General features: G+C 31.8%; 3 protein-coding genes across 11 annotated transcripts in view; 1 reads left to right on the forward strand and 2 right to left on the reverse strand.

Moving 5' to 3' along the window:
* Window positions 1-24,314, reverse strand: part of LOC100575343 — a 59,481-nt gene extending 35,167 nt beyond the window's left edge. Inside the window, exon 1 of one of the 4 annotated variants that reach the window (XM_029488142.1) lies at window positions 23,788-24,314. The gene's annotated coding sequence lies outside the window, so the exon portion shown is untranslated. Of the gene's footprint in view, window positions 1-2,111; window positions 2,911-2,946; window positions 4,428-23,787 lie in introns of those variants that run through there. The other 3 variants (XM_029488145.1, XM_029488144.1, XM_029488143.1) reach the window with 3 other exon arrangements.
* Window positions 24,315-34,037: 9,723 nt separating this feature from the next.
* Window positions 34,038-37,565, forward strand: LOC100168613. Of its 5 annotated transcripts, XM_016804557.2 has the most exons (7): window positions 34,052-34,415; window positions 34,483-34,567; window positions 34,634-34,727; window positions 35,213-35,629; window positions 35,695-35,825; window positions 36,414-36,572; window positions 36,662-37,565. In XM_016804557.2, exons 4-6 carry the CDS (start codon window positions 35,240-35,242, stop codon window positions 36,517-36,519), a joined length of 627 nt encoding a protein of 208 aa, XP_016660046.1. In that variant the 5' UTR covers window positions 34,052-34,415; window positions 34,483-34,567; window positions 34,634-34,727; window positions 35,213-35,239; the 3' UTR covers window positions 36,520-36,572; window positions 36,662-37,565. The 5 variants fall into 5 exon arrangements, with proteins under 5 accessions (XP_008183342.1, XP_016660047.1, XP_008183341.1 ...); XM_008185119.3 differs by lacking the exon at window positions 34,634-34,727 and having other exon boundaries at window positions 34,039-34,415; XM_016804556.2 differs by having other exon boundaries at window positions 34,052-34,567.
* Window positions 37,566-38,772: 1,207 nt separating this feature from the next.
* Window positions 38,773-60,731, reverse strand: LOC100162365. Of its 2 annotated transcripts, none has more exons than XM_008185118.3 (5): window positions 60,366-60,731; window positions 46,923-47,256; window positions 43,016-43,604; window positions 41,163-41,650; window positions 38,773-39,124 (listed from the first exon to the last, which is right to left on the reverse strand). In XM_008185118.3, exons 2-5 carry the CDS (start codon window positions 47,192-47,194, stop codon window positions 39,055-39,057), a joined length of 1,419 nt encoding a protein of 472 aa, XP_008183340.1. In that variant the 5' UTR covers window positions 47,195-47,256; window positions 60,366-60,731; the 3' UTR covers window positions 38,773-39,054. The 2 variants fall into 2 exon arrangements, with proteins under 2 accessions (XP_008183340.1, XP_001952347.2); XM_001952312.5 differs by having other exon boundaries at window positions 46,923-47,259.
* Between the last annotated feature and the right edge of the window lie 7,847 nt (window positions 60,732-68,578).

Consider the following 68,578-nt stretch of genomic DNA (forward strand, 5'->3'; position numbering starts at 1 on the left):
TTTTAATTGCCCAATGTTTGGATATAGACCCTATGATAATAATAATTGTTATAAAAAATATATAATCAATTTGGTTTTTATTATAAATATAACATGTCATTTTTACGTAAAAAATATTCTATAATATAATCAATCAGACCTACAATGGTGTTTTTTTTTGTAATTTGAAATAATATTTCCGAGAAAATAAATATGATTTCAACTATTTAGTCAATTTACCTATGTAAAATAAAATATGTATATTTCCATCGCATTAATAAAATAATTTCTAGGTGTATCATGTTATAGATGAGTAAATTCATTATTTCATATAAATTTTCTACAAAATGTAGATACACAAAATACATGGCCATTAAGTCACACAATAAGTATTTATACCTACTATATACTTTGTGCAAATGAAAAAATAAATATATTTACAATATACCTTTGAAAAAATGAAATTGAAGTGTCAGTGTGTCACATTCAACAAATACACTTAAGGTGGGATCACACTGCGCGAGGAGTGTGGAGCGTGATATATACCGCGCACAGTAAAACCGACGCGCCGTTAGATTGGATAAGACGCGCCGCACCAATTTTCCTTTGGCGCGGGATACAGAGACCGACAATATTGTCGGGAAGAGACGCGCTGCGTGCCGCTCACAAAAATTTTGCCGCGCAACACTAATCAGACGGCGCGTCAACTGTACCACGCTATACCACTCCACGCTCCACGCGACGCGCAACGCGCCGTGTGATCCCACCTTTATGCACGCAGAAGAATTCTAGTCAACGTACTTCGTTAAAAAATATAATCAATATAATATTAAATTCAATAAACTTCAAATAAATAATAAAAAGAAAATGTATTATATTTGACACTATAATGTGAAACTTAATTTCTTGATTAATGAATGTTTAAATTATTATAATAGATACTCAAATACTTTTGCACAATATTATAAAATATAATATAATAATAATTGGGTATTATCAAAAAGTCATTCTCATTGAAAAAATACATAGATCAGCTATAATGTTTTTAACGATATATTTATAAAACGAAAAACATCAGTACCTAATACAAAATTGATTTTGATTTTTCTTATAAGTTTAATTGCCCGTATAAGGTACGCAAAACGTTGGTTATCATTTAATCACTTTTCAGAAACAGTCTAAACTGTCATGACTCGTGACCTATTTGCAAATATCACGATAAAGGTTCAATAAGTAATCGATTCGTTTGTCGATTGTGCAACTATTCAAAAAATCATCTCGATTCGTAATAATAATTTGCATACTTCGATTATCTTCAATGCATGTTTTATATCCTCGCAAATACATATAACTATATTACCGGCGCCGCGTATATATACGCAGTAATAAAATCGTCGGCGCCGTCAGTGTGTTTCGGTGCGTTTCGCACTAAAAAATTCCATATTTAATTCAACAGCGTAAAATTGTCGCGAATAAAAAGTATAAATGTATGTAAGTATAACAGGCGCACATAATATTATTATATATTTGTGCCGTAGTTGAGGCAATAGCCAATAATATTATAACCGTCTTTGTGTATAGGTACGTGTCGGATACATGAGAATAGGGGGCAGTGTACGGTTCAAATTTGTATGTGCCCAGAAGGCCTCATGCCAGGGTTCAACAAATTGAGGGCTACGGACAAAGTTTATCAGGCTCGCAGACAAGAAATTTATTTTTTTTAACTAATATTTTTGATGTTAGATTAATTAATGAGGTTTTAATTCGTTCTCATTTAATTTTTTGATTTTACCCTTACTTTCTTTTGAGTTAAGATAAACGCGTTCATTACATTTTTATGGACATCAAAAGCTTCCTTATTTCTTAAAGAGGACCTTCAAAAATATTAATTATTTATGATTCCATGCAGATAATTTATTCTGCGTATACAATCACGCAAATATACTACAATAATATCCATACCACACAAAATACCGTACGATACGAACGACTATAATATTATGACGTATACGGTATACATATTATATAGAGTATAGACGACCTATCGAGAATATTCGAGGTTATTGTCCCATTTTCTGTAGAGTGTTTTATTAATATTTATTTTCCGTAAGTACGTATAGAATATTACTCACTTGACTTGCGACGTATTTCGCGGAGCTGGTTGGTTAAATATATCGGTGGCAGACGTCGTTCGCATGCCCTTCTTCGGGCGCGCGACAATAATACACGGCGGCAATATAATACGTATATTGACGCGGACACAAGCATTACTATAAGGTCTAAACGTTTTTCCATCAAAAACACGGGTGGACGTAGCGACAGCTTTTATAAATGTACCTATACACAGTGTGTCGGAAGCAGATAAACCGTATATATATACTATATTATAGGTACAATAGACGTGTGTTGGTACGGGAAAGTTTCCAGCGGCGATTGCGACAGACCAAGACGTTCGTATAATAACATCGCGTGTTTTTTTGAATTTCATCTGGAGGGGTTCGCACTGAGTTTTGTAAATTTTTCGTGCGATCCCCGCCATCATATAATAATATATTTATACCGAACACGTACGTACATATAGTGTAAGTGTAATTTAATATTATAATATACAACCTAACATACACGCGCGCGTTGGCAAAACGTCGGATTGCAGAGCTTTTCATTGGACCAAAAAATAACAAAAATAAACCCGGACTTAACGATGTATTTTTGATGAGGGGGATGGAAAATAAAAAAACGATGCCGTAACTCTATCGTGTTAAGACACGTTACGACAAAAGATATGACGTACGCCATTACAATATGCTTATGTTGGTGATTATAATACTACTGCAGCTGCAGCACACACACATAATGTATATTTATTATGATACCATGTGGTGGTACACAACGCTGCAGTGTGTAACGACGATATGATCACATAGTAAAATAATAATAAATTATAATATACTGTACGGTAATACGTACGGCCGGCGGCGGCGTGAACGACCGGAAATCGGAGTACGCGTCATCGGGATCGCTGATTTACGTAACACGAATAATAATAATAATATATTATATGAAAATTATACGAATCGTGCGGAAAACCGGTGAGAACGGCAACGGTGGTGGCGACGGTGACATATGTCCAACAGGTAGTTTCGAGCGCCGAGCAACAGTTAACGCGGACGAAAACAATTTATGTGTATCGCAACAGACTTATAAATACAATAATTGTGTGCGTATATTATAATATGATTGTAAATATCATGAGAATACGTAATAATATTATATTTAACGAGTGGACAGACGGAAGGACCGACCGTGGCGACGGTTTAGTGTATATAGCGTGGACGTACGCCGAGGATACACCTGAATGCGTGTTGCACACGGTGGTACGCGAAGACGAGTGCGGCCCGAGGGTTTCTACCACTGGCGATGAGCACAGACTGCGCGTGTGGTGGATACGTCGGCGTATCGCTGTCGCCGCCGCCGAGGTGTGGTGATCCGAGCACGCGCCTTGCGTTCGGTACTATACGGTTGTATACACAAGGTACGTGTACGCGAGGTTCGTTCGTACCGCCACACGGCCCCAATTCGATGACTTTTTAGTTTATTTTTTTCCACCCGACAATGATATCCATACGCCTCGACGTGTTGTTCGCCAGACGTATCCAGAGTAGAATTTTTAAGGAACGCTCCTCCACCCACTACCGACCAACGACGACACTGCAACACATCACCACGTCGGACGTAATGCGGCGGTGGATCTTAAAGCGTTTAGTGACGAATTCGAAAACATCAGAGTGAAAAATATAGAAATTAATCGGAAGACTGTATATGATTTTTGTATACAACACCGTTCCTAACATCGACTCTCAACACAAAATAAACAAACTTTTCTCGAGTATCGTCCGGCCCACATAAATATATTGCATGCCATCTATATAATACATTCCCGGCGTCCACTGACCCTTCGGAAAACACCCACACGAGTGATCAACAGTGCCTCTTCAAGACCAAAGGTTTTGTATGTTCGCTTAATCGTGTGTGTGTGTGTGTGTTCGTGTCTTATGTATATATCTATCCTATGCGGTGGACCATCGTACGATGGATGAGACAGCTTTTGTGTAGAGCTTTATGCACGTGTAATTTGTTCGTTCCTCTCCTCCTCTTCCGGTATACGTTTCCGCCTTTCGAATTCAGTTGATTTCATCACACAGACACCGTGCAAACAATGCTCAGTATTGTTATTTCTAGTATTACACTAGTATACGTACTTATGAAAATTATAGATGGTAATTGAAACGTACCTATGTATGTATGTATGTATAGGATACATTATTAGTCGGCGTATTGTGTTAATGATCAGAGCGAGTACTGAGTAATGTGTGAGTGCAATTTGTATGTATGTAGTGTACGTGGTCGATAATAACCGTATAAAACAATGTAGGTACCTATATATATTGATATTTGATATTTTTATATAGCACACTAGTACATAATATGTAATATATTATTATAATATATAATATGTATTAAGAGGCTGTCTGTGCACTATTTGTTTTCTCTCTCTGGCTCACACGCAACATAGATAAAATGCATTTACGCAAAATCATTTTTTCTATGCTTTTAAGTAATCTTAGAATAAAGTCACCCATGACAAAAAAGATAGAGAATAATACTTTTGAGGGAATGACATATCGATTTGTCTAAATATTGTCTCAAAACAATTTAAACATAATTTAAATTTACAACATTTTTTTATTTATTTTGAAAATCGAATACAAAGTCAAATAATAAAAAAATATAATATAATTATATGATATAATACTGTAAGTTAATACTATATTACTAAAATTATACTATACTACGAGTATATTACCTAAGCGAGAGAAAACAAATAAATTGGATAGAACTTGCGATTGCGTACGAATTACTTTTTGGGGAACACGATTGGGTATGATGGGCGTAACTTTTATGGTCCAAAAATAACCTTCCTCTTTTTGCCCAAATGTGATAAAACCGTTTCCCCTTTTTCTCCCAATAATAATTGCCTTTTTTTCGACCACAATTTTATGTTCAAAATTTTGGGAAACAAGTCTCAAAATAATTTATTTTTGGTAATTTATTATTAATTATTATACTGTGGACGTATATTTTTAATATCTATAAAATCAGTTTAATAAAGCCATTTATAATTACTCAGAAAACTGAGAGCCCTACGAAGAGGTGGCTTCTATATAGTTCTACTTAGATTCATTTTGTGATGTTTGTGATCATTATATAATTATACTAGATATGTATTTGCCATTTATCATGAGTTTATTAAAAAAATGGAATTATACATGTGTAGTTGAATGGCATACATATTATATTACTCTACTCTATCACATTGTTGGATTATATCGTTGGTTTTTAATTGACGTTCTTTTATTTTCTTATCTTAAAGAAAGTGATGTAAATGGATCTTATTTAATTTAATAAATTTCAGTTCAGACTTCTTGTTTTACAGCGAACCATGTTCCTATATAATATATATATTATGGCGAATTACAATAAAAACTTTAATTAAAAACGTGTTAAATGACTCACACGCATTTGTTGTCACTATTATATATACAGATAATATTTTTTACAGTCTATAAAAACACTGTTACACGTATAGTTGTGTTAGGTATAACTTTTAAGTTTTATAGTTAAAACTTTATAAGTTATCCTATATCTCCTTATGTTTAATAAACCTGTAATCATGCCTTGGAGTTTTTAAAATATTTTGCATAAACACAAAAAAAAATCTAAGCAGTAATAACTAGTGAGCAAATATCAAACATAAATTATTTTGAGTCAGGCTTCTCCCAAACTATTGAGCGTAAAACCGTAGGCAAAAAGAAGAAAATAGTTAAATATAATTGTGTGAAAAGAGGAAGGTAATTAGGTAATTAGGTAAAAAAAAGAGTACAATAATAATATCATATTATAAATTTAACTTTTTTATTGTATGGCTTTTCGTACTGATTTGATATACCTGAATGTTGCATTTCGAAGTAGGTTTTTGTCATCAGATCGATTCTAATTATTTTCATAATTTATTTGAAATTGAGTCATTTGTTTTGCGTTTAAAATTTTTATGTAAAACTTGGTATTTGATTTTTCGTCGTATCAATAAAATATTAAATGACTATGCTCACTCAAAACTTTAAATTCATCGATTTTAATCGATCAATGTTAGTTAATATACAGGTGTAACAATTTTGATTTGTGAACAATGTACACCCATTTATTTTTCGTAATTTCGCTGACTTATAAAACGATATTTACTTAACTAATTCCAAGACTTTTCCCCGTTCTGACGTAATTATTTTGATTGAATTTTTCATATTTTACACAATTTACACAACATGACAAAATATTAAAATAATGTTGGTCATGCGTAACCGAACGGTCTAATAATAATATCTGTGTAACGGAACTAATAAAATCTACATACTATACCTATAGGTAGCAGTGAGACCTTTTATTGCACAATCATAATTTTCTAACGTTTCCAGTTTCGTCTATATTATATACTCCTAACTACCTAGTATATTATTCAACTGTGATTTCCCGGCGTGGCAACCTTGCAAGAAATATATAAAGGTACGGAATAATTTTATGAAAAAAGGTAAGTACTACCGATAAGCACCAGCACGTACGAATTTCCACCCATTAAATTGGTCTTAGCTCGGGGTAGCAAATTTATTTTCACTATATCATAGAAATGTACGTTTATATTATTATAACTTATAAGGTTACAATATAATATTATATCGTATCGCCATGGTGTAAGCATACATTTATGGTACAGCTATAAAATACTATAAAATACAAATACGACGTCGTGCAGGAATCACCACCGTTCGAACGTGACGGAAAATCGGTCGATACTCGATGGACGATTTCGAGAGATTAATGTGGAAAAATAAAAAAAATGATAAAATATCATAACCGGGGTACAACGAACTGCTGTTTCGGCGTCGTCTAAACCCAGGGGAAAATTCACACGTGTGCAAAAGTCCAAACTTCGGACACCCGTTGCACGTGTAGTTATTACAAGTAGGTACCTAACCTATATACGAACTCGGGTAACGCATATTATTATTATACGAGTGCGGTTTCGGGGCGTAGTCTACAACGGTCATTTTATTTTATTTTTTTCGTTTTTACTTTCGGGAACAGCCACCCCGTCGTCTTCGTCATCGTCACGTAACAATGCGCATGCTCGATTATACAAATAGCGTGCACGATTCATTTTTTACTCGAAACGCGAAAGGAAATTGATGAACCGCAGTCCTCTGTCTGTCCACAACGACTGATTTTATAATATATTATAAAGCCAATGGTCCATATTATACTGACCGCGGACAATTGCATGTATGCTACATAATGCATATTTGTATAATATGACCCGCGTACAAACGGCGAAACCGACATGTACTCGGAGGAACGCAGATAATTAAAGATATTGGATTGCTTTTTTTATAATTTCAAAAAAAATTGCAGTAGTTATCGATTAACGAAACGATTGTATTTTTCGCTATGGAAAACTCGTTTCCGATTAATCCACGTATACTTCGTCGAGTAGAGCCTATTCACGTGACATAACACGCACACGTATATAATATATCATATTATCATAACTATAAACTATCTATACATTTAATATATGTATATAAATTACAAAGACCGTAGTCGTTCTTTTTCGAGGTTTCTATTGACATACGTTATGCATCCCACAGCAAAACGTGTGATCACAGAGCACTACAACAGACTACAATGTATAATATATACGTGCGCGCTAAGCTTGTCGTGAAAACGAAAACGTTTTAAAAGGACACATCGAATTCGACTATTGGGCGCGCGCTTTAGTATATACAATATGTGTGGGTGTGTGTATTGCTAATACGACGTCGACGCGTTCTAATCGAATTAATGGACGCTATATTGAACGCGTGTCGCGCCAGTCCATTAACATCGAGGATTAAGTGATTCCATAAATTATGGGGGTGAACGATCCAGCCGCCAAGAGCCGTGTGTCGTATCGGTTTTTCTTGCGTCACGGTATAGTCCATGAGTGCAGTCGATGTCGTCGCCCCTGTGTACGTATATTGTATATTATATACTTATAAATTATACGGAATATACTTAAAGACCCGACGTTTTTCTCATATGGTTTACCTAGAGTCCTAGGTGAATGGAGCAATGTATTGGTTTGACATGAATACATCATGTTCTATTGTGCTTGCTGCATATAGATAGATATACATATCTAATAAATATGAGTAGTTTGCAATCCACGGTCATCTTTCCAACCCAACAAATGATGGTGGAAAAGCTTTAATTATTTTGTGTTCGTTTTAATCAAAGTAGGTACCAAATTTAGTATATAGTACCTATGTAGAAATGTCGAATGTGTAATTATATTATGGCCGTCGCCCGCCCGCTCATGTTCATGTTTTTTACTACCATAGCATCTCGCTAACACCTTATGAATTTATAGAAATTCTATACACATACGACATACATCATATAATATGTACTACGCAGCTACTGAACATAGATACCTAATATAATAGTGACCCTTGTAAACATTCGTTTAGCAACCTTTTTGGTGGAAAATTCCACTTAATCACATTTATATAACAATAGATACAATCATTAATTTTGAACTAACTGTGTTTCACTGAGTAAAACTTAAGTATAACAGAGAATTACACAATTGTGTAATTTTTACGGCTACTACACGTGTTTGATACTTTGCTCTATGATTAAAAAACAGTTAGAAACTCAAACAATTATTCGATTCTTTCACAGAGTATTATAATTTATAAATAGGTATACCTATAGGCTACAGGTTACTGCAGATTCAATCGGTTTAAAAATAAATTTATCAAAATTTCAATGTTCTTATATTTTTTATTAATTTCAAACTATAGTTTTTACTATTATACATTATAATAAAATGCTTGAATAATTATATAAAACTACAGCACATATATTATAATGCCACACTAGTACACTACAGTCATTACTGAAAACTTTTTTTACACTCCTTATTAACTCCTTTTCAACTCTATATCAAAATCAAACTATTATCTTTGTGTGATCATCACAAATTTTATGAACTTTTACGAACTTCACTAGAGCCGTCTTTGTGGATTCACTGGTTGTTTCTGTCCCATACATTTTCTGAATTAATTTTATGTCGCATTCATCATATATTACATTATTATATTCCTGTCTCACCACTCTAGGTGGTATTTAGTTTCGTGTTACGCCCACGTATAATTTAATAATTTATAATCCACAATTATTTTGTACAAATGAATAATATATAATATGTAGATGTATACACGTACAATACAATAATATACAACCTTTTATATCCCACTGCTATCTATGTGTGTACAATTGGGGATTTTTTTCAGTATTCTTTTTTTTAGGACTTAAAATACTGATTACCGAAAATACTAGCCACTCACTACTAAATATGAATGTGCAGTTTAAACATAATATACAACAAAAATTCTCCCTAGCCCTTTAAAATAAATTGAAAAATAATTTTAATATTTTAGATTTTATTCACGAATCTTGTCCATATATCATAAAAAGGTAGTTTGTAGATTTATAATAAAAATAATATTACTGACTATTTAAATATTTAAATGAATATTTTGACTAAAAAATTCCTTATTTCCTATGGACAATTTGTGTGAACCTCGACTCAAGACTAATAGCTACAGTAACTCTAATAATGAATTGAAATACGTAGGAAATCCGATCTTTAATAAGCATAGTGGTTGAAAGTGTTTGAACATTTTGAATATCTAATGTAGAAATCAGTTGTACTTAAACATAAATGTTTTAGGTATTTAATTTGAAAATTTATGTATTTTTGAGTACAAAATAATTTCCAAATTCTCGTGACTTCTAATTTCTCAATACCAGTTGAATTATCGTCGATATGCTGGTAATAATTATTTATTTGATAAATACAATTTCTTTGGTTAAGCACCGTCTATTGTGGATTTATAATGAATAATAAATATAACATACTGGCTATATAGCAAACACTAGATACTACCCTTTATATATTTGTATTCAGTGTAATATTTAATAACGGTATACCTTTATTTAGGCGCGTTCGAAAAATACAATTCGAGGTTTCGTGAACAGGTGTTCGTTTCACACAATCCCCACCCCCACTCCTTCACAGACAAGACATTTATTCAAAACTAAAACAATAATTCATGTCGAACATAAAGTTTTTATAAAAAAAAAGAGTGAGAGAAATAGTATCCAATTAAAAACTTCGAATATTCGAGAATAAATTATGAAGAATATTTAAATATTTAAACATTTCTATACTTATACATTTCATAAAATCAATAATATGGTTTAACCATTAAATGTCTCGTATCTGTCGGTTACGGTGCAAAGATGAGAATCGTCGATCATTTTGATAGCGTTTGAACAACTCGTTCGTACTCCATGAACGGAAATAATAATAATTTATTTTTTAAACTTTATTTCTTTAAAGTTTCATATTTATTTACCGCAAATTTGTATTTCAAATGACCTTCTCGTAAAACGTTTTGAAGATGAAATATGATGGAGAAATGACAACCATGTTATATCCTCGTTAGGGTAGAATGTTATATTTTTTTATGTACTGTAGTGTGCTATGTATGTTTATTGTTTAGTGCCTAATATTATTTTTTCGTTATATTATATTACGTTAAATTAATTTCTTTTCCTATCGACTAAAATAATAATCATAATAATGTTAAAGCAAGGCAGTGACCTCGAAACCATTATTTATGGATATAGACGAGAAGATAATGTATGCACAGCATTTGTGGCAAGACGTGAGCGGCTTAAATGAGTTGGACCATCAAACAGATTTTTTTTTTATTTATACGACCAAACGGGTTGTTATCCCAAGCCCACCGACTACTGTCCACCAATGTCACATTATCTGTTTTTCCGTTTTCCGTTTTTCATAACAAAATTGTTTTTGATTTATTGTTTTCGTACATAAAAATAAATATTATATAATACTATTGAGATTATAATTGAATAATTCATACATTAAATTATTACGTTGACATGCATCAATAATACAAATATGATTACACTGTGCGGTGATGAACAACTAGGCAGTGTTGAGACTTATCTAGATAATTATTTAGTTATCTTTTATCTTATCTAGATAAATAGTTGCGTTTTATCTAAATAGTTATCTAAGATAAAAAATTCATCCATCTAGATAAATTCGTCTCTATACAAAAAAATGAAATACACTTTTTATTGTCAATTTATTATTTTGATAATTAATACTTTAAATTTGAATTGTCGTCCTCTCAGTAAAATAATTGTATGTTCATAATAATATTATATAAAAGGTACCTATTATTTATTATTGATATTTTCGTTAGAGACCTGAGCTTAGTGCTCAAATGAAAAATATACCTACATTTCATTGTTATCTTGTGTTGGTGACTCGTCAGCAGTAAATTAGTGGAAAAATATTATAATGGTTTAATTTATAACTTGGAAGCTATAAGTTATTTTTGGGTAGAGTAAGCTACTCAGTAGTCAGTCAGAGCTATATACCGCGTATTTAATTGTGTTTTCCTAGTTCCGACGTGTACAACTGTACCGATAAGGGTCAACTGTGTCAACTAACTGCAATTAGTCTTGAATTTTTAATTAGGTTTAGGTACGATTGATATTTTAAGTAATCAAAGCTATATATAAATCTTTATATAATTTGTATTTATCAGTAATAAACTAATAACTAATAAGACGTAATAACATTATATTTTTAATAGTGTACCTATATAATTTACTCGTAATTCTGCACAATTGAAATGCTGTTGTGTTGTAGATGCTTGAATAAATAATATTATAAATTAATTTTATACTAAAACTATTGTAAAGGTTCATATTAACTAAAGTTTACTATGACGAGTTGTTTAAAATAGTTTTTTCTTGATATTATACCAAATTTTGAAAATGTTTCCTTCTTCGTGACAATTATACCTTAGTTATTGATTAATTATAATGTTCACTGCTAACATTAATTTAAACATAAAGTCAGTGTTTAAATAATATTAAAGTCCTATGTAGTATCTAAGCTGTTCTCTCAAAAGTTAGACTTTATAGCAGGTATTAAAAAAAATTATCTTTTTTTTATCTAGATAAAAATGTATTTATCTTTAATCTTTATCTAGATAGATTTGAATTTAGTTATCTTTTATCTTTATCTAGATACATTTTCATCATATTATCTTTATCTTTATCTAGATAAAAAAGTACTTATCTAAACCCAACACTGCAGCTAGGTAAACCACTCATATAATTACATTATAATTTACGAGTGTGACAATAATATGTGTTTAAAAAAATGTAAATGTATTTTAATACAATAATTAGATAACGATTATACGGCGTTATGAATAGGCTTTTTAGATACACCACTGTATCCTCTCATTACGTTTTCCCGGTATTACTATTTACTGTATTAATAATTTGTTTATCAAATTTCATCAAATTATGTTATAAATAAATAAGCATAATATATTATGATGTAAAATTAATTTGCATTATAAATATATAATCGTATGTAATCTAATTTTAGATTCTCGAGATTGTCAACTTGAAAATAAAAAACAGTAATCAATAGATATAACATTTGATATCGTTTATTTAATATCAATTATCAAACAATTCACGATTTTAAATCGAAGTTATGCTGAAGTAAATACTATACTTATATTATATTACTATAATAAATTATTATGCTCTTTTAATTGTAATTTTTTTTTTATCATGATTAATGCTGGCTACAACTCATTTGCGCACAATTTGCGAACAATAGAAACCTTTTTTCAAAGAAATTTATCCACGTATAGACTGTACATAATCTGCCTACCTTCAAATTTACGAATTGATCATTACTGAGGGTGGGAAATTATTATACTCAAACAACATTTTCCTTCACCTTATAGGCTTAAGACTTTCTGTCTCATCATATCCTGATGTTATAAGTTATATGTTATATGACTAGCTGGTTTAAAAATATTATTTGAACTATTTACTTAAGAAGCACTTCCTTAAAAAGCCATTATTTAAAATTTTGACAAATTACAAATTGCACAAATTACAATTACAATCATTTTTCATATCAAAACATTAATTTATTTATTTGTTAATACATATTTAATATTTATTGGTATGCGTTTGCATTCAAAATGTTAAAAGATCATTTTTTTTTTGATTTGTAATCACAATATATTTTTTTTTATATAATTTTTTTTTTTAATATTTCTATTCTACGCACGGGTATTTTCTTTCTTTATTTTTAAATCAGTAGAGATTGACTTGAATTTCCATTAGTATTTGAATAATTTGGTGAATGTGAGTGTGGGAGGTATAAAATTTACTATTGAAGTGCATGTGAACGTTTTCAGCTCCGTTCGTTTTTCTTTGGCTATTGTCTGGTTCACTAGCCCATAATTCTACAAGGAGCTATTGAAGTTATTTCAATAAATTCATCCGGAACTTCATTAGACTTTAAATAAGGTAAACCGAAAAAGCCACCTTTCAATTTCAGAATCATTTTCAAGTATTCTCTTAATAACACTTTATTTTTTTTTTCAAACACCTGAACCAACTATGTCCTTTGTTAATTGACGGGTGTTCAATTGATATCAATAACATTGATAGCGTACGGGCAGCTTAAGACACCCGGTACACCCAAAACTGTACCTACCGGCTACCACCAGGTTTTCATTGTTCACTATTTTGTGCGCGAAAAGTTGTCGTAAATTTAAAATATAATATATTAATATGTGCGCAAACGATTCCACCTTAGCACTTTTCTAGAAGTCTGGTATATCGTATATTATATATAAGTGTTTAGTTTGGAACTAATATGTATAATGTATGTTTAATAAAACCCAGAAAGAACTTCAAATATGTACACAGATTACAGGTGTCTCATTGTGTAGCCACAGACGGTAATCGTCCGAAATATGCCTTTAAACCTTACAATATTGTACATATTTATTTGAATAATAAACAGAAATGCATGGGTCAACATTTAAAATGTTTTATCATTTGTTTATTGTTAAATAGGCTCACTAAGGTTATTAGAAAACACACAAAAAAAACTTTTTTTTATAGAGTACAAATACTTTTTATTCGAAATCCTTGTATGCAATTCTAAATAAATTATTTTTTTAATTTTAATTCTCAAATATATTTTAAACACAGTTGACTAACTGCATACTAACTCTATATTAATTACTTACACTAATGTAAATCCATAATGTAATAATAAATTACTATAATATAGTGATTATAATTAAAATCAAATATGGATTATAGTTAAAACTATTAAGTAATAACAAATGTTTGATATCATCTAGGGGCTAGTAAATAATTATTCCATTATGTATAATGTACCTATATATATATATATGTATATAATACATATTTATATAAAAACTTTTAACTCAGTGTATATTATTGTTTACTATATTTGTATACGCTCCTATGATTACATTAGTTAAGAACCTAATGTAATTCATTATATTTATTGGAATTGAATTATAGTAAAACAAAATGCAATATTTTTTTATAAGCAAATTTATACAAATAGTCAGTACTGGAAATAGATGGCTGCATTTATTAATTTTAGTTCGCAGATGTTAATAGATTGCTCGGATATGGACTCAATAGACCAACTTTTAAAACTTCTAAAAATATTCATTTTTATGTATAATATTATGTATACGAGGTACCAAAAAATGTATACTGTCTAACAAAATGTTAAGGTTAAGGGGATTGAATAAGTGGTGATTTTCTGCCTTTGTTTAATACACACGAGCACAACATAGGATTAGATGAGTTATATTTCCAACGTACCAATTGATCTAGTAATGCAATAAAAATGCTGAAAACATGATTTGAATTTTTCGTAGTCTATTTGAGATCTTCCCCTCGTTTTTATAATTAATAAAAATAATTTAATGCATTTAAATATGCCTTTTTTTTTTTTTATTTCTACTTTTTTAGGATTTAGGGAAATAAAATTAAAAAGTGGTTCCATCTCAAGTGTACATGACAATAAATTTAAATAGGTTTTCAGAACTCTTATCAGTTCACTAGAACAATCAGTACGATGCAAATAATGGAAATATAATGGAAATATCGCATCCAAATATCTATGTAACACGCGTGTTCAACAAATACAGACAATCACTGCTTACAATCCAATTAAAGAAAATATAAAATCAATTATTGGCGTTATACGTTACACTTTATGCTTTCAAGGAAATAGAAATGGCGTATAGAAAACCCCATGTAATACTGAGTGTCTGAGAGTACGATACTGGAAACTAGAACGTACACACGTGATATTTGAGGAAAAACCTTGAAGTGAACGTTAATAATAATAATATCTACACCTATAAAATACGCTTACAAAACTCGTGTTTTAAATTACAAATAAATATTTATTGTTTACGTATTTTATAAAATACACATTAAAAACAATAAAAATAAATTATTATACCATATTATTATGATAGTTAAATATTGTAATTCAGTAAATTATGTTTATAAAGGGTGTTGAATAGGTACAAAAATATTTCTACGAATAAAATTAACGATTATTTATTATTATCATTATTTATTTAGTATCCACCTAACTAAATAACGTGTATATGTAAATGTAAAATAAAATATAAATTTATTTAAGCAATAATTGAAAATTTTAAGAGTCCGAATAAATTACATAGGAAACTGTCATAAAACTGATGGAAAAATTTGAAGTGACGTGGAAGAGCAAAAAAAGATTTTTTGTCAGTCATGGTTACGTCAACCGGAAAGACTATTTCCCTCTTTCATTCAGTACTCCACTCTCTCTATATCTCTCTACCTCTCTTATTCATGAGAGACTGGAACAGCACTAATATACTTTTTTCAAACAGTATTCGTCTGCTATTGAGATAACCACCGATTGGAAATAATTAGTAAGTATATGTCTTGCAATCGAACGGATAAGATTGGGTGATCAACATCAGCCACATGGCGACGACTGTCCCCTAGGGTATTATTATTATTACTTTAGCGATGGCCAACAGTTTTCTGAATTCGCGTGTTGAACGATATTCGTTGATTTAGGTTTTCATAATTTTATTTTCATATATACAGTGATACTGCGTACAGGGTGATTCACTGAGTACGCTCATCTCACTGTTATCCTTTATTAATAATGCTTTTTTTTTTTTTTAATTCTGGTTTTTATAATTTTTATAAATACTACTGAAATACCGTGTTTTAAAATACTTATTTTACATTTTTTTTGCCACTTAAAGAGTGGTGGTACAAACTTGATTTTTCTAATGCGTTTAAATCGAAATTCGAACAAGTAATTTCTGAGTTATTTATCTTTAATTACCTACCTACCTACTGAAATGATAAAATTCGTTAATTATGGTTTTACATAAAATATAAAATATTATATTATAAAGTCTAGTACTTATTATAATCGGGACATTTTTACAAATTTTAAAATCTATTAGTATTAACGTATAAATTAATTAATATAATTGTCTAATCATTATAACCCCCATATCATCTAAATCTATTATCATAACTATTATCCTTAGTACATTATTATTAATAACTTAGAAACTACCTATTCCTTCACATTTCTATTTAGATGCATTTTTAGAACAATAATTGTATGCAACGTTACGAAAAAATCATCTGTTGAACAATTTATAGTAGGTATACCTATATAATAATAAAAGCTTCTCATTTTTTTTCTCATTTGGAAAAAAAGTGTGTACAATCGCAGAAATTAAATGACAACAAATATAAGTATCTATTTGAAGATATAGTCCTTACGCATACTTTAAGAATCCAAAACTTTTGAATTCGAATAAATTAATTATTAGAAGGATGTTATCAGCACACTATTTGATTTTCTCTTTTTGGCCTACACGCACAACATGGCAAATTGACGTTCAACAGAACTAACTTTGTGTTGTATACCTTCAGTATTATAGTAAAATAACATATTATCAAACTTAATTTTAGGAACATTATTCGTGTTTGTACGTTGGCTTTTCACGATATATCAATTATAAAGCGAGATTTGGAGGTGAACAAACTTTATGAACCATTCTGTATATAGTCCACGCGTCAGCAAATCGCATTTGAAAATAGCGATTATGATAGGGTGATGAGGATGAGCAGGAAAAAAAGAGGAAGAGAGTTCCCGAGGAACATCGAGTAGATCCCTTGGGAACGCTAAAAACTGTTTTCATTTATATATAGGTCAAGTTATACGCATACATACATACACCACTGCACGTGGACACGAACGCGTATGGATATATTCTATAGTCGTTTTACTACCGTGCGATGTCAACACGTTTAAAAAAAAGAAATGGTAAAAATGTTGGATATTTTTACAGATAGGGTGCTGTGAAGAAAGATACGATACGAAATAATGTCATAAACTCGTCGTTTTTATATAAGCACACTGGGGCGGCGATGATGGTCTTAAGTACCGGTACGTGTGCAACGAATATTGCCAAGTATTAGTGGTTTTTCATTTTTTCTCTAGCGGTTTATTAAGGTCGTCTGTTAAAACAATATACCCTAGGTTATAACCTGTATAGTAAGATAAAAATAAATATCGTTTTTACTGATGAATAAAACATTATGCTAGTTCACCTCCATATGTTTAAGATAGACATTTAAATCGTTAAATATGTGTTTTTTTCAATATTTAACTATTAATTGTAGATTTTTTACAGTAGGTACTTATAATATTAAATTACATTTTAGATTCTGAACTAGGTATTATTGTATTAATATTGGTTATACAGTGTTATAAGAGTGATATTGCTTATTAAATATTATAATATAGTAAATTCTTTTATATAATTATTAAACATCTAGACGATAATATACAATTAAAATTATAAAACACAATATTACCGGCCTAGACCATAAGAAAAGTTAAACACTTGGAATTAAAACATACAAAATATTCAAATAATTGTGATATAATTTTACTTTTATTGTTTGCTATTCGAACACATTTTTATTCGAATAGATTATCTAGATAAAAATGTCACCAACATGCGTCCTGCAATCCTGCATACAATCCATTTAATATTAATAGATTAAATATTTGACACAAATGGAGCTTTTAATAGTAATATTAGAATTTTTGTTGCATCTCATTGTAATTCAGAAAATATATTAAAAATGCTAGTAAATCTTTTTAAATAAAATTAGGTAAAGGCACTTAATACAATTTCAACCATTTTTAAATATAATTATAATTTTGATAATTATTTTTTTTCCCGTATTTTTTTATGTAATTTATCATTTTAATGTACATAAGCTAAAAATGTAACACCTGCAAAATAATGTCACATTGATTTAATGATATCTATATACCATATAGTCATATGTGTAACATAATAAACACATATTTTTAAGAACCTTAAATAAATAAATAAATATTTTTTATAAACGCTTTAAATATTTAAATTTCTTATTCTTATTCCTAAAAACTAGAGTATAATAAACTGAGCTCTAATCACAATTGTTTTCCGATTGCATCATTACAGTGACACAAGTTCTGTGAGATACAGTAAAGCTGCCATAGCTTTTTCTTGAAAAGTATTGAGACTTTATACACAATTAGGTTACTTATCTACACTTAACATTTGTTTTATTTTAAAACAATAAAAGTAAAAACATGGTACCTATATCATTGAGTATTTTATTTCGTTCTTCTTGGTGCGAGACAATAATATATGATCATTTATGATAAATCATTACTAAAATAAATTATTTTGAGAGGAACTCAGTTCCCTTTATTGTTTATTTTTTTAAACTTTAGTGGGTAGTATTCTACTCTAAATAAAATATGATAACAAAAAAATTAATTTAACGCATCTTCTTAAAAATATTTCATATTTTTTTTAAATACATTAAATAATAAAATAAATTACAAAAGGTTATGTATTAGAAGGCTCATACCTACTGTAGATTGTTTTGTAATTTCATAATTATATATGAAAACTATTATAAAATCAATACTATTTGATAAATATTTATATAATATACCAACCCAATTGATATACTAAATAGAGGAGTATAGGTATTTTATCCATGACACGACGTTCTTTTTTGTAAATGTTTTATAAAAATGAACTGCTTGCTTGAAACCTAATAGGTACCTATAATATTATTTGAAAAATTAATGAATAATGTATGAGAAAAATCGTAATACTATTATTAAGTACCTATAGGTAAATAATATATTAAATTTTGTTAATAAAATATATAATAGATATTTGAAATTAGAACAGAATACAGATACAATCAAATACAAATATAAATTTAAAAATATTTGATAATAATTCTATGATAACGTATCAATGAATCGATTATACGATTACACTTGAGTATTTTTTATAAGATATAAACTACGTGCCCTGACAAAATAAAGACAAATTTAGACAGAAAAGAATTCGTCATGGAATCCGGGTGTCTGTAATTAAAAATTCCTTTAGTTGCGTAAAAATTAATCAATTAAATAGCTTATTCAATAAAATTTAAAAATATATTAAAGAATTAATTTACCCATTATATATATATATATAATTAATATTGTTTGAGAGTCTGAGAGACAAGATTAATGAACCGTGTTGAACCTATTATGAAAATTACATTTGAATTGCAAACTATCAGGTTAATATTTCTTCGATTTATAGGCTTTTTATAAATTACATAAAAATGTTTTATTTTTCTCCTTCGTATAACCCAATTTTTAGTTGATCGAGCTAATGTATATTCCATATTATACCATATACTCAGTATTCACATAATATAAAAAATATATATGTACATATATAATATATTTTGTAATACTTATAACGATAAATAAATAAATATATATATATATATATAATATATCGATTCAGATTTACTATTGGGTTATATATATATATATACAAGATCAACTAAAACATTTAATTTTTTTCCAGCATATTTCCCCATTTACCAATTCTCTCCACCCAAGAACTTTATATTTCTATTATTAATTATTATATTTTGTAAATAACGTTTAAACATTTATTTGTATTTCTGGTATGTATACTTAAAATATGTTATTCTATATCATATACGAATAAAATGTAAAATATTACCTCATATGTAAAATATAAGTGTTTCCGATAGATAGGTATATATTAATTATTAACAGTTAAAGTAATGCAGTTTTTCCGTAAATCTTGGTATTCGACAGAAATTAACGTTAATTTTATAGAAAATGTGTTTTGAAATAATATATTCATTGAATTTCTTCAAACGGCTAATAATGTTGTTTACTTTGGACAGGATTTAGATACAGTAGCACATGCATTTAAAACCATTTTATCATCACATTAATTGTAATACCAACCCACCTATGGGCTATGAGAACCTCTAATAACTATAGGTACGTCAAGTAAGTTTAATGTTTATATTTATATTAAAGAAATAATTTATAAACAGATACTTTTATTCAATGGAGTCGTGTACTCATATATAATATATATACATTCAAAAATACTTTTGTAATATTTATAACAAAATATAATATAAAAATCTGGACTCGTGCATTCGTGCATAGTGCATACGTTGGAAGTCTATACTATCAGTAGGCAGGAGTCGATAAAATATGTTTTGTAATAGTTGAAATTTGAGTTAGGAATGTTAACATTTTAAATGAGTACTATTGCATTTTGAAAAACAATTAGCTGTTCAAATTTCAAAGTTGTTTAAGCAGTATATTTTTACTTACACCAAAAAATATTTTGTTTTAAACAAATATTATATAAAACATGAAATGTAATAAAAAAAATCAAATTAAACTTGAAGGCTCTACAATTTTTAAGGCCAAAAAAATACATAGGCACCTACTTGATATTTATAAAATATTAAAATAAAACACTTGTTACTTTGTTAGTATGATGAATCCTGCTAACAATTTTCAATAAAATGGCATTGTAATATAGAAATTTCCGAACACTTTACGCCATGGAAAAACATTTATTTTTAATTGCCTATACATTTATATAAATATAATTAATAATAATTATTATTAATTAAGATTATATATATTATAATGTTTGAAAATCTTACATAATCATGCCATATAATATACAATTTGGAAGACCTTGAGATAAATATGTTTATAGCATACTAAAAAATAAACCTATTATATTATAAAATTCGTTGAATAATATTATTTACTTTAATCTATTTGTAATAAATCTTAATTTAATTTATTATCTTAATTTTTCTTAACATAATTCTTTAGTTAAGAAATGATTATATAATATATAATTATTTGTATTGTTATTACGTTATTGACCATTGGTATATTGTAAAACAAAGTTGTAATACATCATAATCTATACATGAATAATAAGTATTTATAATTTGTTTTGAATTCCAATTACAGTAACTCTTATTAAACGTATTAAACAAAAATACATTTTATTTGAATAACTAAGATTTTTTAATACTAGTATAATAAATTAAATCAGATGCTTAAAGATTTGCTCTTCATTATACCTATAGGTAACTAAAATTATAATGAAGGAATAAGACGCCAAAAAAATCTAATTATTTAATTAGACATTAATTTAATAAACTTAATGTAATTAGGCGCATTGATCCATTTTCCCCTTCATTCCTATTTTCGTGTTAATTTTTTAAGCATTTTCGTGTTAGCATTTTATTTTAAATAATACTATACTATAATATTATAAATAAATGTCGCATTTCCAATTAAAGTTAAACTTGATCACATAATTGTGTGTCATTTGGGAGTAGTCTGTTTCATTTTTTATTTTTGAAATGATAAATGATTCTTATCAAAGAAATTTCTTGTACTTACACAATTGAAACTTAAGCATAGGTACATCATCCTATTCCTGTCTTAAAAATCGTAGTCTTATTGAATTAATGTACATTCACAGAATGTAATAGCATTTTGTAGGTAGGTATCTATATTTAAACCTATATTATATTATATATGATGATTGTATATGTTCATTGTTCTTATTATTGTGTCATAATATTATGTTATTTAATTTTAAAGCCCTTAATATTATTATGCACTGACGTCTAAATTATAAATTACTATTGTAGTGTTACAATCTATGCATGATAATGTAAATATTATCCAGTAACCCAAAACATCAAACAATACATTATTATTAATTATATTGTAAGATATTGCACGATGCAAATTATGTATGTTTCATCTACCTATTCAATATTAATCCAAATCCATCTATCGATTTATGTACCTATGTGGTTTGTAGGTTGTAGGTATATTATAATTTATAAGTATCCAATATTAATATTTGGTTTAAGCGTTTACCTTACTCAATAGGTATAAACTACCTATGTATACATACATTAATCCAATAGCTTGAGACTACATGTGGCCATTGTGTGTATAGGTCTATCATAAACTGTGTACTACTCAAACAAAATATTATTTTAAGCTTTTAAGCATCATTTTCGCATATATTTATTGATCTCATTCTGTAATTTTATCGTAAATCAAATAATGTTGAAAGATCGTCTTTCAAATGTAATGTTTTTATTGTTGTCTAAATTTATAGGTAATTATTATAATTTATAACTCAGCACCATAGGTATTAATTAAAAGAGAGTAAAACAATACAAGTGCCAAACAAATGGTCTCGTCTCTCTACATTTTGTCATTATTTTTAACGGTTAACGAAAATCCGATCGTTTAAAACTATTGTATTGCAATATAATATAATTTCCACCGGAAGGAAATTCAACGTAACACCAACGCACTCTAGTGATATATTCGAGAGTACAATTTTCCAACGCACCAAACAACCAAGGTTGAAAACCATATAAACACACTTACTGTTTTAGAGATAAAGAAAACAGGCCACAGTGATGATATCAAATTATCATTTTTACGTAGGTAATCAACAAATAAAAAAAAAAAAATTTTTCTTCTGGGTTATATCGACGGCAAGTAATTGTAACATTAGGTACAATAATGATAAGTGTAAATCTAGCTCACTCAAATATTTTATAATAATTTTTAAATATATTAGATACCTATGTTGATACCAACTTCAAAGTTGATGTAAATAAATGTACATATAAAATATATTGACGTAGATTTGTAAGCCAAAACGCATGAAATCGATGCATATATTTACTGTGGTAGAAATTGATAAGTGTGGATTTGTTGTTTAAAATTTTTAATTTTGCTACTTGTACACCCGATTTAACCTATTGACCCAGTAACGAGATAGTGTGTATGAAATTGTATTACAATCGTCAATAATATATTGTGGTTTTATGATCTAATTTGTAAACGAATCATATATGATAATATGTACTATAGAAAATTGTATATTTTACGTATAGATTATAATATAGTCCACCGCGTACGCGGAAGTTTTAGATTTCGTATACACACGTGAAGGGCGAGATGAAAATACCCATCCGAAGGTCTACACTAACGAATGACCTACTACTATAATACTAATACTACTACTACTGATACATAGTTAGATTATATTTTATTCGCCAAGTTATTGCCGTCTAAGACTTCTACACGTATGCCTCGACAGACTCTAAATCTACCAAAACAACAGCTACGGTACTCTAAGTTTTTTGTTAGTAGGTCATTCGACTCACCTTCCATTGACAAAGTTCAGTTCACGAGTGTATGTGTGTGTATATAATAAAATAAATTATGTTAATAGACACGAGGTTCGTAAAATGATTACGTTACTGGTCGTTGTCACGTGAATAAAAAGTGATAAAAAAAAAATGAAACAATATAATACGTTCTCCACGCAAATGTAAGCAATGAATAAAAGTGTAAATAAGAAACGTTAGAATTTCGGAAGGACCGCGCAGTTTAATGTAAAACAGAAAAATTATCGTACAGAATAACGTACGGAAACGAATCAATATAATGAATACAATTATAATACTATATTATAATATTCGTTAACGAAAAAATGATCAGAACGTCATAATAAATCCTCAATCCTTTTACTCGCGTTTTACTACGATAATCGTAAACGATATTTACTCCTTCTCTTTGGAGTCGTCTCGGTGTTTTTTTGTTTTGCGTGTAGCGGTTCATAATTCGACGCATTCCTGCGCAATGTCCCTAGCCGAGATTTCCCCCCACCAGTCACCCGACCAAAAAGGGGTTTTGTTGACGCGCACGTGCGGGAGCCTCTTTCGCGCACAGTAGGCGTTAGTGTGTGTGTGTGTGTGTGTGTGTGTGTGTGTGTGTGTGTGTGTGTGTGGAAAACACGATGTATAACATTATACGTACAAACACGAGAGTAAACGGTGCGCACAGGACACCCCCGACGTTCGCGGAGTATTATATTCACTTGGACGATGGTGTGAGTCAATTAGATCTTAATTTTCTTCCCCATCGAATCGTATTATTTTTTTTATTTGTTCCGCCCTGCTATAACTACTCGTCCGGATGTATATTCAATTACGGATAGTGCGTGGGTGATACGGTGCAGTTCGTTTTCGGTAGTCCGAACATGCGCCTTAACGCCTGCACACCTCCGACGACTGTACGGAACACGTCGATATTGACGCTTGTATTTACCCCACCGTACTTTTGGGCAGACGGCGAGCGGTATCCTGCAGTGAGGGGGTCGTGACAGCTGAGTACACCGATACAGTGTGACCGAACTGCACAGGGTTGTTGATCGAGCGCGATATTGTAAGGATTAGTGTAGCAGTTCTCAACCATAAAAGCTTCAGGATTTTCAAAAAAATCCTAGTCCCACCTACACATTTTGAAATTTGTTTGACCAAATATATAGTCAGTTGGTCGAATAACAATTTTTATTTGCTTATTAAAAAATATGTATACGTTATTTTACATACCTATTACCTATATGGTGCTTTTTATTAGGAACAACATAACTATGAAAATATAAACATACAATAATATGCACAAAAGTAAAATAAATATGTGGACAGTTATTATTTTCATTAGGTATAGGTATTAATTATTATGATTTAAATACATACTTTAATGAGACTATTTGTGTTGTTTTCAATGGACGAGAACGTCGATATCGGACTCTATATGTTGGTAGCTTTTAAGTCTTAAATCATGTTCTTCATTAAATTTATTTCTACACCTATTTATTTTTTGTATATCTAAATAGTATATAATAACTAATAAGTGGGAAAATTCATTTTTTATGTACAGATATATGTTGGCATAAAAGGAATTAAAAAACGGCAGTTCAGCTTGTCTGGACAACTCCTATATAATATATTGTTAATAATAGTTCAAATTATTTTTTTATAAACCGAGATTTCTTTGGCGTACCATCTATAAGCTCTCCGCTTACCACAGGTTGAGAAACCCCGATATAGATTATACATATAGTCATAGGCGCAAATAGGGGGGCTTTAGGGGCTAAGCCCCCATACATTTCCTACATTTTGTTTTTAAGCTTATTCAATATTATCAAAGTAAGGCTTTAGCTCCCCAAAATCCCAAACGCTATTTGCGCCTATGCATTAGTACGCCACGAGACGTTATATGCGCGTCTATAATGTTTATAATAATGCATAATACATTTAGCATAAATACAGTAGAAATCGTTTATAATGACACCGGCTGTAGAGACATATCGGGTCTTTATCGGACCGTAGTTTTATAATATGTAAAATTGTATAAGTGCAGTTATTATCTATTATTACGACCTATTTTCCTTAGTCTATTGGACGTCATTATAAACGATTTACACTTTATCATTAAAATTTAAAAATACCTAGTCATTCAATTTTCAACTACATATTTGCGTGGAAATGGATTTCTTAAATATTTACAACAAAAAATAAAACAAGAAACCTACAGGAAATTTCATTAACTTTTAGAATTAGTGGCGCAACCAGAATTTATTCAAGGGGGGTGGGCAGAGCCTGATTTACAAATTTCGTGGCCAGGGACTTAAATAAAAAGAGGCCTCATATAAATTTATTATCTTATTCAAAAATTTATATTTTATTTTATTTTATATAATTACATGTTACACTTAATTACATTGATCTTTTTCTAGGGTCTTTCGAAAACTTGTCAATAATGTCATCATATGATAATTGATAATTGTTTTGTTATTTCATGTTCTACTGTTAACAGAGTTAGATTATCAAGCCTATCTTGAAATAAACATGATCTCAATCGAGTTTTTAAACGTTTTAATGGTGAGAATGATCGTTCGCTGCTACAATTTGTACAAGGCATGGTCAAATAAATTTGAAACACAGTTTCAATATTAGGAAACGTATGCATCATGTTCATTGATTTTAGATATTTAAGTTGATATTGAGGATCATCTATAGTCTTATCATCGCTAAACAATGACATTTTTAATTCTTGGAATTGTAGCATTTCATCAACAAAAATGTCTTTATCCAAGTCATTGGGGAAATGATCCAATAAATTTGATGTATTCTTGATAATATCTGACTTTTTCATATTGTTTTTGAATAAAAAACTAAACTTTTTTCTATTTCTAAGTAAGCACTATTTATTTTTTCAAGCTCAAAAATTAATTTATCATAAATAACATATAATATGTATTAATAATAACATTTTCTGACAATATATATCATTTTTTTTTTTAAATTTTATGATTTTATAAAAAAATATTCAATGTTGCATTGAATTATTGAAATAATTACAAAATTTTAATATTCAAAAAAATTACAAACTAGCAAAAAATATGAGAGCCGCTCCAAAATTGGGGCCGGGTGACTAGTCACCCAGGTACACCCCTAAATCAGGCCCTGGGGGTGGGTCCAAAAAATGTATTTAATTACTGTTTTCTATTCCTTCCCCGAGTATATTACACAATTATACATACATTTTATTGCTTATCAGTAAGTGTTTATGACAATGTCTAAGCATAATTGTAAAAAACATAAATAACCACATAATATATATAATATATATAGATTATATAGTTTAAAGTTAATACCATTAAGTATAAATGATACCACCAATTGCACTCAAGTAAGGTAAATTGCATACAAAGATATTATATTCGTATTTTAGGAAACTGTATGACGTATATGTAATATGTTAGTATTCAATAGTTATTAATGTTATTGTATGTATTACCTACTTTATAATTATATATAAGTTGTACATCCATAGGCGCAAATAGTGTTTGGAATTTGGGGGGGGGGGGGGGGCTATAGCTCTGCAATTCTATACTGGGTACTATTATGATGCTTTTAAACTATCACAAAACCCTTAAAAAAAATTTTCTTTGGACGTTTATTATGATATCTACCTATAAAAATGAATGTTTGTGTGTGTCCTTAATGCATTCCTAAACCATTCATCCGATTGCGATGACATTTGGTACAGAGATAGATTAGAGTATTAGACCTCTAGAAAAAATATAGTCTAATTTAAAAAGGGTAAATTAGAGGTCTGACCCAGGGAGGTGCTCAAATAACAGGGATTTTGAGATTTACGATGGAAATGTTTGTTTGTAAATGGTTGCTATTGGTTTTAATAATAATTGCTAACAATTATTAATGTCTGTTGGCGCAATGGCACCTCTATGAATTTTAGTACAGTATTTTTCAAAATCGATCCACGGTGTCGGTAGATTAATTTTTTGCATCATTTTTTCTTATTTTTCCTTTTTTATTATTCTTCTCCATCTATTCTATACATACAAATGTTTGGTTTTTTTTATTAATTTATTTGTTGTTTTTGTTTGTATTAATCCACCGTAGGTAGAATTAAGTAAAAATGAAAAACTTGGTATAACTTTGATACTTTAGAGTTAAATTGAACACTTACTCACAAAGCACACGGTGTCTGCATCTGCTGCGATCTACCACAGCCTACCTAGTACCTGATAATATACTGCTCGCATAATCACAACTCACAAGCGAATCTCACAGACAACGCCGGTTGGGATGGGTACACATTAAAATATAATATAATTTACAATTAAAAAAACATTGCTTCCACAGCCTGTTCCAGCGTGTTATATCCAAAAGGAGTTGAACACAATCACAATTTGTAAGTATTATGTGACGCTGGTTGGGCGTATAATATATATTCCACGGGAGAACAATCAATCCGCCGACCGATTCTCGTCAGTACTACACATCTCCCACTAACTACCCGTTTATAGAAAAATGATTTTTCTCTCCAATGTATTATGTAGTGAAATCATTAGTTTTTGCGGGGGGCTATAGCAATTCTAGTGGGAGCTATAAGTACTGTCGCACTATTATTGTACTATTATATTATAGTATTATAGTAACTAAACTATTTAAAAAAAAGTGTGAAAAACCCAGGAGCATAAGTATAAGAATGTGAATTTTATTCTATTAGTGTTTATGTACATATTTTATAATTATTTATCTACAGGCTACAGGTAGTAAAAATTATGGTAATTATAATTTATAAGTTGAAATACTTGAGAGTTTAGCCGTGTGTTCATTTAAACTCAGCTTAAACGCAAAAGTATACCAACACCTGGCTACACCGATAAACTGTGTGTAGCGTGTATAACCTAACATATTATATACCTATCAAACTAGGAAATTTAATATATATTTTATTTTTTTTGTTGATAATATAAGTCTACACATTGAAATTCATATATAGAATGGCATAAATGGTAATAAACTAATAAACAATAATAATGAATATATATGTATTTGGTTAGAGCATCATATTATGAAGTAGATAATTATATTGTTTGAAATATTATGTTATGATACCTCCTCACGGCTTGTACATTCTAGTGATTATAATACTTACAATATTATCACAATATTTATTATTTAAGGTGATTCGATACCGTGATTTTCTGTTTTTGTTTAACCCACGCACAACATAGTATATTAGACGTGTTTTTTGCCAAACATTTCAATTGATCTTTTGAAGCGATAAGAAATCTGAAAATAGATTTAAATTAGTCGTCAAGTCTACTTGAAATTGACTTTCCTACATTTTTGATATTATTCTCCAAATTCCTAAAAATGTCATATTAAAAAAGAGTATTTAAAAATTGTTGTATTTCAATTTTCGGAGAAGTTAAAATCAAAAATGTGGGAAAGTCGATTTCAAGTAGACTTGACGACAAATACAAATCTGTTTTCAGAATTCTTATCGTTTCATTAGATAAATTCGTGTGTTAGACAAAAACAGAAAGTCACGGTATCGAATCCCCTTAATATTAAATCGAGTATTTAATCAAATTATAATAGGTTACATTCAATAGTTGTAAATTTGTTAATATATTTTAACTATGAATATATAAATGATCTATTAATTAAGTACCAAGATGGCAAAATGGTTCTTGATTATTATAACTGTCGTCTGTCATAAATGTTTGAGTTCTACTATGAAAAAAAATTGAGCCCTGTTGTAATATAAGTTATAACATGAACTTCAACAACAAACTAAAAATCAATAAATATTTCTGTTTACCAATTTAGCTAAAGATTATTATTAAAATCATATTAATTCTTGATATAAGTTACAATATACTGATTAATAGAGTACTAAAAAAACTAAGTTATTTTTACTATATTTATATAGTTGTCACATATATGACAATAAATTATGATTAAATTAAACATAAAAATAGTCGAAATAACTATATTTTTTCCCCCGTGCAAAAAACATATTATATTCCAAACATATATAAAATGTTTTAGAAGATTTGTTCTGGTATGTAGGATAATATTTCTTGAAGTGAATAATAGGTTCTTTTTTTTGCTATTTTATTTGGATATAATATCCTCTTTTTCCTTCTTCCACACTCTCTTATAATATATGGAAGGGACTTCCTAAATATGTGAATTTGTCTGCACTTTCTCTATATTATATTTCAGATTATTTTTCGACTTCATCGTTAGTGTTACTCTATACTCTATATAGTATTATTGTTCCTGTCATACATTCTAGACCCAACATCTTTCGACTTTTTTGTGGTTATTTTCATATATGTATAGTGCATCAAACATTTTTAAAACTCATGTGTACATAAATACATGGGCACAACTGCACAAGTAATAAGTAGACTATTTAGTCATGGATAAATATATCCCTATGTTTGGCCGACCACGAAAAAACGCTGTAAAAACGACAAACGCATTTTATATTACGTATAGCTATCATAATAAATATATATTTATATAATTATGTGCATAATTATACTGTAGTATTTAATATAGCTGATTAAAAGAAACGCAAAGTAACAGCATCATAATCGCACAGCACGAGTTTATGACGCTTACTGCACGCGTAACGTCGTAATTTAAATAACGATCTAAAAAAACGACGTAGGTAAGTACATCCTACGTCTAACATTCGAATATTCGACACAAACAATTGATAATATTATAATCTATAACAGTCCACGGGGTCTCCTATTTTCGAGGTGAAATTCATCGACCATCATATTATATTCATATAGATCACGATCACCATATAATTATGCGCAGCACACGCTCAAACGTAAACAGTTTAATATATAGTATATTGTATAATATATTAAGGTATGATACCTATATATAGGGAGTCGCCGTTCCAAATAAAAACATAATATGATACCAATTACCAATACATTATTTTTAAACGCGTCAACATTATCATAATTCATAATATTATTATACATTTATAATACAATTATTTACCGGGTTTTCGGATGACAAAACCAGAATGATATATAATAAACATTATAGGTACTATGTTTTTGGTATTAAATATAAATACAAAATATTATTCAGAGTTCCGAGTGGTCACTGCTTTTTAACGTATTTCATGCGTGATATACCATATACATAGCGAATCACGATTGTAAGTGAATCCTGTATTCCTATATTGCTGAAAATGTAACATGTACCTACATTTACCTATTTATTATGTATTAAATATTTATATGTATAATAAATAACACCAAATTATATTATAGTATTATGAAGACGTGGGCGTGAATGTGGCAGATGGGATAGTTGGGGAAGGGGAGGTGCTTGCCGGAACAAAATTCCATATTGGAAAGAAATAGGATGATTTTCATATTTTCTGTTTATGATCGACGAGCTGGGGAATTTATTAAGAGGATGTCAAAATACTATTTTGTTTTATCTCTCCGAAAAACGTATAGATAAAACGCATTCATGCAAAATCGTGTTCTATATGGTTTAGCACAGTGGTTTCCCAAATTTATCATCGTAAATCTATCACACATGCACGTAGCTAAGCAGGGTGTGCCTAGCCCACCCTATTATGTGTCCGGCCGTAGGCCGGCCCACCCAAAATATTAAGAGAGGCCTATTATACGGTGGCTTTTAATTTTAATGAAATTTTTAATATTGTCTAAATATTACACAAATAAAACCAAATATATCGGGTTTTAATTAAAATCTAAAATAAGTTACGTAACTAAATTCAATTCATGCCCATTTCTGGAATAAAATATGTATATTGTATTACATTTAAATTCTGTTTCTACCAAGAATCGGTGATAATTTATCTTTATAAGTCATAATATCGTCAACGATTAATTAGGAAATAATTGCTATTTAAAGCAAGCCCGGATTAAGACATTTTGAGGCCCCTGTACGAAAAACAAAAAATAGTTTATTATGTGCATTATGTTTATAATGTATATATTATTTAATATTAGGTACCTGTTATAATAAATATATTAGATATTAGGTACTTTGCAATAAATAATGTATTATTTTATTTATAAATTATAATTTTTTCTTCGCTAAATAATCATCGGTTTTTTTAAGGTGATTATGCAGTGTTATAGCCTATAACGAAAAAAGTAATAGACAAATCTGAGGCCCCTAAATAAATTCAAACTATTGCGGCCCGGGGGCCATGGCCCCCTCTGGACCTCCCCTTAATCCGGGCTTGATTTAAAGCCCAATACTGGTACCATACTGGTATACTAGCATGTCATGTTATTTTTATCTTATCTAGACAATGACTATTGTATACTTTTATGTTTATTTTTAAAATACTTTTGAGTAAGGGTATTGTCATTATATTGATTCATATAGAATTATATTATTATTATGGTCGTCAACTCGTCTATATTTATAGTAATGATATTCTGATAACTACCTCTTTATAATATAAAAAGGTAAGGGGCCCACCCCTACAAGGTACAAGGTAATATATTTAGGTAGAGGGCCCATCTAACATTAGCCCACCTAGTGAATATTTTCAGACTACGTGCCTGCTATATCACAACCCCCATAATTTATTTATAAGATTAAAAATCAGTTCTAAAAATAAAATTTGATTACTATTATTGTGACTTATTACTTTATTAATTTATAATGAATATATGATATTATTGGTATATTATAATTTATGATGAATACATTTCTTAGATAGAATCTATATAATTCAAAAAAACCAAGAATTGACTAGTGGGTCATGACCCACAGTTTGAGAAACTCTGCTTTAATAATCTTTTTAGAGTAAAATCTTGTTGTATTACAAAAATCCGTTCGTGCAACAGGAGATCTACTTAGTAACTATGGTCCATGAACGTGGCAGATGATAAAACTTTTTATTTGAATAATTGTATTAGGTACTAATTTTAAAGGTGTTAACTGACATTTTTTCAAAAATACATTTTATTGTATGAATAAAGGTGTTATAATGTTATAAACATTATATCACTATTTGATAAGGTTTAATTTAGTAGTTACCAATAATAGTTATGGTTACCTACGTGTTATAAGAATAATTAATCATTAGTTGTAGTGGATAAACGTGTTAGTGTATGTTAACTTGAACAATTTCAAAAATGTTAGTTAACACCTTTATCCACTGACCCCTTCAAATATTAATCCGTATACTATAAATTAAATTTATAAATAACGTTATTTTTTGCAAATTTAAATGGAGATTACATTTTTAACGATACTTAGACACAAATACCCAATATTAGGTATATTATGTCAAACCTTCAAAAAAAGCAAAAAGAATTCTTAATAATGATTGTGTGTGACGTGGAATGTGTGCTATTACATTTTTACTCTGTATGAGCTAACACCTGCATATTATCTATAAAAAAAATTATTTTGTGTGAGTGTGGTTGGTCCATGTTACGCGTGGGTGAGAGAGAAGAAAACAAAATACAGTGCGCTGAATTTGTTTGACGACCATCGCGGACGGAATACGGCAAGAAAGAATATTTCCGTTGCTTGTATACGTTCCGGGAAACGAACGCGAACGAGCTCAACAAGTAAAATAAAATATTATCAAAGACAACGAAAGATAGGAAGAAAAAACAACGTCGAAACCGACCGGCAGACGCCTTCTTAGCTGCTGATGTGGTCGTCGGATCTCGAATTAATATCTCGCCATCTCAGTTTCGTTATTCGCCCGTACAAGGTCATCATCCGCCGCCGCCGCCAACGACGACGATGACGAAGCGCCCGTCCAGACGACACACGATTCCTATGTACGCATTATTATAATATACCTATTGTATAGTTTTATTATTCCGATCGCGCCGAATTTCGAATGACGAACATACGGAAGACGCGGGCGAGGCGACGTTCGCACGAGCGCGTATGGCGTTGGCGTATCGCCATTCGCCGACACGTGCGTATCGATCTTGCGAGTCAGCCTGCGTTCGAGTGTGGACGCACCCTCACATTGGTGGTGTGGCGCACGCGGTCTCGTTCGCACGGTATTACCGTGCTGCGACAATCGTGATTACAGTACACGTGACACTCGGCGACCAGGAACGGCCACGAACAATAGGAAACTGGGTGGTGTCCGTCTGTTGGCCACACTGCGCTTCCGTCGGTCTTCGTCGTCGGCGGAGGGGACGTCGTGTCGACCCGAGTCGTGGTCCGCCGAGTTTTATCAGAATTCAGAGAGTATCAGACACAATATTACACAAAAAGAATATTATTCTGCCGCACACCCACCTACGGGACTCCTGTACGATTTTTGCCTATTGCCGCCGCCGCCGCCTCGCGACAGTTTTTCGCTTTACGTTTACGTCCGTCGCCAGCCCGCGACCAGTTTGCCGCCGCCGACTGTTGCGCGCACAGTCTTAGTTTTGATATTTCTTTTTTTTTTTTACTCGAACGAATAAAAAAAAAAACGGAAACTCAGTGAAAGGAAATTTTTAAACGTACTAACAGTCCCCCTAAAGCTCATAGCTGACTACCTATATATTACGCTACAACTATAATAATATTATTGCTAATACTACCCAACAACTGCTGACATAAAATAGTACTAAGTATTTACGACTCGTGTTTCTGTTATTTAACACCGCTCGTTACAAGTGTAATACGCATTGGTTTTAGATTGTTATTATGATATAACGACGACTTCGGAAGGAGAACAGAATATCCGCAGGGAAAACTCCGTTTGCAGCTCTCGTCTAGTGTAGTAAGTGTACTAATTAACTGAAAAAATACAAAAATTAAACCCCATATTGATTATGATCCGGACCAGAAGACTTTTGGTCAACCTTTTACCGACGATGATTTGCTGACATATGTTGTGCGAACATGTACCTCTCGAGACCTTTGATTGCCAGTATCTCAAGGTATTTTCATTTTCGTGATCACTCAAAGTGTCAAACGTAACAACCATGTAACCGTATATGAATATAGCATATCGATATATCGTTTGATTCATATCACTAGTTTTTTCTATTCAAATGGCACTTAATTGTATTATTTAATTATTTGTTCCGCTAAATTTGACACCTAGATTTAATATTTGCTTAAGTAGAATAAATAAAAATGTTATCTACACTAGTATGTACCTGATTCTAAATAACTATGTTATAATATCTATCTATATTCTATTCCTTATTAGCTATAATTGTTTTTCTGACCAAAATATGATAAAATATGTAATTATTCGTAATTAGTCAAGTCAATTGTTAATCTAATCAATTATGAAATATGCCATAAATAATTATCTTTGACACGCTCACAAAATACTCGTCATTGTTCATAAGAAACCAGTACACAAATTAACTGCTACATTTACCTTTTAAATGTACGTAATATTAATTTTTCGCAGGTATTGATAAGTGATTAAATTATCAAAATGCCAACATCCGGACCAGTATACCAACCAACTACTGTCAGTTATGAACAACAAAGTGAATGGTCACAGCCATCAAATGGCTTAATCAATCGTACCCTGAATCACATTCGTAACCCAAGGTGGTTCCACTGGTCGTTCATTCTGATCAGTTGGATACTGATTGCCATTGGGGTATTCTTGTTCCTGTCCATTACCACAAACTTTGTGAATTCAGAAAACACAAAAGACAATTATACAGAAGACATAGCATTCTTGGTTATTGGCTCTTTCTGTTTTGTATTTGGTGTTGTCCTATTAATAGGTTATTTCCGATACATCAAGGACAAGGAAAGTTGCCCTTGTTTCAATAGTAAAGCGCGACAAATGGAATCTCAGTCTTCTAATGGACAAGTATGTATCAACTACAGAATTACGGGTTTTTATATAAAATAATCACTATGCTTATTTTTATACAGGTACTCACATTGAATCCATCTACAGACCTCTTGATGGCATCTGCACAGTATGTACCAACTTCAGAAGCTCCGCCCACAATTATCGAAGAGGATGAAACTAGAAAATTAATGGGAAACGATAATAAAGATTGGTAAGTGTTGAGCAGATGCGTGCCTCATGAACTAAATGTTGTTCAGTGACTACTTCATTAACCAAATATTTAAATGTTCATTAAATCCAAAATCGTTCAATCATGTTAAATACATAATAATAATATTTATTATTAGATTTAATTATTAATCATTAACCATAGAGTAACTAGTATTATAAATTATTTATACTTTTGTGTCATTAATGAATATGACTCATTCTTATACACTCTGAAGGACATCTTGTATTTTTTTTTATTCTTGTAAACACATTGTAGGAAAGTAAAAATAAAAAAAGAGTTAAATAACCAATGATATGCTTTACCATACATTTAATATACATTGGCATAAATTAAATGAATTGTTTTTGTTGTTTATAAATATTGTATGTTAGTTTATTATTGTCTTAACTTCTAATTGACGACGCCATTGATGATTAGTGCCATAGTTAATAAGAACAAATGTTTTTTTTTGTTTTTTTTTTTTTAAATAATAAATGACATGCATAAAATGTTATGATTAATAGGGTGTTTTGTTTATTTCTTATCAAATTTTTTTATTTATTCTTTTTTACTGTATTGTGTGTGCAGCAATGACGAAAGGGACCATATGTTAGTAACAAGCAACCCGCCGGTAGCGGCACTCCGCACGCATGTACCAAGCGGAGTCTCGCCGCTTTCCGGTGAAGATGCTTGACTTGAGGCGAATTTCACTGATTCTTTATCAGGCATCAATGACTATTATCACAAGTGAGAATGCCATTTATCATAACATAATAATTGTGTCTTACCCAAAACAAATTTCGTTTAACACACACATACTTGGTTATTGTTCTCAGTAGATACGACAATCCCACACCTCATAGTCACTTCTATTCTCCACAAACACCTGTCCACAACAAAGCACAACTACACGGCAACTGGACAGCACCACTTGCATTACACGACGACCTGACACCATCCATATGTTCATCAGTTTATAGTATGGATCAGGTAAAATAACAAAAATGTAACAGTTTATCATTTCATAATTTATTTAAATTGCCAAACAAATTATAATGTTGTATACAAATTTTTTTACAATTTTATTGTGCAATTATTATTTTTTTACTATTTACTTCAACGGTCATTGGTACTAAATTTTTTATATATTATATAATTTTTGTAAACTTACCTTTTTCTATTATTTTTTTTAATAATTTGATTATGTATACGTGAGTAATTTGTAAAGTTTCTATTATGCCTATAAGTAAAACCTTTTATTATTGTTAATTTTTTGCATTTTTTAAAGTGTAAATTTAATAATAATTAATGAATAAAATAATGTTTATAACAAATTTAAGATTATTATGATATAATATTAAATATTAATAATATGAGTGTTCAGCAACGGCATTTATTTTAAGATGATATTATTTTGTTGTCATTATGTTGTAATGTATTATTATAAAATATTGTATAAGATGTGCTGTAACAACAATAGATGTGATTAACCTCATTAATATGTACTTTTGTATACTTACCATTTTTTTTTTGTATTATTGCCTTTGACAAAGTTCATTTTTGTGTTTTGACATTAAGTAATTTTATTATGTTTTAAAAAAAGAATTCTTTATTAATTCTAATATATGATAAAGGTTATCACCTCATAATATTTTGGTTTATTATTTTTTATGTAAAAGATTAATAGAATAAACTATTTTATGATGTTATCCAATCATACATAAAATCAAACATTTTAAACTATGTGAAACTGGTTGGAAAAGTAATTTCTAGAAATTTATAAATATTTACTATGCATGTAATTGTATACAATAGGTATTAATTTACTAAGTTACAATGTTATTTTTTAAACAGTTCAAACACCTTGAAATCTGGTAATATTTACTGGGCTAACCACAATTATACTTTATACTAATAAAACCCTGTATGCACCACCTCCAAATTTATAAGCAGACCAATCATTTATAAAAATATTAACCTAAGATAGTCAGTATTTATACTACTTCACTGCGTAGCCCACACCAATGTTTGAAGTTTGTTGACAAAAGCATATTTTTTAATATCAATCTTTCTTTGCTGTGTATTGGGTTTTATATATATACTTTATAGACGAAATATTTAAGGACAAACTCTAATATTGTAGCACCTATTGTATTTTCACCAATATTTACGCGCCGTGCAACAATTACTCGCAAGGTTGTCGTCAGTATGATTTTATGTCCATCATTATTTTTTTTTTTTCCAATAGTCCAAAGACGATATTTGTTTGGTATTATTATTATTATAAAATATATATATATTTTTTTAATGGTGTTTGTGGTTTTAACAAGGTTTTGGTTTCAAGGACTTCGCGTCCTTTTTTCCCTTGGAACTGTTCTGATATATCACACATAATAATATTATATTATATTGAGTGTCGGAAAACTTACCTGTTTATTATAACCCGTAAATCGGTTGTAGCATATCATGACATCGTCACATCGAATTTTATACACAACTATTACCTAATTGTATTATACGTTATGGTGCAGTTTATTGCGTTTCGGAGCGGGCTGGCAGTAGGCACCTTATTTTGTTGAGTGAAAGGCCGCTTAATAGGTATGGTACTCGGTGTTTATTGCTAAAGAAATGCGTAGATATAGGTTACGCCTTTTTCACGTTGGTAGGATGTAGGTGACAAATGACAATGGTTAAAACCTTATCATGAAGTCAGATTAGTTTCAAGTTCTTATTATGCAAATTAAGCACAAGAACCGTTTGTACTTGAAAGTTGTTTTTGGGTGATTCTCGCGAAGTCAAAAAATTGTAGTTTGACATTTTCATACATTTAAAATTTGTTGCTAAGATTATTATCAAATATAATACACCACTGTTGTGGTTATTACATACAGGTGGGGCATACTACTGCCAATATTAAAGTTTGGTTTTTGGGATACATTGAGACATATTTCGATCGAAACACGTAATGTTGTTTAATAATATAATGTATATATATATATATGTATATGTGTACAAACGTCGCACCAAAGCATCGGGGCGACAACAAAAACTTAGTGACAAAAAATAATATTAATAATGAATTTAGGCATAAATCGTATTTATAATAATAATAAAAAAAACACACATACACACTCAACGGGGGCTATTGGAAAACAAAAATAATAATAATTACGACCAGTCGAGGACGGGGTGTGTGTGTGTGTGTGTGTGTGTGTGTGGTGACGGTTGGTTACTGGTGAGGGGCGCGGTTGTGATACGGTCGGTTGTCTTCTCGTCTCCACCACGGCACTCCTTCGATTCTGGAACAGACACAAAAGCAAATAAAAACGGTTTTCGCTTACTCGCCTAGCACATAATAATATTTTTATCGATGTGCCGCGTCAGTGCGAGTGTCTATATAATATTATAATATTATAATATATCTAAGGAAGAAATTAAAATATGTATTATTTAAACGCATATAGGTATCACGTATTGCATCTTGGAGCATATTTTTGCATATTATTAAAAATAAAAGCTTATTGAATGCAAGGTTTTTAGATGCATAAATGCATACTATTGCTTTCTGAATTCATACAAATTCGAACTTGTTTTGTTCCAAGTATTGCTCATAGCTTGCTTCTATCGGAAATCATCGTCAATATCAGCTCAGCCATGACTTTTTTTTATGACATTTAAAGACAATACCACTATGATTCTACCGAAATATAGACAAAACAGTTTGGAAAAAGGATTTAATTGTATAAAAGTATACATAACTATAAATATATAATTTATTTAAAAAAAAGCTGACAAAAGTTTAATTTGTTTTTAATACCTATACCGTAATACCTTAATATTTAATAATAACCAATATCAAATATTAACAATTGATGTAACAAACTATTTACATAATAATAAATAAAACTTGAAAATAAAATCGAAAGTTTTGTTGTACATCACCCTATCATAAAAATTAAAAACCCATATTTTTGAGGTATTTTCGAATAATTTTATACGCATTAACAAAAAAAAAACTTTTTCCTCTCAATTTTGACAGACTTAGAGCTGGGTCTATGAATTATAATATAGGTATTTAAGTTCATTTTTGCACAAAAAATGTATATTACAATGTTGCTATATAATAATTGAATATAATATAATTAAAATAAAAAGAATTGGATACTATAATAGGCTGAAAGTCACGAGATGCAAGAGGACGTGATACCCACATGGGCCGCATGTGTTGCCTCCGTCTTACAATAAGTGTGTAACACGACAAATTTTACGCTCAGCAGAACACGTGTAGCTCCGTTAATTTAAAAATTAGATTGAATTGGCCTCTTATAAAATCTAAAGGTAAAGATTATTATCTAGACAACCTCATGGGCTTTTTATTATATTTTAATTTTAAAGCGAGTTATGAATATTTTAAGATGTATAAACAGTTTACAATTTTACCATGCATGGTGCAAAAAGGGTGGTGATGAGAAATAATTTTTGCTCAGTGCTAAGCACAATTTAATTGTATAGTTCGGCGCTACTGTGTATACCTATAATTTATTAACATAATTGAAAATTAAAAAATTGTATTATATTGATCAATTGATCACTGAGTGACTGATTAAATATTTTTTTTTTGTTTTCGAAAAACATTAACATTCTTGCATTCAGAATGTTAATATATAGCTGATTTACAAACAATAGTCTATAACAGTACCTATCTATACGCGGGACTTTTATGAAACCTAATTATAACTAACATACGGAAGTAATAAGTATAGGTTTATGAATTTGAGCGATACCCGCCCGGCTACCCATTGACGAAACAAAGTTTTCAGTAACCCTAAACCCCAATCGGTTCATCTCAATGCATAATAGTGTTTGGTATGATAATATGGGACATGGGTAACACCATTATGACATTATTAGACATTTTTATATTTACAATAATTTTCATTTATTTTTGATAGGAAGTGTTCATATTGTATGCTTTAATTTTATTTAAGTAAAGTAACTAGTGTTGTGCTGAATATAATAAATTACTATTATTATACATTTACATATTTTTAATTTAAATGACCAAAGGCTATAATTTAGCGCAATTAATTGAATTGATCTATAGACCCTGGTAATAACGGAGCACAACTCGCCTATCCATCATAAATGTTTTGAGCGCAATCGGTAACCTGCCTATTTAAGTGCATTGATAAAACTACGCTTTAAATGTTTTTATCTAATATATATTAAGATAAAAAGAAGGACATTTTCATCTAGATGAGAAATTGTTATATTTGTATCTATAGACGATGCACCACAACACTCATCAAACACCCATTAAACGCCAACAACACTCACTGCTGTAGGTCGGACGTCGTCTCGTAGTGATGGCCGTTGGCCGCGTTGTAGTTTGTCTCGCTACCGTCCCTCTGGCCGACGTACTGGTAAACGTTGCCCTGGAACTGCCGGCGAAGCGTGCCGCCGTTATCGGCACCGCCGGCCGCCATTATATTCTGCAGCGGTATGGCCTCGGCGGCGGTTGCGGCCGTACCGGACCCGGTTGCCGACGGTTGGCCGGCAACGCCGCCGTTGTGTTGGTTGCTGCTGCTGTTGTTGTTCATCATCATCAGGGCGCCCGCGTTCGACCTGTGATGGTGTCGACCGTTCAGCTGCCTGTGCCGCTTCCGGCGGTCGGCGTCTTGCCGCACTCGGCACTGGACGGCCATCAGGAACGCGCTGACCGGAAGCACCAGGCCACCGATGTACAGGAACCGCGGGTCCCGGGTGGACACGACGGCCGCCATGATCAACAGGAAGCCTACCGTGATGCCCGCGAAATAAAACACCTGTGAATCACGGACGACGGGATGTATAAAACGATTGTATAATATAAAATAATTGTAATAATAATGATTATGCGATCTCTGCAGTGCTCGACAGGTAGACGGAGTACCTCAAGCTCAATTTATTTTCAGAAATTTAAGCATAGGTAATCCCACTATTTTTTTTAAGTAAAACGCACGGGATGCTACACTTCATTGCATTTTCATTAAAATGTACGATGCGATACTAGATATCATAGTTCATCTTGTTGAATATTTCATTAAAAAAAATATATTTTGACAGCCAGCTATAGTTGATATACTATATAGCGTTAGTCATAATCACGGTAGATTATAATATATATAATCTACCGTGGTCATAATCATGGTTCAATAAACTATAATACCTATTATCAGTTAGGTATCATTAACAAGATATATATAATAATTAGTACTAAATTGAAAGATAAAAATCAACATGCAATCATAATTTATAAAACTATTTAAATAAAATATAGATGGCAATGAATGATTTTTATTTAGATATTTGCTTTTGGATTTGTTGGAATATTATTGATAATCATAAATTATAATTAAAAATATGATAGGTAAATCCCAACGATTTAACAACGTATATACTAAGTGATGGGAACGCTCTTTCTTTAAGCCCGAGTCCCCTAAATTGTATTTTGCTAATTCGAGCACTGTGCGATCTACATAAGAGTTATACTAAATAGAGATACCTATATAGTATAGTAAAGCAATATTATTACTGTGCACTGAAAAAAATTAAGCAACAATAATATCAATTGGATGTTAAACTGTGGATAGAAATGATGTCTTCAAACGTTAAACTAAATTGTAAAACAAAATGTCTCGAGAATATTTCAGAATTAATACTAAATTGTATATTATAAGTTATAACTTATAATTATATATTTTTTATTCGCTTGCTTCGAAATTTTAATTTTCGATGACGGTTGAAGAGTCGGAAACGACCTTTTCAGTCAACCACGCGGATAGTATAGTGGAAATTCCGCTATACATCGGTAATAAAATTATTACTGCAGGCTACAGAGTACAGGGATGGATATGTCAGATTAACATTCATGAACGTATCAATTAAAAACTGTTTTTGAAATTATTTTTTTTGCATAATCTTTAGTCATTAAAAAATATTTAATACTTATTATTATCGTTAACAGTAAAAATGATAGATCATGATGATCATTACAATAAAACTTAAAATATTTTTGAAAAATTGATTTAATTTGGATGACGAGACCTTAGAATACACTCATGGAGCCCTATAGGTTTCATACACAGTTCGAGAACCACTCAAACTTTGACACTAGCGCATTCTGGTATTCTCATATCATAGTGACTTACCAGCAAGCAGAAATGGCAAAAGTTTTCGAACTTAGGACAGTGACCGCCGCACGCGTCGACAGCTACGTCACACGAGGGTAACAACAGTGGCACCGCCGCCGATGGCTGGTGATGTTGCCTTAAGACCGCGGCCGTAGCGGCAGCGTTCTGCGGCGGTAACTGTGGTGGCGGCTGCGGCAAGTATTGGGCGGCGGTGGCCGGCTGTTGCTGGTGATGGTGAACGGCCGACGACGGCGGTTCAACCGGTGGCCAGACCGGCGCCATCTGCGGCCGGTGGTGGTGGTGCTGCTGTTGCTGGTGTAGTTGGTGCAGCGTTTGGTGGTTCAACTGTTGAGGCGGCGGTTGCTGCAGTTGGTTGTACTTGACGCCGGCCGTTGTCACCGACGACAGTGCGTCCGGGTCCGTGGTGGCTCCACCGCCGCCGCCGCCGCCACCACCGCTCTTGTGGTGGCCACGAGACGTCTGCCGGTGGCTGTTGTACACTCGGTGGTGCTTTGCCCGGCGGTTGGCCGCGTATGCTCGGTCATTCGAGCTGTTCGAAGAAGATCCGCCGGCCACCGGTGAATGTCTGTCCGCGCTCCAGGCATTTCTATCCGAACATGGTAACAATACATTATTATATTGTGTTTGGGTATTATATTATTATTATTAGTAATCGTCGTCGACGTCGTTATTACACACTGCAGAGCAGAGCTGCATTTAGGGGGGGGGCCCTGGGTACAACTGCCCCCGGGCGCCCAAAATGTTTGTAGCCAGAAATATGTTTACTTGTGATTTATTAAAATTTGTATAATTTTAATTATTTTAATAACAGTATTTATGAATTACGGTGTATTTAGTATTCATGCTGTTTGACATTTTTTTAATTAATATTAATTTGCATAGTTTTATATCATTTTATTTTATTTATTCATGAAATACCTACAACCTACTTAAATATGTTAAAAAAAACCAATTTATATGATGAACTACAAGCAAGGTTTAGGTTACATAAATTCATATGTATCATTGCGGAGAGAGGAATCAAGAAATTACTAAACAATATTTTTAAAAAAAGCACACATTGTAAAACAAATATTCTTTTCTGTGCTCAATATCTAAAAGGTTAATGAGGATCTAGCTCCCATATTTTCCGTGGGTAGGCCCCTTAGGGGGAAGCAATTTTTTTTCACCGGAGCTTAGGGAGCGCCAATTTTTTTTTGCAACGGGGCGCAAAATGTCTAAATGCGGCACTGCTGCAGAGACGTATACAGAATTTATCATAGAGTAAAGAATATATTATAGAGGGGCCATACCGTATACTGCTATGTGTAGTGAATTGAAGCAAGCCAATGGAATACATTTAGAGTTACCATTTTGAGAAAAATAAAATTATTTTGACATTTGGTTGGCACTACTTTAAGTTTTCATATTATAAATTAGTAGTTATCAAAATATAACAACAATAAAAACAATTTAAAATATGAAAACTGTGTCTTATCAGTGATTAGGTTGAGTAAGGCATAAAATAGTTTGGTACAATAGTTTGATGCTTTTCAATTGGTCACTCTAAACGTTCTCCATCTAAATGCTTCACATACGTATACGTATGGCCACCCCGTGGAATTTATACACCCGATATTTTTGCCAGCTCAAAATCAGAGATTTATCAACTGTCCATAATTCACATTGCTACATAATTAAACAGTTATTTTCTAAATGTCAATGTCCAGATTATCGATAGAGAAATTAGAAAGTAAATATTAATATACCCAATATAATTAATTAAACTTAAACATTAATCGAAATGTACAATAGGTGTGTAGTAAAAATTAATATTTAATGATTATAAATAAGCTCGGTTAGATTGTGTAACCTTTCATATTTTAAACATTTTACCAGAACTTCTCGTAAAAAGTCCAGAAGTATAATCGATACTGTAAAAACTGTAACCGCACGTTAACAAGTTGAATATTTTTCAACTTAACGGTAGCACGGTGTACGTCACTAGTGACATATTATATTAAAAAGATAACCATAACGTTTATAGCCAATTAAAACTTCACTAGGGTTTAAACTTTAAACACGTGTTAAATTATGAAAGACATGATAAAGTCTAAAAGCCCCTTATAAGAGTTTAATAATAAGAGTGGCGTTGTCAGGATTTTGTTTTTTTTTTAGGAGGGATGGTAATTTGTTATATATAGGAGAAACTAAACTAGAATCCCCCATAAGTTTAATGTTACGATGCCGACCATGCCGTGGTCCGTGAGTATATATAATTTTAGACTTTCGCAACAAACTTAAATAACACTTTTAATAATTCAAATGGTTATTTCTTATACGTAACATATTGCTGAAAACATTTATTCATTTTCCAGAAATTTCTAAGATGGCGCAACCCTACTCAGCCCATCCCTGAAATAGTGACATCACCGCTGAAATATAATAATCAAAAGCCCAAAGACCATATAAAAAGCAATCTCCCCCCCAAGTCATCTTTAAATACATATCTGATTTCTCGTTATTAAAATTGTTGGTATTTATTATAGTATTATTCGTAGAGTACTAGAGTTATATTTCAATCTAAAAATGCAATTTTTGAAAGCCATATTGCCTCGTCGGCGTAGTTTTATATAATATACATATAGTTTCGCTGAATTCCGTGCGATCCTCTAGTTCATCCGGCTAGTATAAGTTCAAAAATTTCCGCTATGTTATAGAGAATATTATTGCAGATTATTTTTTGGAATGTATAATAATATATAAAAACTAAAAAGCTTTAACAGCGAGGCGGACGGACGAAAACAATGAGAAATTCTTCGCTTTGTTCACTGGTACAACCAACCATAGTCTGTCAGTCCAACATGACTAGTATATAATATAGTGATGTTCATTATTCCCATCGATTTTACTATTATTATTATTATTATTATCATGATATAGTACGTGATGATTTTTAGCCGCAGTATGTTGGATACGGCCACGGGGTAAGTAGTTTATAAATAGTATATGGTTTGTATGAATAGAGAAAAACCTTTGGAAATCGTTCAAATAATATTCTACAGTTCTATTATATACGCTGGACAAATCTCCGAATGGCTCGAGGGGGGAGGTATATAATACTACACTCCCTCTCTCTTGCATTTCCTGTCAAGAGGAAATTGAACAAAAACACGTCACCGCCAAGTTTCTCATCTCAATCATAAGAAATACCACAAGCGCGCGTACACACACCATTTCCAAAGTATAAATTTACTGCGATAATCAATAAATATCAATAATTATTAAATACTATATAGGTACACCTAGTTTTTGCAGGATAAGTGTTTTTGGTAGAGTAACACAATATTAATCAAATTTAAAGACATGTCGGCGTCGGAATATTTTCGAGTAAACGAACACTACAACGGTATTCGTCAATTATATGGATTTCCTCAGGGTTTGAGATGTAAACCGGATTCGTCGTCGGCATAAACTAAGTCGTTCACGGAAATCCGATGAAAACACACCGTCTGCAATTTATTACAAAACTAAACTCTCCAGGCTCCGGACACGGGTATTGATCGCGTACATATACAATTTACCACCCAACAAATTACCGCGAACCACTAGTAAATACCTGAACTACTCCTATATAGACCTACAAAATATATACGAATACTCGGTATATTAACTATAGGGTCAAACATTCTGACATTTTGTACAGTCCATCTAAGCATTAAAACAAATAAAAAATAAAGCAATGTTTAAACAGATAAAACGCTGTAAATGATAGGCATTTTAATAATGCATACTGAAGCAACGAGAAACGATGGAAAGTTTTACAGCGAACCCAAAAACCTTACACTCTCCGTTTCAAACTATTTCGATTCTGATTTTGGTCGCAAACAGCGCCTGCAATATTATATCACCAGTATAATAGTACCTGGGCAACGAGTGATGGTGGTGACTGCTCGATGGGGGCCTAGATCCGACCACCGCGTTCGACTGTTGTTGCTGCTGCTGTTGCTGCGCGCCGTAAAATTGCTGTTGCAGCAGCAATTGCTGGTGTTGCTGTTGTGATTGCTGCTGCTGGTAATGGTGATGCGCGCGGCCGTTGTACGTGTTGTTGCCGTGCACCGGCGGCGGCGGCTTGGTGTAGACGGCCGCCGGCGGCGGTTCCGGACCGTATTGTTTAGAGCGTCCATGCCTTGACATGGCGCATCAACATGTCGCCGCTGCTCGACCGTCGCCGCTGGCGTACGTCGTCAATCGCATGCCTGCTGAAAAATTATAATAATTAACATTATATTATTATGATCGTGCGCAAAGTAATTATCAATGATTATTTTTTACATTTTTGCAAAAATAACCCTCCCCCCACATACACCGATGATAGAAAATCATAGACCTTTAGATTAAAAATCAAAATATACGTTTTGCGGATGTTTCATTATCTGGGAGAACAAATTCCGTTTCGTTTGATTTAACTTCAAAATGTAGTATACCAGATGGCGCAAACAGTGGCGTATTTATGATTCTGTAAGCGACTGGTGGAGAGAAAGCAATAATACATATTTTATTTAAAATTGTATAATATGTAGCTTTTTGCCAGCGATATACGCACAACCACTATAAACCGATGTTTTATGTGTAGGTAGGACAGGTATACATATAATAAATTAATAATTAATTACAGCACAATTTAATACCAGCTATAAGATGTTTATACTCACAATTTAGTATTGCACATTCAGTTTATAGCTAGGTACTTCCTATCTATATAAATCGACCTAAACGAATTGTAATGATAAATATTTAAATAATAAGTATCCCGGTATCCGTATAACGACGATCGAGGGGCGATAATTTTTTATTATTTGAAGTACTTGACCAGTATTTTTACGCATATTCATAGTTTAACACTACCATGACTCACGAGTTAGCTACGCAAATAAACAAATACTTAAAAACGCATAATAACCGCATATTTCATGGTTACATTTTAAAAAATGTCAACAAAATTAAAAAAGGATATGCGTAATACGTGAGTATTTTTTTAGAGTAGTAATAGTTGATAAAATTTTTTTTAAATCGATCTAAAGTAATATTATCAAAGAATTCAAATCTGTTTTCAGAAGTCTCATCTGATAAATCGTAAGACAGATAATATAATCAACTGGTATACATAATATTATAAATATGTACTTACAATAAGTACCTACTTGGCTAAAAAAAAGCAAGCCTCGTGTCGATATAAGCGCGTGGAAGTAGCACATTATGATATTAGTACAATCACACTAATAATTAGTAATAATCGTTATCACAACCACACTATTAAGTAATAATCGTTATCACAACCACACGGATCGTAGGTAGTATGTACCCTTCAAATTACGTATAATGAACTCCTAAAAAACAGTTTGCATTCCTTTTAAATTATTAACGATTGATCGGTCGATTTTATACGAGCCTATTATATATAGCCCGCAGTAGTAGCGCGCAATAGAATTGCCATCGCCTACCCACAAATGGTTATTGAACAGTGAATCAACGCTGGTATGCGGACATTATATTTCAATATTTGATACGTATTTGTATACATAAAAACACGCCATGACTTCATTTTTTGCGATATTTTCAGAATGACCGATTGTCAGGTCCGGCGAGATAAAGAGACCTCTCGGTGGGTCGCCCAACATTTGAGCCGGCCGCTTAGTAATGATTATATATTACAGTAAATTACTAACTAAGCATATTTAAATGTACCTATGAGTTATGACCGAAAATATTTGTTCTGGAACATGGTATAATAATAACATATAATACTGGTCTAAGGACTTCAAGTGTGATAAAAGTTTAAAACACACTTCATTTTGGTAACCTTGTTGGCATGCTATCCCAGTCTTTTGTTAGCATTCATTGAAAATTATCATTTATTGTCCAACCGATGTCAGAGTAAATTATTTAGCGAGAACAAAGAATCAAAGAACTATATTTTAACATTGATAAATTTAAAAAACGGATGTCGTTTACGCATTGCTAATAACTAATAACGATATTTCATAAACATAATAATATAACTACAATAAAAATTGGATACGTACAACATGCGACAAAGACACGGTGTTTCGGGTTTGTAGAACCATATAGGGCGGGAAACACATTTGGAACAGAGGTTATCGTCTACCTAACCCATATGTGCGGATTTCGGGATGTGGGCCACCCAAAAACAAATAAATCAATTTCCAGGATCAAAAATTACGTAGTATGCGGCCTATACCGTTATTTTTCTCACCTAACTATATTACTACAAAAATAATTTATCAATTATCATTCGAATCCACATGGTAGAAATAATTCGGTTTACATCGATTTTATTTTTAAAAAATCACCATTGTCCATTAAGGATCGGCTAGTGTGCTCGCTCGATAAATTTTGTACTCAAAAACATGTGCTCGCGTTCCAGAAATATAGGCCCAGAAATATATTACTTGTCAGTTGTCGGTATAAAAAAGGACCTGGGAGTGTCAATGAGAATTTTTGACACACGCCCAGTTGCACACACGGCTTACGCCTATAAATACTGCTCGAAATCTCTAGTTTTTAATTAGACACGTATAATAGTAATATAATAGTGCAATTATTGTTAATTTAATGACGTATATAATATTATACGTCATATTTGGCTTTTTAAGGTAAAAACACGTTCTTGTGTGTAAAGTTTCATATAGAAATAATTATATTAGCATAAATACCGAATATTCATTATGTCACTCGCACATGTACCTATGTAATATTTTATTATTATTGAATAATTGAAGCAGTGCGTTCAACGAAAGTGAGTGTAATATTAATTAATAACGCGTTTTCATCCCGTGAACAGTTATGAACAATTATATGAATAGGACAAAAACAAATATATATATATATATATTGTGGAAAGCTATAAAAGAAACACAAAAGGCTACCACAGCGTTAATTATTTCCGGTTTTTAATAATAATACACGGCCACTGATGGGTAAAGAATACCGCAGATGTTAAAACGCTTTAATAAAATATAAATCAGTTTCCAAAAGTATACATTTTTCTCGCAAAACACGATATAATTATGTAAAAGTATCAGACAGCATATGAAAATATTTTTAAATTAAAGAATCATTCTAATGACACAAATATTATAAGAAAATAATTTTCTAAAATATGCTGTTTGGTAACACCGGGCCACGGCACGTATTAGCCGTATACGTATATCGTCGCTCGTATAAGCGACTGCAAAATAGACTGCGAATAGACGAACATAGGCGGTTAACGAATAAAATGTAAAGATAAGTATATTAGTAAAGTATAAGTATTTTTAAGTATTCACGCCCGTAAAAATATCAAATAATTATTTTTCGTCAGGGAGCCGTAATAGAATTTCTGAGACGTCACTACGTGGGCACAACGTTTTTCCTAACTTCTGATCGTACAAAATAATAAATAACTTATAACACAATGCACAGCAGCGATTTAAGAATAATGTTAATCAAATAATAATATATTTTTCATAGGAATAATTCTGGTACACACAATATATTAAATTAATACTACCAATTAAATAGGTAGGTGATGGCCGTAGAGTGGTTTTTTTTAGGTTCTTAGAATATGATTTTAATATCTGGTCAAAATATGCATGTTTTTTTTTTTAAGCAATTAGTATATATTAATCTAATTTAAGTACTTATACTATGTTGTTACTACTAGTCGTGTATATTATATTATTATTATTCTAGAATTTAACGAATTTAACTTAATTTTAGTTTTATTTAATATTAATATTAGATTTAGTCAGAAATCACCAGAGACCTGCAAGATGAACAATTTAGTAAAAATCATAAAGCTAGATGCCTTACGCAACTTATTTAACGATGTCAATTATTTTTTTATAATAGGTATAAAGAAATTCTCACCCGGGAAATAAACAATCATAAATTGTTTACATAAAATAATAAAATATATTCTAAAACGTTAAAATATGCCAAAATATGCAAAATTAATTTTTTCTACAAATTTTGTAATCAACAAATTATCCACTTTTTTATCCCCATCGAGCTGCATAAACCCAGAAAATATATGAGAAAAACTATAAATCCGCTCTCTAGGAATCCTGGACGAAAAGTCCGAAAATACAAAATATTCTATTACATTTTCATTTATAATTATAAATAAGTACCTATCCTACCTATATATAATAATTATTATTTATAGGTACACCTAATTAATATTGATTTAAAATAGTAATTAATTTTCCAATAGGTACCTACAATATTAATATGATATTATATTTGATTACTATTCCATATACTTACCTACAGTTTACAATTAGTATATTATAAAAATTTAAAATAATGGTTAATATAAAAGTAAGTTCAAAAATATATGTATAAGAAAAAGTTTAAGCCTTTTAGCTTTTTCAATTAATATTATCAACAAATTTTAAAATAATACAGTCAATACAAACATCGACCACTAATAATTATAATAATTTAAAATAAGGTACGTTTTCTGAAACAATTACCTATATGTGATTTAAAAACATTTTTAGAATATTTGTAAAGCCAAACAGTTTATATATTTCTTATATATTATTTAACTTGGGTACTTTTATATCGACCATTATTTTGAATAACAAGCATAAGGAATAGTAATCAAATATAATAATATATTATATTCATAATTACAAATGAAATTTTAATAGAATATTTTGTATTTTTGGACTTTCTTTCAAAACGGACTTATTGGCCGATTATAGCTCTTTAGAGTCTAGACAAATAGGTGTTATGTATACCGGAGAAACGGTTATTAACATAAATACTCGTACACATGGTGTAGTGTAAGAACAATAGTTTAACAACGACCGTGCACGTAGGTTACCCACGTTATGATGTAAGTATATTTTTTCGGCGATCATCACACGATGATTATCAACAATAACGCGTTATTATTAATTGCCGGCGAACTCCACCCCCCCCCTGCCCGCGTAGAGAAAAAATCTCTTGTAGACGTTCTCGTAAATTTATCGTCGTTATATTATGATGCTCGCACCACTTACTATTATACTAAACAGCATAATATCGAACAATATAATATTAAGTATATTATATAAGTGGGACGTTAATATAATTTAAAATATCGAACGGGCGAGATCATTTATACAGAGCGAACATATAAACAACAAGAATAAGCTGCTGTCGACGAAGGCCTCAATAGAAAGGACCATGCAATTCGGAAAGCGAAAATTATAAAATATTAAATTTTGGTATATCATTATAATAATATAACTTATAAGTAAATTGTATAAATTGGCACCAAATACGTGTCAACGTGATAATAATATTATGCTTCCGATCGGTTCAGTTTCTCATCCTCGTCGACGGTTAACTACACGCCATCTGTTCATCACAAGCACAACAACAATAATAACAACAACAGCAGCCGACGCTGGTCCTGTACAACCGGTGCCTAACTGGCCGACACTGTGCAGGTACCACATCCACCGCCGACATACTATAGGTACCTATATAATATAATATTATTATAAGGTACGCATCGGAAAGTGCCCGGAGAGCCGAAAAAAAGAAACCGGTTGTCCGGATCGAGGAGCAGACCTATAATTTATCAATCCTCACATGTTCCCTTAACTAGACTACACGAGTGCGCATGAGAGACGACCGCCGCAGCCATCGTCCGGGAGAAGAGGAGTGGGCGGCGGCGGCGGCAGTTATAATATTATGGGAAGAACAAGGACCGGCTAACGAGCATCCAATGCAAACAATCCATGTGTGTGTGTGTGCCAGCAATAATAATAATATGCGTATGGATTTTTTTCTTTTCGGTTTTTCTTCCATACGATACATACGCACTCGACCGGCGTAAAAATCATAGTACTCTGGTTTACTCCGCGGCGGGACCAGTATTACTACTTATACCTATATAACTGCGACTTACAAGTAGATTGTTATATATTGAGTCGGTCGTCTTGTTTTCGTGTATTTTATCTACCGCAGAGCACACGAGCGATATTCAAATCGATTGTGATGAAAAGTAGGAAAAAAAAATTTAAAGACGACAACGACGATCGTTTCATCGATGCCGCCATGGGCTGTTAAAAAGCGCCGCGAGTGGGTTATAATAATATGGTAATCATCTTATATGTTATTGCCTATACGACGGTGCACCGTATAGCAACGCGTACATGGTACATCGATAACGAATTTAGCAAAAGAACCATATTTTTATAATATGTGTATGTGTGTGTGTGTATAAACGCGCAACGGCTGTATACACGAGATGGTTATAATAGTGAAATAATACGCACACGACACGAAAGAAAGTATTAAATCGTGGCCCCGACGATAATTGTATTATTTGGACCGTTTTGAAAAGTAAACAACGTGAAATCGATTGAAGAATTTTATTTTCGAAAACATACTAAGAGTAAAACGGAATTCTACTCTTGTATGGCTCGGCACACACACAACGACGACCAACACACCCGGTCTATAGGCACAATAATAATTATTATTGCAGCGCACGAAATCCATTATTATTATTATCGTTTGAACCTCTCCGGTTCCGAAACGAGCCGCAGCTGCATCAGTGTATGGAGTTCGAATGTGAAAACTATTTAGAAGACGCATACTGCTGGGTATCATGTTATTCAACGTTTTACTACCTATATACTATATGCATACGAATCAGAGATAAAGAAAAATGGTTATTCAGGAGTTCACTGCGATTGTGTGTAGGAGTTCACCAGTTGTAGATAACTCATGACATTCAAAGGAAAACCTATATAAATATAATATAATATATATATAGGCACCTATATTTACCATTGGTCGTAAAAAAAAATTATGTAATCTGACGTTTTTCAAACCAATCCTAATTCCTATACAACATTTTAGTTAACGATTCTTTATAGTTCAACCACGTTTTACAAGGAATTAAATAAAAACAAGACATTATTTTGAGATAAGGCAAATCTTTAAAACACCTATATATTTAAAACGTAAACAATAATTTAACTTATACATCAAATAATACCTTCGCGTTCTTCATACATGAAAATAAATAATTTTACTGAAAACAACCTATACTAAAATAACTTAAACAGTGACCGCAATGAATTATATAATAACTAATTTATAGTAATTTGTCAATCATCAATTTGAAACCATGTTTTTAAATAATTAAACTAATATTCATACTTTATTGTGCAAGCAGGATCCCAAACTTGGTATTCATTATTTGTTGCGATATATCTCATTCCAAATAGTTATACCTGTATTTAACAAAATAAACACACATAAATATTGCTTAGAATCTAAGCGAAATATTCTGCTCTCTCTCTCTCTCTCTTCACACAGTCATTATTCAATATAATATGGATTTACGACCGACCGACTATAGCACTAGTTATAGACACGATTTTCGCTTCCGTGCAAACTGCAATAAACGAGTCATACACTATTAATAGGTAGGTATTGACGTATTGTGCATGGACAATGACTAATATTAACTTATTCTTAAATATATATAAATATATACACCATCGATTGACTCACTAACACTAAACAGTCACAATAAAATAAACATATTATAATATACATACAGGGTAATTATTCAAAAGATTCATCCGATTTAAAATGCTTTTATATTTTTAGTTTAAACGTTTGCAGTAAACTAATACGATACGTCAAATAAAAGAATATTATTTGAAATTTATTTAATGGTAGGTACATAATGTTCTATGTGACTTTCCTTGGTCACACAAACATCTAGTATATAGGTATTTTAGTCAGAACTTGCATTCATTTCAAACATATCAGTTTTGTAATTTATTCCGCTTATTGTTTAGCTGCTTTGTAGTTGATGATAATGATGGTACGTACACAGTATCTTTATCATATCCCAAAAATAAGAAGTCACGTGGCGTTCGATCAGATGACCTAGGAAACAGCATGCTATATCGGTTGATCCATTCTGAATAACTCTGTACGTATAAAAAGTTTTATTCGTGCACGGAAGTAATTATAGTCAATAATATTGTGTTCACACGGTTTGAAGGAAAACTATTAACATTGCTATTAAAACAAAACGTTGTCAAAAAAAACATTGTTGGAATTTTTTTTTAATTCAAACGAAACGTTTATTTTCTCATTACGATTTAGTATCCGACGACGGTCGTTCGCAAGAAATAGTATTATTAATCGGATATACATTTCAGTATAATATTATACATATTATGTTTGTCGTGCGTACGCAGTGTATTCGAAGTGTTTTTGTTTGATAATATATAATGTAACATATACTACGCATTTACATATTATAAAATACTCGTGTACATAATATATATATATATACGTTGGTGTGGGGGGCACATATCAGACAATTTGATAGATTTCAAAGGGAAACCGCCGCCGCCGACACGGTTGCGTGTCGTGTTGGCGTCAATCCTTTAAAGCGATTCGGTTCGATCGCAATAGTAACAGCAGCAGCAGCAACTAGCAGCACCTCCTATAACGACTGCACACAATATAATATCCGTCAATATAATACGAAATTCGACATGGCTAATAAATGTTTCATACATTGTGTTAAACATATTAATATAATATGTATATATGCGGCGATCTGGCGATCGTAATAATAGTAACACACTGACGATAATAATACAACGCAGATCCCAGCAAAATATAGAAGTACGCGGGCTTCGACGATATCACGTGTTATTTGGTAGAGTAGTTACCACCACCGCTGGTTCACAAAGGAATAAAGGAATTCTGGTATATATATGCTCGACGAAATACTTGTGCCAAAACATCTGGAAAGGTGTCCCGAAATCTCATATACAGGGTGAATATACGCACACGCAGAAGACGCGGTTCTTCAGCGCCGACAAACTGCGATTATTCTTTTTGTCCGTTTATTCCGGTCAACTCTCCTCCACGAGATCTTTTCATCGTATTATATATAGGTATATAGGCACAACAATACACGATAACACGCACACATGTAGGCAGCACACACAAACTCACACACAAAAAGCCTTTTGTACGGCCCCAAAGAATATTTAACGCGCGTGAAAAATGTTCGTGCGGGTCTTTTGTGAAAAAACCTGCGCGCTCACATACACACGCACGACCCTATAGTAGTATATGGAGTAAAAAATTCGATTCCTAAATGATGGTGGGTTAGACCATAATATAAGTACAACAACAACGTTATCAGTTGCAAAGGACAAACAAATAAAAACCAAAATTACTTAATTCTTAATCTAACCTAAATATTATAATAGTATAGAGCCATAGCATAGAGGTCCAAAATACTTCATAAACCTCATCTCCTCACGTGATCCCGATTGATGCGACACCGACGCGACGGTTGGTTATAATTTGTTAAACACGATTATATCTTACGGGGTATTTTAAAACGAGTAAATAGGTAGTTAATTTATCTCGAAAGCCCATTTAATTCGAAATTATTGAACTGTAGAACAGAAAAAAAACACTGAAGACGACGTTTATCGATTTTATACACGGCTGTTACAGCGGTCCCCGTCGACAACACGTGAAATGGTATGAAAGAATGTCAAAAACAATACAAGCACATTAAAAATACTATATAAACATTATATAGTAATATAAAGTATAAAGTAATACACGGTAGGATGCGAGCCGTTCCAAGAGAAATGGACCACCACATCAACGCAGAAAACCGCCCTTGCCCCAAACGTGTTCGAAAAAAATTAATACTTCTCCCGGGCGGCCGTTTCATCGATTTTAATATTATCGTAGTACTTCAACGAAAAAAAAAACGAAATATTTATAACTCGCCTTTATCTCTGGGAATCATGGGACATCATGCAATTAACCCAAAAAATATGTGTGTTCACTGTTTCATCTTTTATAATATACACACATAATGCCTTAGACGTTTCTCCAATCATATGAACAACGATAAGAAATTTCGTATTAGAATAAAATTACGGTAAATATTAAATATCGTATAATATATGTATTAGACGTACACCCCAGCACCCCCACATACGATTTTCACATTTTTTTTAGTTGTTGTATAATAACATTTACGAGAAACGTCAATTTAAAATCATTCCAAAGTCCGATACTAACGAGTTACTACGAACACAGTTGTGTATCAAACAAATTAATACAATTTAACACAGTAAAATAATATAAAATGTATAATGTATATTGTGTTGAATGTACGTTGCTGAAGTATTATGTACATTATTTTATAGGAATTTACGGTTGTCGAAGATGTTGGGATATGGTGAGATAATACCTGTTTTTTTATACATATATATTTCGATTTATCTCCAAATTTGATACTTTTCCAAAATGCCATACACCCTGGGCTCTGGTAATACAATATGACATAGTCAGTGGCTAAAATAAGGTATGTAAGCACAACCTACTTTATAAAAATTTACAATTATCAGAAATATTGGGTTTATAACTAGGGAATGGATTTTATTGTAAATACATATTTTTACATTAAACCATTGCTAAGTTGTTTAACGATTCTGTGAATTTATTATGGCCCGAAGGAGTAAAATATGAAAATGTATTATTATTTTTGTCCGATGCCACTCCATATTTGTGTAAAGCAGGTAATGTTCTGAATGCATTTTTCCCTAAACTAGTACATGTTACTTGTTTAGCACATGCTTTTCATCGGGTGGCAGAAACAATAAGATCAAGTTACCCTGACGTAGACCAATTAATAGCAACGGTTAAGAAAATATTTCTCAAACCACCAAGTATAGTTTTAAAATTTAAAGAATTATACCCCGATCTCAATCTACCTCCAGAGCCTATTTTAACGAGATGGGGGACGTGGTTAGAAGCTGCTCAATATTATTGTGAACACTTTGAAAAAATTAAAAATATAATTTCAAATCTAAATACTAAAACTGCCACCGCTATCGATAACGCAAATAATTTGATGGAAAATAATAATTTAAAAAATAATTTAACATACATTTCTGCTAATTTTGGTTTTTTGATTCATACTATAAAACAACTAGAAACTTGAAATATGTCCTTATCAGAAAGTTTATGCATTGTTGAAGAATCACAAAACAAATTAGAAAAATGTCAAGGTCGCATAGGAAATGTAGTAAGAGAAAAATGTAAATGTCACAGAAAAAAATCAAAGACTGAAAAGTTTAAAAATAATTAGAGATATACACCAAGAACTAAATCCAACAGAATTATTGGATGTCAAACTCACACCACTTGATGTAGTTAGTATGAAGTATGCTATCATTACGTCAGTTGATGTGGAACGTTCATTCAGCCAATACAAAAACATTTTACGACCAAATCGCCGTCAATTTACATTTTTAAATTTTAGAGAAGATGTAGTTTCGCATTGTTTTAATAATTAGATAAGAGATAAGATTTTCTTTTATTAGTAGTTTCACATTGTTTTAATAATTAGATAAGAGATAAGATTTTTAATTAAGCGGTTATTACATATTTTGATTTTATTTTTACATATTTCAATAAAAATAAATACATATTTTGATTTTTTTATTACAATAAAATCCGTTCCCTATTTATAACATACAACATATAGGTACATTATACAAAATATTAATTTGCCAATCATTCGTGACAGTACAACTAATATAGTACATTACATTATATTATTACATTATAAGGATTTTGATTTCTAGTAACATATTATTTTATCCAAAGAAGCCATTGAAGTTTTGCAGCCTATAATAGTATAGTGTAGACTGATCGTAGGCGAAAATTTGGTTAAATATAAGAGGAAAAGCTTACGGTTTTATTAATATAGTTAATATTCAAACAAACAACCAAATTCCCCCGGACGCTTATAAAATATTCGTCCCCTATCATAATTATTACAAACTGTGCAATGAACAATAATACATAATACAAAATATATAAATAACAGTATTGTAATAATTATAAAACAAATTAATATCAGCAGAAAAAAAAAATAATGAACTTTATGTTGAATATCATGTTCAGGTACCTAAATTAAATGTTACTGTTCCCTAGATAAGACGGGTCGGGCCAAAAAAAATGGACCAAAATGGAATCCAATTTCCAAATAATTTCAAGATAATAACAAATCATTCAAATATTGCAGGCGTAGGTTAATAATTATATACTAGTCAAACGTGTAAATGATGATTTTTTGGTAGGCTTGGACTATTCGAAGGACATAAGTACATAACATTCTGGTAATATATTTTACAAAACACACATACCTATAATATTATATTATAATTTTTAGAAATCGTTACACCCGCATTGGGTGTGCTCACCGAGGGAGTTTCTTCTCTTTTTGTGACATACAGTACGGTGGTTAGGTACAACGACAGCGGTTTAAATGTCTGTGAATTTGGGTACACGTACGACGGCGAATGAATTATTCATACGTTTTATAGCGCAGAGCAATATTATAATAATAATAAACGTTGTACATGATAATATTATTTAGGTACTTGAAACAGTCACACCGACATAATAATAACATAACAGCGACCAGATTCCGTTATTATCTTTGGGGACACCCGGACACGACGTTCTCCGCATACTGAGACGATACGATGACGGAATAGTATTTGAGTGACAAAAAGTATGTTATGAATGCGAGTGGAGCTGCATACGATTGCGACCGAAGAGTTTGCGTACCTACAACAACAACGTTTAACTCGGGTCACCGGTCATACCTATAGGTGCTGAGGAAGATTTGTTTCGTATAACAAAAAATGATTAATGGTACCTACCTATGATAACGAATAAAGCCGCAATCTGTGCAGCTGCAGTAGGGCCGAATCCCGAGAAAAGCAACAGGTGTGGAAGTGTGTGGTCGTGTAATAATTGTAATCTTTAATTTTCTGAAAAGGCCGTCAGTACAGGCACAGACCACTACCGAATAAAACGCAATATTTGATAATACCAGGTCATGTGAGCCGACGAACAAAACACAACTCTTGACCTTGGCGGTTTACAAATAGGTATTTTGCTCGTAGGTCAAATCTCTAGTTGTGCACTCGCCGCCGGGGCATAAATCGTTACATGCACAAATTACGACAATGGACACCGTAGGCGCGCAAGTAGAATGAAAAATCGCTTTGTGCGTCCGTCGTCGTAATAGATTGGACTCCCAAACAAAAAAAGCCTACTTAGGTTGAAACTAGAAAGCGTCCAACTCGAGATCACGTTGATCCGTTTCTCCAGGGGCGAACGAGACGACACTTAGGGTAGGTATACATTATAACTAATGCTTAAGACGATATTATTGCGACTGACGTGTCGTTGAAACGCTTCAAAGACTTACCTGACTGGTGTCTAGTCGTGTCCGGTGTCGTGACAATCCGTCGTAGTCGATAATTGTCATACCAGCGAGATCCCCCGAGTGCGCCGATCTGTACGTCGTACGCCGGACGTGTATGAAACTAACTCGGGACTGGAAACCGGGGACGGAATAAGCTGGCGGAGTGACACGAAGAACGAGAGAACGAAAAATCACTGAAAATCGCTGTAAAGATATTACGATTGATTACAATAATTAATATCGTCTGATACCGATCGGCGAACACTCGCGGAGAGCACAGCGGCGGACGCGTTGTCGGACTGTGCGGTTGCGCGGTCGTAGTCGACCGGCCGGCGGGATACGTGTGACGCGGTGCGGACTGCGGACGAGATCGGAATTCGGCGGTCTCGTCGTCGCCGGTCGGGCCGGGGCGCACGCGCACGCACATGCACCACCCGCCGACGCACACGGTCGCACGCACGCGTTACCCCTCTCCCCCCCCACAGCATCAATCGGTGACGAGTTTTTCGGTGCACGGCTGCGGCTGCGGCGGAGGATACACAGAAACCGGCCACGGTCGACCGTCGAGCGGTGGTTGAAAAGTGGTGGAGACGACGGACGGACGCTCGCACGCGCATCACTCCGCCAGTCCGCCAGTTCAGCCGTTCAGCGGCGAGCGCGTGGAATATGCACCTGCGTGTCTCGCGGACATCATTAAGTAATACATTTTTCGTTAATTTTCAAATGCTCACTAGTGTCAAAATCAAAACTTCGAAAAACTCCGGGACCCTAGATAATATTGTTACCTTTAAATTTGATAACAGGTTGATTCGCTCTAATGTTAAAAATAACCGAGTAAAATGTATACTTCCGAACGTAAAATCGTCTACGCAGAGTATGACGACGGCAACGTCCTCTTAATAACAACAAAAAACGATCAAATTATTCTCGTAGTGTTCACCCAGAGGCCGCCTGCCGCTACAGGTGGATATCACCACATTGGACACATCTTATAATATAATATACATAATAATAATAATATTATTATTATAGTGCACATACCTATATTTATTTATTTATTTTTTTTAAACATTTTTATTTTTTGTATACAAACGGGCCCCACGTTTTTAAACCCCAAACCCGCCACCACATCTGTTGGAATAACATAATATTAAATTACGCGTCGAACGGCTGTGTTTTATATTCTCAGAGACTTTTTTGTACCGCGCCTACTTATTTCTCTCCGCGTTTATATTGTTGTTTACCAATCGACCGATTTCGTAAAACGTAATTATTCCAACCGTAATATACGAAACAGCTCTCTGCTGCTGCTACCGACGTCCCTAATTAGACCAAACATCATAAAGACGCCGCCGCATATTATAATATCGTTTCCGGCTACGCAAACAAGTGCTTAAAAAATGATATTTTACCGTTTCGTGGAGTGGAGTGGAGATTTTTGAACACACGCGTTGAGCTCACACGGTTATTGATCGTAGTCGATTTATCTTACTTTCACACCGTTCTGATATTATTATGATGGTCTCTCTAATCGGGAAAATGGTAATAATTAGTAGGCGGACGCATTCAATTAACGACTTGGTTGAAGATAATTGATATTTATTGTTCTACGACGTTCGAGTAGTTGGATTAAACGTAACTTCGTATATAAATACGTACATGTACGTAATGTACGTTTCCGATTAAAGTAGCCATTTCAGATTTTTACGATTCTGTCGATTTAAATACACTAAACGCCACGTTTTTGTTTCATTTTCTGAATAATAATAAAAATGTACCGTCCTTTCAACATCACTAATTTTAAATGTTATTCTTATTTTTGGAGCAATTTCAACTTTATTCTTCGTTTAACCGTGTGCCGCTAATTTCCTGTTAAAAATAAAACGTATACAAAATATAAAAGAATATTATGAATTAATGTGCAGTAAAAACAAAATTATAACCTCTTAATGTCATGTAAGCCCTTTATTATTTTATAAACGCTCCAAGTCGTATGTCATGTAATCATTTTGTTGTTTTATCTGTGTTGCAATGTTGTATTATTTATAATCTTTTTCCCATACACCCGTACGAATAATGGAATAATTACACTTTATGATGTGGAAAATATGATATCTCTACTAATTTATTAATTTATGATCTAAACATTTTACACCCATCACTATAATTAATAATTATTATATAATATTATTTCAATATAAATTATCATTTATCTTAGTGTGAACCTACTCGGGCCACTGATCAATCTTTTGTAATTGCTAGGATTTTTAATTTGGCATTCTTGCGAAAACATAATATACATTACCCAAAAAACTTTTTTTTCATAAAAGTGATATCAAAAAAATAAAAACAACGTTGTACAGCCAAAACTCCTTTTTAGGTGGTGAAAATATCGTTTCTTAGTTATGATTGTAGCGTTTTCGGTTCTTTCCCGCGCAAAACAGTTTTTGCTATGTGTTATGGAGACAACACGTGCGTCCTCTTAAATAGAAAAGAAAACAATTTTATTATTTTTAGTGGAAATCTACTTGGATATAGCTATGGATATACATATACTTATGTCTCTAAGTAATACCAATTGTCTACGTGCGAATACTGTACATTAGCGGTTCCCAAATTGTTTTTGTTAATTAAAGTGTAATAGTGTACACTATACATAATAATATAAATTATATATATAATATACCCCGATCCCGATTGTAAATTATATAGAAACTAAACAATTGAAGATATCGGTTATCTTATTTTCATGTCCGTTGTGACTTTAATACACGAGTACCATAATATTATAATATACACTCATATACATACACCCATACATATTATTTTCGTTGTATAAAACTACATAATATTGTAATATTATATTATTATAAAAACCAATATATCCTAAATTGATATTTAATTTAATTCATCAAATCTTTTTGGTATATTGGTACACCAGACACATACTAATCGATATCAAATATGACCACAGAATTAAATACAACACGTCAACACGACATTTTTTTTGTAACATTATAAGTTATAAGAACTAAGTAATGATTACAAAAACATTGGTGGATACAGGATAAGTGTGTTTATCTTGTGCATGCATTCTCTACTCACAGACAAAGACACACACGACACGAAACACACGCACACGAATATAAGGGTGGATACATATGAGGGTGTGTGTTAATATCGCTATTGTCTGCAGCCAACGCTGAGAATTCCTCGCCCTACCAGCGTCCAGTAATTTTATCGCCATTCGTCGTCACTGATTTCGTATAATATATTATAGTGAAGAAGATAATATTATTATAACCTCTATCCACATGACCACGTCTGACGTCGCGTTATAACGACAAAATATTTTGCTCAACAAATGTACGAATCTTAAACAGACACATCATCATTATAATTATATACACATTATGTAATTCAGTCGGTGTCATGGTGAGGTAGGTAAGTATATAGGAGGTGAGTGGCTTATGGCTGATGCCACCAAGTTTTTAAAAGGGCTGTATAATAACTGTTATGGTGCGACGTGTGGGCACAGTATACCTATCTGCTTTTTTTCGTATTCAAGAATGCTTTGGGTAGTAATATCATAGATGGTAATATTGACGGGCGGATTTGATTTGTCATTTGTATTGTATAAATTAGATGGGTAATTGGTATATAGTTTTATATAAATAATATGATTTCACAGAAAACAACGATTTTTTTTTCACTTAATATGTATACAAAAAAACTAGAATTGGTTATTCGAGCCTATAATAGCCACAGCCGCACAGGCCATAGACCGGCATATTTAATTCTGTGCCAAATATAGTTAGTCGGATGAAAACATTAATTGTGATAAGTCGAATTATATAGCAGTTTCAACGACCAAACCATATTCTTTAAATGGTTGAAATTTATTCTCGAAACCAACAAGTTATAGAGGTAGTAGGTAGGTACCCTATTATTGTTGCATATTGTATAGCTGAGCATTGTGAACACTTTATAGTAGTTTATATAAAGGACAATTCCAGTGAATTCGTTTCTTTTTTTCGGTAAATTTGCTTTGAAGGCCGCACATACTCAACTCTATATAGTAGTATAATACAATTTACACATTAACCCATACATATTATATTGTATTTATTGTTAGACGGTGGTCGAACAAACTCCAGCAATTCAGATAATACCTATAACCTATAAGACTTTAACATTATAAAATTAAAATGTGAATATGTGATGGTGTAATTCCAACACGACAACACGTATAATATACTTAATCAAAATATTGTTCCTTTAAACAGCAAATTATCCTGTTAAATAGGTTTTCAGTTTGATCATCGCTTCGTCGAACGATTACAATAATTGGAAACAATTTATTATTAAACACCGAGAAACGTGTTGTATATTATAGAATCTAACAGGGCAATCAAACATTTTCTTTAAGACAGGTTTTCGGCTTATTGAATGAAAAGGAAAATTCCCCAAATATTAATTTGTTATTATAAACTATATTATTTTTGAATATTATATACAATTTTGTAAAAATATTAAAAATTGTTTATTAGCTATCACATTCACTGCGGATGACGCCAATATCGGCGACACTATATATTTACAATTACAATGCACTGTAAGTCCGTAACTAGTGTAACTCAGTCAGCGTTATACGATCAAGTAACTAATATTTCGTCAGTGTAGCTATAATTAACATTATTTAATACATGTACAAGTCGTATGTTGATAATTATATTTATAACCAATGGCGCCAACAAAAAAGTCTTGATTTCTTGTCACACGTGAAAACTTCATAGTATGTGTATATAAAATATATGATCCACAGCGAGCGTGATAAGGTACCTATATATTATGTTAAAACACCTGCATATTTTGCACATTTGCAGCACGTTATTGCGAATATGAATAGGTATTGTATATGATATGATACGCATATTAAAGATAAAACCTGATAAAACTATAAATAAGAGTAGGTATAATATTCAAAATTTATAACTATATAAACTATAATTTTACAGTTTAGAAAAGTTCAAATTTTTAAATGCCGAAACTTATAATTTAAGAGTTATTTCATAATATCTTTTTTATTATAATAGTATTTTTTTTTCTTGATCTTAAGAGCTCAGCAACTATGGCCATTAGCTGTTTGTATGGTGGGGAAAGGGAGTTACAGTTGGATTGGAACACGTGTATATGTATGCGTGGCAAGGAATTGCCACTGAAACCCGGGTGGTCACCCATCCGGGAACTAGTGACACCGGCGGGTGCTTGCGCTCAGAACGCATTTCGTGACTGAATGCAACCATCACGCCACACCAAGCCAGTAGCCAGATAATAGTATTATTTTGTATTGGTTAAGGCATTATTTAAACTTAAAATATAATGCGTTGTTTCATTGTACAACAGGTAGTTAAATGCTTGTCGTTGTCCGTCGCATCGCACTCATATACGATACGCATCAAATAGCTATCAAATCCATTCTCACTTTCCAGCGGTATATATTTCTTATAAGTATAACAAGCAATACAAATATTTATATATTTTATTAAGAGGATGTCATCTTTCTATATTAGTTAAAATGTATTTACCTTTTACGTACGTACCTATAATATAGCTATATTACACATTATTTTAGTCGGAACCTTAATGATTTTAGATCTTAAATTTGCTATTATTTCTGTTGCTAAGTGCACGAGACATGTTGTAGAATGTTTATAAATTGTGGAACGTGTATAATATTATACATTTATTGTAGTTATATATAATAAGGTTTTGTGTAATTTCTGATTGACACGCGGTGCTTATTTTAAAACGCACTGCGTAGCGAGCATAATTATATTAAATTGACATTTCGGAAGGATGTCCATTAATTTCTCTTGTATTTAGCGTTTTACTAATGATTCGATATATGTATACTTTTAAGTATTTAAAAAAAAATACACACCCAAGTGGTAAAATGAACTGGAAAAATGTGTGTTGTCATGATTATGAATTAAATTAAATCCTACGTTAAAATACAATTATTTTCTGCAACCTATGCATCATATGTTATAAAAATTATAATCATAATATTATACACATACTAATGTACCATTATAATTATCTTAGTCATCTCAATATGCATTAAAGCACTAAGAAATGTATTAAAAATATAATTTGATAAATACAAATATATTTTATTATAATATGCAAACGTAACAAAAAACGTATGAAAAGAGTAAATAAAAATATAACAGTAATAAAGCACTAGTGGTATATTATGGGTAACAATATATGTATAATAATTAATATTAAATTAAGAATAAGTCGTGGGAGGGGGATTATATAATTTATCTCTATACGCAAAAATCACAGGTTATTCTAAATTAAAATTGAATATTTTTTATTTTTCAATGAATTATTCCAGTATTTTGCAGCGAACCACAACATACAAATTACTTATACCTGGGTTGTTATAACTGGGACCAGTGGCGTTTCGAAGGTATTATTTTGGAGCAATTGCTCCTTCAAAATTGTTGGTTGGTGGGTGGTCCCCCTGCCACAAAATACCTTGTCACCTAGGTTACAGACTAGGTATATCGTAGAAATATCATACCGATTATACAAACCGTTACAAATGTACGCATATTTTGTAAATTTTTAATTTAAACTTTTTTACTGAGTTGGGAATGTCGTTATAAACATCAAGGGGGTAGCTTGTATACATTTTTGCTCCTGACAAAAAATGAGTTCAACACGCCACTGACTGGGACTACTTAACCACAGTTTGAAAACCTCTGTACTAGGTTATTGATTTATTAATTTTGTTTCGTATAACAATGTTATAAGTTACATCTCACAAGTTGACGCACAGAAACAAAAAGTAACGGAAATATTATTAGGTACATCGTTTGAAACCTATTGTGTACAATTAAAAACTTTAGCTCGCAGTAAATACACAATATATAATGCCGTTCCTCTTCCAAACGGTAAACACACTGTAACACTAACAATGGTTATTGTTCTTAAGTTATTTGTTTATTAACTATATTAAATTGGGTCATTGCCCATTGGGTCTGTATCGGGCTGTCATGTCTATACCAAAGTATAGGTATACTGTATAGTAATAGTTTGCATTTTGCACTATGTACTATATATAATATTATACATTTATACATTTATACTGTGCAATAACAACATAAAATTACCAAACTAAGTACCTATTGGTTATTATAGAATAAACGTTTTAAGTTATCCGGATGATTACCTCTATAATAACTATATAATAAGTAATAAGTGATAAGTGCTGGATAATATATATTATAATATGTACAACGTAATTATCTTGTTTATTACGTTATTACCTTCTACCTGATGTTCGGCTGGTTATCGAGTCGTGTATTCCAAAATGAATCAAATACACTGCAGTACATTAAAATGTAGTACATGCACAAATGTTCGGCAAACTTACCAAATTCACTGCCTATTATAATACAGTGGCGTGTAACATTATAGGGTCCAAGTGTTGCTCGAGAAACGCCTTAAATATGGATAGGTGCATAGGCAAAAATAGGGAGGGGGTTTAGGGGCTAAGCCCTCCCAAAAATGTCCATAGCCCCCCCTAAACATTTCCTACGTTTTGTTTTAAGCTTATTCAATATTATCAAGGTAAGGCTTTAGCCCCCCCCCCCCCCCCAAATCCCAAACGTTATTTGCGCCTATGGATAGGTAGGTATTGTTAGATGAAAAAATAGGTCATTTTATAGGTCGGTATAACAGTATTACGAGGGGTAGGTCTCCTAAAATTATTTGAGCAACGCCAATTTTTTTTATGATACACGTCACTGCTATAACATGAAATATGCCGCAGTAGGAATGGAGTAGGTATGAACGAGTTGTTAGATACAAACGTGACTCATAGATTATTGGTTGTTAAATAGGATACCCAGATGTAATACGCAAGACTCGGTAGTCGGTAGTCGGTACCCATTTATAGGGTCTGGTTCTTTTCGGTGTTGGTGGTGAGCATGCGCACTGGATGGTGCACCTTGCACTGAAGATAGGGCGATACAATGATGCTGGCCTGCAGAGTGGTAGGCGCCTTAAACAAAGGGCTCTGCGCTTCCAAGGAATATCTCTCTCTCTCTTAGACCCTTCAGATCCCTTTTTCGACCGCCCATTCTCTCCGGGATCCGGTGACACAATGATGAAGGCCACACACTATATTAATATGAATA

This window comes from Acyrthosiphon pisum, chromosome A1 (genome assembly GCF_005508785.2).
Source record: "Acyrthosiphon pisum isolate AL4f chromosome A1, pea_aphid_22Mar2018_4r6ur, whole genome shotgun sequence".
Lineage (NCBI taxonomy): Eukaryota > Metazoa > Arthropoda > Insecta > Hemiptera > Aphididae > Acyrthosiphon > Acyrthosiphon pisum.

What these genes read in the sequence shown, in the direction of transcription:
- LOC100168613 (XM_008185120.3), top strand. Translation starts at nt 35,240, where the DNA reads ATGCCAACATCCGGACCAGTATACCAACCAACTACTGTCAGTTATGAA. An exon ending in CTCAGTCTTCTAATGGACAA is followed by an intron (nt 35,630 to 35,694) that starts GTATGTATCAAC and finishes ATTTTTATACAG; the next exon opens with GTACTCACATTGAATCCATC. An exon ending in GGAAACGATAATAAAGATTG is followed by an intron (nt 35,826 to 36,413) that starts GTAAGTGTTGAG and finishes TTGTGTGTGCAG; the next exon opens with CAATGACGAAAGGGACCATA.
- LOC100162365 (XM_008185118.3), bottom strand. Translation starts at nt 47,194, where the DNA reads ATGTCAAGGCATGGACGCTCTAAACAATACGGTCCGGAACCGCCGCCG. An exon ending in TTTGCCATTTCTGCTTGCTG is followed by an intron (nt 41,651 to 43,015) that starts GTAAGTCACTAT and finishes CGTGATTCACAG; the next exon opens with GTGTTTTATTTCGCGGGCAT. An exon ending in ACGACGTCCGACCTACAGCA is followed by an intron (nt 39,125 to 41,162) that starts GTGAGTGTTGTT and finishes TGTCTGTTCCAG; the next exon opens with AATCGAAGGAGTGCCGTGGT.